This window comes from Odontesthes bonariensis, chromosome 24 (genome assembly GCF_027942865.1).
Source record: "Odontesthes bonariensis isolate fOdoBon6 chromosome 24, fOdoBon6.hap1, whole genome shotgun sequence".
Lineage (NCBI taxonomy): Eukaryota > Metazoa > Chordata > Actinopteri > Atheriniformes > Atherinopsidae > Odontesthes > Odontesthes bonariensis.
The window spans coordinates 15,239,638-15,311,726 of record NC_134529.1 but is presented as its reverse complement, the minus strand read 5'-3'; the positions used below and the strand labels follow the sequence as shown (position 1 = coordinate 15,311,726).

The window sequence follows — 72,089 nt, the reverse complement described above, 5'->3', positions numbered from 1 at the left end:
CTAAAAATTGTTTCAGCTGGCAGTATACAATTCTTTCTAAAACCTTGGAAAGAAAAGGCAGCTTTGAAATTGGCCGATAATTAGCCAGAACAGTAGGATCAAGGCCAGGTTTCTTAAGCAGTGGCTGCACTACTGCATGTTTAAAAGTAGCAGGGATCACACCTGAGGACAGACTGCTATTTAAAATTGCACAGACCGGCTGCCCTATGCTGGATAAAACATCTTTAAAAAATCGTGGCGGAACAGGATCACGAGGGGACCCTGATGGTTTAATATGACCAATCAGGTCCTCTAAGAGTGAGACAGTCACAGGCTCAAACTGGGAGAAAACAGAAGAGCAGGGGACTGAAATAGAGGGGTCAGAGTCAGGAGCTGTGATAAGAGCCCTGGTACTACCAACCTTTTCAATGAAGAAGTGCAAAAAATTTTCACACAAGTCAATAGAAGCTTCCAAGCAGACATTCTCTGGAATATTTAGCACAGAGTCAATGGTGTCAAATAAAACACGTAGGTTATGGCGGTTTGAAGAGATGATGTGTGCCAGATATTCCCTTTTGGCCTCTTTGACCGTGCTCTGGTAGCGACGCCAACAGTCTTTCCAAATTTGAAAAGTAACCTGCAATTTATCCTTCTTCCACCTCCGCTCAACTTGACGACATTCCTTCCTTACAGCACGAGTTCTGTCATTAAACCAGGGCTGGGGTTTGATCTTTGGCTTCCTCGTTTTTAATGGAGCAACCGAGTCCAGGATGGTTTTGCAGGAAGAGTTGAACCAGGAGCAGAGCTCCTCTGTCTCAGGCTACGGCTACACGGAAACGAAACAAGGTTTTTTTTGAAAACAGGTACGAAAATTCTTGCAACCACACGGAAACGCGCTGCTGTCCAGACGAAAACGGATGAAAACGACGAAACGATGCAATACACACGCCACTGTGTCACGCCACGCTGTGAGACAATAGAGAAGTGTTAAAATTGGCTCACAGCGTCAACGTGTGACTGACGCAAAAACGTTTTAGCTGTAACAATGGAAACGAAACAAGGCCGTTTTCAAACTTTCCCACTCTGGAACCCATTTTCAAAAGCTATCGTTTTGGGGTAGTGGGAACGCCGGCTCTGTGTGGCCGCGACAGCGAAACGATAAGAAAAAGTATCGTTTACAGTGAAAAACGTTTTCGTGTAGCCGCAGCCTCAGGGTGAACGAGGTCAGATGATCCACAGAGCTGGAGAAAGGCAGTAGAAAACTCAGTGGCAGTGGAAGAGTTTATAATCCGACAGCGCCGAACTGCAGCACGAGTTTTAGCTGCAGTCGGTGTCAAGTTAACACTGAATAAGACAGGCAAGTGATCCGAGAACACAGAGTCACATATTTCCAGGTTAGTCACAGGCAGACCGCAGGAAATGACCAGGTCAAAAGTGTGTCCTTGCTCATGAGTAGGGCCGGAAACGGCCTGAACCAGGTTAAAGAGTCCAGAAGGCTTAAAAAGTCTTTTACCAATGGCTTATCAGGACAACACACATGTATATTAAAATCTCCAACAATAAGAACATATTCGTAATTAATTAAAATCCAAGTTAAAAAATCAGCAAAGTCGCTTAAAGGATAACTTTCATTTTATGTGAATTATGTTGAATTAATGTTAACCGTTTGAAAGGTTTGAAAAACCCTCCGCAGCGTCCATTCACCACTGGTTGCGATCATCAGTTCTGTTTGAAAACCACTGATTTAAAGTCCCATACCCACCGGCCACATTCAACTGATTAGAAAATAATCCAGTTTCACAAACATATAAAGATCAGTAAGCTGAATGAACACACGATCAACAACTCTTACACCTTCCCAAATCAACAGGTCTAGACAGACTTAAGACAAAAAGACTTGAGTCTTTTTTTTTTTTTTTTAATCAAACAGGCTCGATGTATAATCTCAAATGCACACTGTGATTAAAGAAATATTTTAATACTGTGCCTTTCATTATACCAAACTAGGCAAACAACTTTTGCTAATTAATCAGCATACACTAACAAAAAGGCAGCACCAGATGTCAGCATGACCAGATGAAAAATGATGGGATAGAGAGTCTGTTTACCTGTGCTAAACAACTGTATACATGTCAATATATACTTTCACCAACAAAAGTTTGTGAATCTACATGGTGTAAGATCTTAAAATCGCTTTACTGTTCGTTGACTTAATAATAACTATCTAGTTCCCTGTTTCCATGCATTCCTGCTAATTTTTGCCAATGAAATCTCAGCAAATAAATAAATAAATGGAGATCGCATTTTTTAGGTTCGAGGTTAAAATGTCCGCGTCTGTTGTTTTGTCAAACCAATACAATTGTTCGTGCTTTCACTGTTCTCTGATTAATTTTTAAAGTATTTAAAGCATTGAGAGACCCTCGTTATCTTTCATGCCACATCCACTGGAAGAGAAAAAAAAGCATTATAAGTGCCAGCACCCTCAAGTCTATCCACTCATCCATTTTCTATATCTGCTGGAGCTTGTCCCAGCTGACATTTGAGGGGAGGTGGGGCACACCCTCTACACCTTGCCAGTCCATCACATGGCTAACTCAGAGAGACAGACAAAAATGCATGCTCACATTCACACTTAGGGCCAATTTTAGAATCACCAACAAACCCAAAATGCATGTCTTTGGAATGTGGGAGGAAACCAGTGCACCCAGAGAATCCCACACAGGCACAGCGAACACACAGAAAGGTTACCGCTAACCAGCAGGTTTGGAAGCAGGGTGTTTCAGAGGTGATGGTGCATAACTGTGTCACCCACCACCCAAGATTCCTCCATCATAAAAAAGCCTCTGCAGTGACTCAGGAGAAATCTTCGTGGGCTTTATTCACCTCTTTCAGCTTCTCCACATCGCCTCGATCTTATTTACCGATGCGCTGTGCACACACAAAACTAAAGATAGGATGAGTATCTCAAGATCATTGTCAACAAGGTTAAAGCCCTCTTATAAGTACACGGAGTGTGTTTGATATTCCATAAACAGACCAGGTTCATACCCTTCAAAACTAATAAGGTTTTGTTATCCTATCAGCATAATTGAAACATTTTCTGAGACTCCAACTTAGGGTCAAAGCAATGTAAAAATATTTGTGAAAACAGGAATGACTTTGGAACAAAGTATGGTAACCTTGCCAGATTTAACACTAATCAGCTGAAAATTTACAGTGTTCTTTTTGTAATGAAACATGGTTTGGCTCCGCTGGAAATACATTCACCATTTTTCATATTTATTGATAATATTTTACAACAAAATAGAAAACTAAATAGAAATAAAAGTTGAGGTAAGAGTGTTGCCCCTCACAAGCTACATAAAAACACCTCCAGCACCACCAATCTCTAAACTTTTTTAGAGAGTTGAAAAAGCTAGGAATATTTCTAAAATGACCAAACACAGCAAATCAAATCTAATATCTAATTCACCAAAGCCTTTTAGTACTCTCAGTTGCTGTAATCACTCTAATAGAGGGGTGGGTCTCGTGCACTGAGTGTCCAGCAGGAGCCATTAGTGGCTATAATCTGCCTCTGTGGGGAATGTAAACAGAAAGCTATGACAATTATCGTAACATTGCTTATGAACTCTTAGAATACCAATGAACACTCAGAAAAAAAAGATAAAGGCACTTGACAATAAGACATTGACATTTTCCAAAATGTCTGAGATGTGAGCTTAATGTTCTTATAATATCTATCTTTCTGGTATTAGAAGTCAGCAAGGAGCTCGGGAAAGCACGACATGGCACAAATTCAAAGCTATCAAGTAATGGTTGCAGATGACTGTGCAGGCTTGGCTGAGTGCCTTGTCCTGTCCACGCGTTCTCCACCAGCACTGAACCAGTATGAGCGCTAAATTTGGAATTTTGGAGCGCTTGGAATTTGATATACAGAGATGGACGGCAGTGTTTGACCCTGACTAAAGCCATGCCATCAGCTTGTTTTGTAACTAAGCTCAGCAATGTGAGAGGGACGAGACAGCAGTGTCCTGAACTGAGCCCTTGCCCCAGAGAAGCAGACAGACCAAACTGTTTGTTTAAGTGGCAACATTGAACAAAGGTACACAGAGAAGCTCTATCAGAGCAAGGATAATGGAGGGAAAAAACATTCATTTCTTTGTACGGGATGACAGCTTCAGAGAAAATTTCTCGCCAGAAAGGTGAAATTCTGCAAAGGTCAACACGGTGCACCCTGTGAACTATTTGTTCTTTTTGATTAGATATTGACTGATGTATAACAGTTTGATTTAGCACTGAAGAAATCAACCATGACGAGACTGACCTGTAAAACCTCTCATTTAGTTTTACAGATCATATCACTTTACACTGTTACGATATATCATGCGTTCAATTAAATGTATAGCTGCAGAGCTATAACTCCGCAATCAAATATACCGTAAAAATGAGTCCGATCCTTGAAGATGGTTTTACGACAGGCCAAAGAGAGGCTGTTAACCTCGGGGGAAAAAGCCTGGCAATGTCTGGAAAAGAGGGTTTCATAAAAACACTGCTTCTGTGACGGGTTGAGCCACAGCTGCACAGTACATCCCACAAAACCACGCACGAACAAGGGAATATAATAAACAGTTATTTGTATTTGTAGAGGGTTAATGATTTGCCTTTGGTTATTAAGATGTTGCATGTGACAAAACTTTGCTGTGAGTCCTCAGAAATTCTCCTGTTATTGAAGCCTCCAGTGCACAGCACCGACCAGCAAATAAACACAGCAAACCATGGCACCAGAATATGATTAAAGATCTGTGCTCGAGGACAATGAAGGATGCAATTTTCCCGATACATAAAAACATAAAAGTTCTGAATGGAGCAAATGACATCTTCACGTTGAGCTACGATGAGCATTTTTAAACTTGGGAATGTTGGTAGATCAGATTGACGAGAACTGTTTTGTACCTAATGTCTGGTTGTGTAGCCGGTGGTCAATCCACTGCGCTCCTATGTCCGAGGCGGGAGGTCGATGTAACGATGGTGCTGCTTTGTGCAGCTGAAAACAGAACACTTTTTGAGTGACATTGCAAAACAAGACAGTAGGTATAAATTAAGATCGCTGGCTTTAGTAAATGCCAGTGAATAATAAAATAAAACAGGAAATACAGTACAAATATAAATATAATCCAGATAGATCATCACACAAACATGCAAGCAAACTGCTGAAAGTGGGGATATCTTCAAATGCAACCTTAAAACCAGTTTTTGAATGTGGCTTTAGATAAAAACGTGTTATGCTCATTACTTATTTCTTTGCAAAATATTTAATTAATTTCAGATTTTTAACAAATGTATTCCCTGTTATTCATTTTATTTGTCACTTTTCTTTTTGATCTAGTTTACCCTATTTCATGCATGTGTCCTTTATACCTATATCATTGTATTTTTATTTAATTATTTAATATTTCTTCTCCTTTCTTCTCATAAATGTCCAACAGTTTTAGTTGTTACATTTCCACTTTTCACTTATCAGCTTTTTAATCATCTGTATAGCGCTATGAATATCACTAACCTGTAAATGAGGTGATACACAAATAAAGTTTATTTGATTGATGTATAAAATTTACAGACGCAGAGCGTGTATGGTTACTTCCTGCATAGAGAAATAACTATTCATGGCACTGACAGTACCTTATCATCCAAAAAAGGGCTGCACAGGGAAAAATCAGCAGTTCATAGTGCTCACACACACACACACACACACACACTGTACTGGACAGTACTGGACTGGAATCCAAAAGTAAGACATGAAAGAGACAGAAGTGGCAGTGTCCATAATCACGACAAAGTGAAGCAAAAATAAAAGTCTGCATTGAGATTTATTATTTGAATCAAGTAACATCCATTCTGATTATTTTCTCATCCAGCGACTCGGGAAAAAGAGACTCTTTCCACCTTGAAAGCTCAAGCATCTTATTAAAATACATCACATACATTTTATGCAAACCATTCGCATGGTGCTTTGTAGACAGACGCGGGTCACGCGTTACTGCAATCACTGAGTAAATTCAGCCACTGCCAGATTTCATGCAATGCGGTGTCAGTAATGACTGTGTGAAAGCATGAATAAGTGTGTGAGCGCGTGTGAGTGTTTCTGAAAAGGTGAAAGAACAGGATGCACAAAGGAAATGAGGACCAAGAAGAGAAAACAAAAGAAATTCCAGACTCAGCACGCACCTGGATATTAGCACTATAAGAGTTCAACTACAACCCATTTACAGTAAGCTGATCTGCTGAAACCAGTATTAATGTTTGAACTGTGCTAAGACGGTCCCAGTGTGTGGCAAATCCAGAGCAGCGCCGTTTAATCCTCTGCCTGGTGCTCAGTGGAGCCAAGTATTATTTCCCTGGCATTACACGTGCCACAGCCTCTTTTTTAATGTAACATTTTAAATTCAATTTTGGACCCAACTACACTTTATCCTGGAAACATTATTCTCCCACATTAGTCCCCAGCGAGCCTGTATGTAATGTGTGGAAATCCTTTTATTAAGGCCGACTTGACGAGAGCCTGAAGGACAGCCTGATTCCTTCAGAGAGCTGTCTTGACTGCATTTGGCCAGTGTGATCTGAATGCCAATTGCAAGTATAGCTGAGCAGTGTGTGACCAAGAAAGGATGAAGGGGGAGCTGAGTCCAGGGTTTTGATTTTTCTTTCTATCTGCATAGGTCTGCTCTTTCCAATGGAATTTCACTTTTGGGATTTCAAGGGTCAACCTAACTGAGCATTATACATTTGTGTCTGTGTGTGTAGTTTGGACAAAACTTTAAATCATATTGAGTTGAAATAAAATTGAGTTTCTTTTTCTTCCCCTCATTCATATCCGTCTGCACACCTGGAATCCCAGTGTTCAATTTGCCACATAATACCGACTGGAAATTTCTGACCCTGACCTCCCTATCCTTAACATGCCTTTTCTGGCTGCTTGGTATTGATTAAGAGTTCCCAGTTGGATGGGGGCACAGCTGGGGTCCTGAGTCTGATTTTCCTTGTGCTCACTTTCTTCCATTACCCATGATGCATTGGATAGAGGTGAGAATCGCTGACACTGTGGAAAATACTCAATCCTTGAAGAATATGCTTTTTTTGTTTTTTAAATCTATTTTGAAGTTTAATTAGTGACGTCTTTTCTCGTTTCAAGATTTCAACATAACATGTAAAAAGGTTGTTAGCTCTTAGAAAAACACAGTTTAATTTGACTGTACTTGCTTTTTTGGTTTTATGACTTTTAATTTGTGTTGTATTGACTTTTTTTCCCCTATTCAAATTATGCAAACATTCCCATGACTTACTGTGTTGGTACCACAGTGAGTAACTTAAGCCAATAACTGAGAAAATTCCAAAGTTCAAGGATGCTAAAAAAAATTCTAATGTAAAAGTTTCATTGAGAATATCACAAATTTACAAGCTTGTAGCAGATGAAGCAGTGCTGAAGTGAAAAATGACACCGGAGTTGTAACTATGTGTCTATTACATTTATGATCAGATAAACTGACGGTAAGTTGTAAGTCAGGAACAGTTTTCATGCCTTTTATTGTATATTATTTTTATTTCAGTTTTGATATCTATTGTGAAGCACTTTCTAAATTTTTAGAAAGGCTTTTCTGCAAGTGCTAAAAAAAAATCAGATCGATACAAGAAACTCTCTTTGTTCATAAACTTTTATGTCTAGAGGGAATCAAACAAATCATTATACTCTCCTGGCACTGTACGTGTTCTCCCATTCTATTATGTACAATTTATGTTTCTTATTACTTTACTGACAATATTCCAAATTTCATTGGTATTTGTACAAAAAAACCTGGAACCAGGTCAAAAAATTGTAACAGTGACAGACGATCACAAAGCAGTATTACACAGTGCTTATTTGTGTCCTGTTGTTTTAATATAATGCTGAAAGACAGAGGATATTCACTGTATTATCTGTGGCTACCAATCTAGCTTGATTCTCTGGAAAATTGAGTTGTAAGCTTTTAGTTTCTGATGTTTAGAGACATGGCATTTTCTTGGTTCGTTCATGCTGTAGGGAGATGCAAAATACATCTATATGGAATATGACAAACCATAAGCTTTCAAGCAATACTAGCAATGCTAAATAAACCAAAGGCGCATTTACTTTGCCAGTAAATTTTCTCAATTCAAGAATGTCCATTTTATAACACACAGCATTTTTACACGATACTGAAAAAAAAAAGAAAATTGGCTTCTAACTGTTCGAACTTTTAAAGTACATTTAAATATGTTTGTCCAACCAAAATCAGATAAAGCTCTCAAAACCAAAGTAACACATCCATGTGGGGATGGAGATCGAACGAGTCCAAAACTCTACGAGAAAACAGTGAAGTTTAAGTGCCTATTCCAAATTCCCAATAAAGCTGCTCTCATTCACACATTTTCTGTTTCTTTGGTCAGGCGGCTAAAAGTGTCAGAAATTGTGACCAAAGCATTTCCAGACTGTCCCTCTGCTCTAATAATATCCTGATTATTGAACCACTGCATCATCTGGCAAAGTCACAACTCAAGTAAACTGAAGACAACATCTATGTGGGGATTTTTGGCTATATTTACTTGTATTATGGTCTCCCAGAGAAAAAGTTTAGAGTTGGCAGAATTTCTTAAATGTTTTCTCACAGTTGACAGTACTCACAGCACAGAATGTTAGATTCCACTCCCATGCATATATACTGGGACAAACACGCTGGTCCAATTAAATGGCCAGGTCGAACCCTTAACCGTAGCTCCACTCAGCTGTGCATGTAAACATACTGACAGTTCACTGACCGTGATGCCAAAGTGATGCCGGGAATTGATCCAAAATGTAGCATTCACTCTAATCGCTATGACATTTTTGGGGTTTCGGTTGTTTTAGATGATGAGTACTAGCTCTTCTGTTTTCCTCTGCCCACACTTGTTCTATGTTCTGTGCAACTGGCCTCAGTTTTAATTGCAACATAGAAGAAAGCAATGAGGAGCATAAGGAGGAAAAGGGACGTTTGTTTCCGATTAGATGATCTTGACCACTACAGTGTTTCAAATTTATATTGACAAGCACAGAGAGGGCAGACACTCTGAATAATGACAATTAAATTAACTTTTTTTGTTGTTGCCTCAGTTTATGCAACCTCTGCTGTTAATGTGGCACTAACTGCAGATGTCCTCTTCATGTCAGAGTGAGCAACGTGGTGCTTTTCCATGACGCCAATCGCGACAGTAATCTTACGAGGTGGGACCAACAGGAGGTAAGAAGGGAAGTGACTTTTGAGAACTAGTGGTTAATCAAGGCACAGTTTGAAATGCACATCAACGCCAGGTGTAAACTAAGGCACTTAAAACTGCCCACATGGGATCGGACCACCCAAGACTGTTACTGTCAGTTACTAACAGGGCCTCAGCCTCCAATTATGTGGAACTGCCACTAAAAACAAAACCATACCATATAATGATAGCCTCAGTCACTAAGAGACCCACTTTAGATCCACCGACCTGAAAACAAGCCGCTTCGAAATCAGGTATCTGTGACATCAGACACCCCATTTACTTTACACCTCTCAGTCTAGTGGAGGTGATCAAAACTCCTTCAGTTTTTTTCCCCTTCCTGCTGGAACAACACATCTCTGCAAAGCCACAAAAAACAATGAAATAAACCACAGGAAAATTGCGAGCAAGGAGGCAGCAGTGCATTATCCCCCTTGAATTAAATGATTGTGAGCTACACTCTAGAAGATGCCTCAGCCTTTAAAGACATTTAAATAATGACCAGCACTTTTAAAATGTGTAAAGTTGTCAGGATTAAAAGTACAGCTCCACATTGCATTAGTTTAAACAAGTGTATGTGCACCATTTAAAGTAGTATAACAAAACAAAAAAATCGTTCAGAAAAACTGACTTGTTTGTCAAAACAATAGCTGTATAAGGATGGCATCATGCAATGGTTTCCATAATGTAGTCATCTACTCTGTCCTCACGATCTCCAGGAAGTATACAAACTGACTAATCACATTTGCCTGATTAAATTTGGGCTTGCCTCTGAACCATTTATCTTATATTTATCCAGGGATATTTAATTACATTAAACATCAGCTGGGATAGCTGGGATGTTAAGGAGCACTGCCTTTGATACTGCATATGCAGACACTTGTATGTCCGATGGTCCAAATCAGTGTCAGTCTGATTGATCAGCGTTCTTTGTATCCTTAGGCTGTCTCATTTCCTGCTCCTTGACTTATTAAATGAGGTTTGTACAGAGATCTGTATTTTCTTTTTTCAACGGTGGCCTCTGTTGGGAAACATATCAAAGACAACTTGTGCAGAGCAAAGAGCTCTTTCACTGCACCAGAATTCGGCATGTTGCCTTTCAGTTTCTTTTTAAGCAACATTATAGGTGTGGATTCCACTTTTGTGAAACAAAGTGTAGCCTTAAGAGCGGGACACATTTTAACCCTCGAGTTACAAAATTACATACGGTTTAGTCTGACTTTGCAGCATGATTGTTTTTAGTTTAGAAAATTATACCCAGATATACAGAGTGGCTGAGTGATGTAGAATCAGTGTAAAATTGGCAGTAAACACACAACTAGAATGCATCCGTTTTCATGACTATACCGCCATATTTTGCAGTTTAAAAGAACATTTTTGAGATTTTCACTAAGATTCAAATTTATTTCAAAACTGATAGAATTTATTGCCCACCAAGTTCCATTAAATTAATTTGATAAACAAATATGTCGGCATTGATTTTATTCACCAACCAACACAAAATATCTCACTTACACCACTTTTCTTTGGTATTATGGTTTCACTTTGTGGTTGTCCTGTGGTTTGCCTTTTTTTAAAAACTTTTCTTTAGGTTATATACACAAATAAAAGGCAATATGAGAGAATAAAACACCTGGCCAGATGCATAAAACTGTTTATTAAACTAGTTTTATGACTAAAAATGTATATTTGCATTCCGTTTGCCAGATTTATAAAGCTGTGCACATGTGTACGAATCATAATTTCCACAATTTTAGCCGTGAATGGAAGCAGACACACATCATATGCACCACTGCTGAAGAGGCGTGATATTGAAATCAAAAGGTAAACAAAAAAAGCTCAGTTTTACTGAGTGTGCAAAATGTGCATCAGCTCATACTTCACATCAGGGTTACAGTGGAGGACTAGCAACTCCTGTTTTATCTGCAGGAGATTAATGAAAAGCCTGTACAGTACACAGTCTGTGTGGATATGATCAAGAAGGAGGCACAGATGGATTATGCTGTGTTCTGTGGAAATACTATGGTCCTTTTCCCGTTTTCTTCTCATATCAGGGTTACATTGAAACATGGATGGTCTGAAAAATGTGCACGATGCACACCCTCACTGCCCATTCTTCCTGTATAAATACCAGTTTGTACGGGGGAAAAGGCGGACATGTAAATGTGTGTATGCATCGTTTATGCATCTGGCCCCTGGTTAGGGTTAGGGACCGAAAAATGGTTTGGCCTTAAATTCAGCCCTTATATAACCTGCGTGTTCCTCACAAACTGTCACTTTGTCACACGGTGGCAGAGACACTCGGCTTCCTCGACTGAGAAATGTACATATGATGGGTAATTTTCACTTCCATAAACATAACATCATGACATAATTCTCAGGAGTCTTGGCTGCTGAACATACTGTGTCTAACACATTTAATGAAAATGCACATTTTGTTTGTCTTCCCACTACATTTTTTAGATTAAGCTACTGCTTTGTCATGTGTTATTTTCCATCTCATGGATAAATCAAAACCGTAGCACGTACCAGAATGCATGTGTGTATCATGTCATTGTTCAAATACAAACGCAAATACTTCATTGATGGAGTTCAGTTGATGTTTGTTATTCCAGGTCTGCCCCGATGTGTCAGGGCACAAAATAAGACCAACTGCCACTGTAAGCAACTGCCCCTTATTTCACGCAAAACTTCCAGTGGCAGATTTATTAGTTGCTGCACACAGTTTGACATGTAAAAGATTTAAAAAGTCAACACTATCAGACTTCCCTGCCTGTTAGTCCCTGAGCTGCACAATCTGTGCAGTAAAAGGAAGCATGGAAAGAGCGGCAGAGCACAGTGGGTCTGGGCACTGAGAAAAGCCTGAGTAGCGTTTGGGACCCAGAGTACATTAAGAGAGTTTATCAGCACCAGCATGCAGTGGCACTCATTACTTGTACACAGTGATGTGGATAAGTGAGTGCAGAAAGCACCAAGGCACTGGGTTTGGTCAATAACAGCCCTTAGGTTATATAAGGTGCTGGTCAATTAGAAAAAGCTGAAACAGTTTCTTGGTCGTATATATTCATGGTCGCCGTCAGGTTTACAAAGAATTTTAAACACTCCAGTGAATTGCAAGTGAATTCATACTGTGCTTTGATTTGAAAGGAAATTCTTATGAGAAGATTCTAACATGGGAAAGAGTTGGAGTCAAGGAGAAGAAGGGTTAAAGCTGTCTTCCAAATATTGATTATTGTAAAGAGCAAGATGAAAAAACATGAATACTGCTGTGCAAAATTAACATTTTGTTATCACAATTTGCACCTCTTTAATTTCTTTTTAGCAAAATACTGATTAAAGGTTTTTGTGTGATCTGCTTACGGCTTAAAATAAAACACCGAAAGATAGAAGATATTCAGTTCAATAGTCAATTTTCTCCCCCTTAGAAAAATTGTTTTAATCTCCAGATGACTGGATTTTCTACCCAGCATAAAATTTAAACACCTCTCTCTAAAATCACTTTCCTTCAAACGTAATAGAAGCTTTTGCATTTCACTGCTACATCATGTAACATTCATCGCAGGTGCCAAGGATTTTGGAGTCAGTTGTGAGTCACGGTTTACACACTGAGGATGTACAAACAGCCTCCCTTTCCTTCAGGGAGAAACAAAGCATCTTGGACATGCTTACGTGCATGTCTAAACATGGCTGAGGACTTTTAACACTCGGATGTCTGACAAAGACCATCTGGCTCTGAGCAGTATGAGGATAACGTGTGTGACTGCCAGGTGTTGGTGTAAACATTTTCAAGGTTCTTTTTAAATGATGAAGTAAGAAACATGTAGACAGTTCAGTAGAAATAGAAACAGAAACAGAGAAATGCAGAAGTTTCCGATGGTTTCCTTATTTGTAGGTGCTGGGCTCTAAAGGCCACTCTATAAGCTCCATAATCTTCTAAGTAATCTTATGTCATTTGTATGTACAATTCACTTTCGCAAATATACTGTTTACTATGTATGATGCATACAGTATATGTCAGCATGTGATTGTGGGAATTTTAGCTGATCAATTAGAAAATAAAAAGAAGTTGAAACAGAGGTGTATTTTTGGATTTCCTCATCAAAATATGAACAGTAATCAATCATATTGTAAAGCGACTTGATACTTCCTTTTCCTTCACATCTTGCATTTACTATTCATTAATTGTGAAGCAAGGCCAAGTTAGAGCTGTATGACCTAATGCAAGTCATCATGTAATTGATGGCCAAAACCTGTCCAAATAACCAGTCTGTCAGTGTTTGTGAGCTCAGCTTTTGGCCCTTTTGTTCATTTGCAAAAGTCAGTGTAAAAATAATTGAACCAGAACTAAAAGGCAGCAATTAATCATTTGCATTTATCTTATGTTTTCTTTGTTTGGAACTTGAAATGAGTTTGAGGAATCAAACTAAATACAAGGTTTGATGGGGGAAAAAAAATGAATGCACTTCAATGCTGCATTAAATGGATATTAAAGCACCTGTAAAAGGAAAAAAAAGCCATTGTAAATGATCAACACAACAAGGTTTAATCAAACAGTCTCTGTGGTGTTACAGAACTGCATCAGACATTTGTCAGGGACTTATGTGTGTATCCTCTTTTAAAGCTTGGCAAGAGACCCGTCAACTCAGTTATGACTTTGTTGCAGATTAGATGTCAATAAAAATCTTAAATCTCTTCCATGCCCTCCTACAATTCACCCTCCAGTGAAACATCCTACTGCGGCAGGTATCATGAATCATTCAAAACATAACTGATCTGTATCGCTGGTATCCCAGAAATGCATTTATTATCTTTCTTAGCAATTCCATTGTCTACTAGACTGCATCAAGAAAACAAAAAAACATCTATTAGGGAAGGATGAGAGCACATTTGAAAAATCTCATTTATACTTGGTCAAAATGTAACCTAAGGGAGCTGTGTTGTACTTAGTAGCAGTGTGGCAGGAATAAACATGGCTTGGTTTTTAACCGCATCATTTCCATGTCTATTGAGTAATGAGTGTCCATCGCACCGAATGATGGGATGTAGCAAAGAGTGCCGGCCAGATTGCAATGAGGCCCAATGTCGGGCATTGGATCTCTGCAAAACCCCAGATAGCTTCTAAGGAAAACTTTTTTTTACATTTTCTGCTCTCTACAATATCTGTACGTGCCAACCCCAAATCTTTATAAATCAGGGAAAAATAGCAGTCACACCAAATGTCCTCAAGAGAGCACTTTAAATTTCATCCTCACTCTGTTTCAATGTCCAGTGGAAGGAACAGAGCAGCCAAATGTCTTATTGTTCTGCCAGCAGTTTGTGTTATTTTATACACGTACAGAATTCTGGCATTTCATTTAGGCTGCACTTGAATATAAATATTCTTATTCTTATATACAATTTAATTCTTAAAACTATATCTCTAATTTTGACAAATCTGATACTAAAAGAATTATTTTAAAATTGACAGCTGGTTAATGTAGCAGCTTAGAAGCATTGATGCCACAGTACTCACCAGTTCTGACATCTAACAGCAAATATCTATATGACCACTATGTTGTTGTGAACCCAAAATACAAATTTTGTGTATTTCAAATCAACTAAATAGCACCATGTGGTCATTCATATTACACGTAGTTGTCCGATGCAGTGCATTTACAAATCAGTTTTGATGACCAATGTTTTTTTTTGTTTTTTTTAATGCAATAAAACAAAGTTACAGTGGTGCATGAAAGTTTATGAAAGTTTCTATGTTTATTTATATTATGACCAAAAATATCATCAGATTTTCAGTCCTACAAGTAGTTAAAAAGATTGGAATTTACTCATTTGAAAAACAGATATACTTTTTGCATTATTTAGCGGGCAAAATGTTTAGGTAATACAGATTTGTTAGTTACAGAAGTGTGCAAACTTTTGCTTTCTTTGAGTTTACTGTAACTGTTGATCTGTTCTGCACATCAACTTGGAGGAATTTTAGACGATTCCCTATCACAGAAAAGCTTCTACTCCGGGATGTTTCTCTCACGAAATGCAACCTTTGGGCACTTACACTTTTTGAATTTGTCAGTCGCTAGGGCCTAGATGAAGCAAAACCGTCTCAAAGCATGATACTGCCACCACCAAATTTCACAAATGGGATAAGGTTCTTATGCCAGAAAGTTCTATTCTGGACTAATCTGTCCAAAATTTGTCCACTTGGTCTCTACCAAACAGGCAACAATGTTATTTTTCAAGAACAGTGGCTTTCACACTGAAACACACTAAGAAAATCTCCATTGTGTGTTCCATGATCTATTTCCACAAAGGTGTTGGGAGAATGACATTTTACGGAGGTCAGGCAGAAGGGGTGGCTAAAGGCAGCTTATTTGTTCCTTGATGACCAAATTGCCCCTTTTTAAGTTTTTTTTTCTTCTTTCCATCTAAATTAAATGATTTATTTATGTATATTTATGTATATAAACCATACTGATGCAAAACAGTAGCAAAACCATCATTTATTTAACATTATATTTAACATTTAACACAAAGGAGGAACTTTAAATGCCAGCACATGGAGACTAAAGAAGTATTTGTAGATATAACATATGAAGATTGATATAAAGATATTTCATCCTGCCTTGCAAAGTCAAGGATCAGTCACAGTGAAGTCAGAATTTTTTTCAGGACCTGCCAAAGAGAGAGTGAATTCAACCGAGTTCTGCCACCTCTCACCACACACACTGCTCTGCTCCTTCATGGCCGAAGACATGGCCTCCACCTGACATAAGGAGCAGAACATTCCAGTCCCGCACATCCCTTGGTGTGCTGACAACAACCTGGCACTCAATAACAACAAAACCAAGGAGATCATCGTGGACTTCATGCAGGCTGGGAGCCATCCACACACCCCCATCTCCACCAACGGAGCTGAAGTGGAGCGTGTGTCCAGCTTCAAGTTCCTTGGCATCCACATCGCCGATGATCTCACCTGGTCCATTAACTCCTCCATCCTGGTTAAGAAGGCACAACAGCGCCTCTACTTTCTGCGGAGCCTTAAGAAAGCTCACCTCTGTCCTAGGATCCTGGTGAACTTCTACCGCTGTACCATTGAGAGCATTCTCACTAATTGTATCACAGTATGGTACGGCAACTGCTCCGCATCAGACCGGAAAGCACTCCAGCGGGTGGTGAAAACCGCCCAGAGGATCACCGGAAAACAGCTGGACAGCATCGATCAGATCTACCGTCGACGCTGTCTAGGCAAAACCAGGAACATTATAAAAGACTCCTCCCACCCGAACAATAAACTTTTCACCCTCCTCCCATCCGGCAGGCGCTACAGAAGCCTTCGCTCCCGCACCAGCAGGCTCATGAAGAGTTTCTTCCAAGAGGCGGTGATCCTGCTGAACTCTACCCCATCCCTCCACCCTACTATCATCCCTCCATCCTACTCCACCCACCCACTGTTCTCCATCCACCCACTCTTCTCCATCCATCCACTCTTCTCCTCCCACCCAATAGCACCATCTTGCACTCCACTGCCATTTGCACAACTTTTGGTTTGCACTAGTTCTGGTTTCTATGTCTACGTCTATGCACAATTTATATTTAATAATCTAATTTATTAATTCAGTTACTTATTTACATAGTATATATAGTGTATATATTTAGTCTGTATATATTCTGTGTATATTATGTACATATTATTTATTCTGCATATATAAAAGCACAACTTTGCACTTCTGGTTGGATGCTAACTGCATTTCATTGGCTTGTACCTGTACTTTCTCTTTGACAATAAAGTTGAATCTAAAAAATTAATGGCACATTAAGTGCGGGGGAATCATATCCTCCCTGATGCAGTTTGCTTTAAGATTCATTGTCTACGTTTTGTTTCATCATTGGGTGCTCTTATTCAAATGGTTATACTGTGATTTATATTACACTATCACGTTTTAAAATGTTGTTCATTACGACCCTTTAACTTTGAGTACCTGCCGTTTGAAAAGGTCTGCATGGCCTTGGTACAGATCATTCCTGTTCTTCAAACAGAGCTCACTGCCCACACCTGATTGTAATTTCATCTTCCAAAGTAACAATCTTAACAGTCTTACGTAGTTGATACTCAGAAACATCAATGTTCCTTTTGCGCCATCAATAAATAATTTAATTCTCATTATTATTTTAGAATAAAGTCTGATAGTTTTGTCTGATTTTTAGTGGCTTCTCTTTAAGCACTTTTAGGACTTTTGATGACTGTTTAGGTCACGATTATGCAGAAATATAGGGACCATTATAGGGATCACAAACTTTAATGTATCACCGTATGAATGAGAAAGTACAACACAGACTGTGCAAGCATCTTATATTTTTTAATAGAAATAATACTCATGCAAGCCTGAAACTTCGTCACTGTTGCTCTAGCTTTAAAAGAAAAAGCCTCGCTTTTTTTCACGTTTTAAATCTACAGTGAAAACTTCAGACACACTATAATGAAAAGCTTCCAGGAAGACACGAGAAATGTATATCCAGCAGTTTTCTCCATACTGAGCACCCTTGTGCTTCCTTTGCACCCTCCAAAGTCCCCAGATGTGAAGTAGATTACACCCCTTCTTTCCCCTCCTTCTGCCAGCCCCTAACTCCACTGCAAAGAAAGAACTCATTGAGTTTCAACGCCCCCCCACCCCCTTCCCTTGAAACCCCTCCCAGCAGCAGACAGGGGCACACAGACAACGACACTCTCCAGCCAAACCCTAATTGTGTGTGCATGTGTCTGCATTTTTTTTCCTGACATGAAGAGGGAAACTGGCTGAGTATTTGTTCTCACTGCTTGTAAATGGTGCTCTTGAACTTTCAATTTTTCTGGACTAAAACAGCGGAAGTGGCAGAATCTAGCTGTAAAAAATTACTGGAGTTGGGTAAGTTTATTTTGTGGATCTGTGAACATTTTAGAAAGAGAAATAGAAGAGAGGACGAACGGACAACAGTACACAGAGGTTCTCTCATTGTACTCCCTGGTAAAAGTAAAGACATTTCATTTGAATTTCATGTCATTACTTTTTTATCATTGAAAAGTTGAATAAACTGTTGCAAACAGTTGTAAAACACTGTTGATGATGTTGATGATATTTATTTAGTTTCTAAAAGAACTTCAGGGAGTTAGATTAATTTAATCTTGTATTTCATTTTCTGCAGATTTACAGTATAGTGTCTATGTACAAAACTGTTACTGTTACTGTGTTTGGGCATCCAAAGACATCAAAGCTCTCAGATAACTTTTACCAAGGTCTCAGACCTTCATTGGTTTGTTAGAGCTATGGCTTGATCAGAGCCATAGGAGAGGATTGAGGCAACTTTCAAAGCTTTATAAGAATTAATCAAACCTTGTACCAACAATTAATATCAATGACGTCTCTTAAAAGCTGTCGACTCTTCTGATAATTTTAAATTTAATTTATAAATGATGGTCGGAAAGCAAATAGATAAAGAGATAGCGAAGAGATTTCAGGTATTTGTTTCCTCAGTCAATGGGGCACTTAAGAAATGTCAGTTAACAGGAAAAGTGTAGTCTGAAAGAGTGAGAAAAACTGATGGCAGAAATCAAAACCAGCGATTCACTGTGAAAATAATATCCAGCCGACTCTGGAGTGTTGGTGCACTGCTCTATAAGCAGCAACACGTGCTTCAATATGACCACACATTATCCCCACAAAAATCAACTTCTAATACATTAAGCAAATGGTCATCTTAGCTAGTCTGATGCAATTTGGAAACAAGACCCTTCCACTAATGAAAGTAAAAAGATCCCTTTTATACTCAGTAAAGGTAACCACGTCCCACTGTGAAGCGTGAATGGTTTGGATCAATCATGTTTTGGAACAGACAACATTTCACTGCTGAACAGCAAGAATGGCTTCAGCAGGATGCCAGTACATTCAGGATTAAATGTCACATTGTGTGTAAAAAGCTGAACACTTGTCTTTTTTATTATTTATTTGGATCTTGATTGGAAATCAATTTAATTAAATTCAGTGTTATTTATAGCACCAAATCAGAACAAATGTCATACAGTCAATTATAATCCAAATACATTGTAAACCAGGTCTTGTTTTACTTCCTAAACTATTCACAACAACAGAAGTGTTGCCCAGGGGTGCCCAAAGTTTTTGCAAGTTGCTGTAGTTGTGTGCATGTAAACTTATCTTCCACATCCTACTACTGTTAGGCATTTTTCAAACTTATTTGATTGCTTGCTTTAACTTTCAAGCAGCACTGAATCTACATCGTCTCTGCCTCTTTGCCAAAAACATTGTTGTTGTAGCGACAACGTAGTAACTGTGATGTGACAGCTGTAAAACACACCTGTTCAGGATTTGAGAGGAGGGCCCACAAGGCTGAACGGCAGCTTCAAACACTTAGATTAGCCCTTACCCTCAGTAAAGGAGGAGGATGTTGCCTAAGATGAGTATAATATTCAAACGAGTCTGCACAGTATGTGTTATGGCTTACAGCAAAGAGAATCCACTTGCAAATGCATTTCATTTTTACATGTCATGCATTTTAGAGCTGGAACAATTAGTCATTTGAAGAACAACTGATTTTTGAAGGGAAAGAAATCCTTTAAATATATCCAGTAAGATTTTAGAAAATTAAATATCTTGCTTTTTTTTTTACGCTTTTTTGTTAGAATAACCACTCAAAACAATGCAGTCTCTGTTAAAAAAAAAAAATCCTAGCGGTGGTGCAAACTAATGGCTTTCCCTTAGCAGACAAGCTTCTGCTATTTTGAGCCAAGAGAAAAAAGTCAGCCCATAAAAGCCACTCTGCAGTGACGGATCCGTCACGGTGAAGCCAAAAAAGGTCACAACAGGCCACAGAGAGTCCAACAAAAACACTGTTTTAACTAAACCATGAGATGCCAGCGTGGAAACTTTGCAGACATTTTCCAATGACAAAGACAACTGCTCCTGCCAGTCTGTGATAGGGAGAGGAGCACGTGTGCTTCTGGTTAGCGGGCCTTTCAGAGACTGAATTAATGTAGGTGAACGTCTTTTCACTGCTTCCACTTTAATTGAACACAGACACGACATTACATTTAAGTATGAAATGCATTTGCATTTGAGTGTTTCCTGTCATTATGCTGAATGTTGTCACTTTGTGCCATGAGGTTTTGATTTGTAGACATCCAAACAACTTCTGGAAAAGTAATAAAGTTTTGTTTTGCTGCATCTCCCCCAACTGAGCTCAGAGACGTTTTCAGCATTAAGTGTTCTACGCTCTTCACAGTGAATTTACCGACAAGTGTCTCAAATAATTAATAATTATTGTCTCAAAAGTGTCTCAAATAATTAATTATAAATTAACTTTTATGTTTACCAACCTAGTGAGCACGAGACATAATTTCAAGCCACGAAGTCTAAATGTAGACGAATCAAGTCTAAACTGCTTGGGTTAGGTGGGGTCTACATTTAAACTTCATGGCTTGAAATTATGTCTATATATACATATAGACAGAGAGATATAGATATATTTATCTCTCTATATATATAAAACACACAAACTGTAAATATGTAATATGCACAAACTAAGTCTGCAAGTCATGCGAAAATCCAAGAAAACACAAACCAGGATTCAAGTATTAAGTTTTGTTTGAAAACGATTTGGTTTGTGTTCTGGACCACTTTTCTGAAAATGCAATTATAGCATCAACGTGTGAAAAACACTCTGTCTATCACTTTGTTCAGTTGTGAGTTGTTTATATAGGAAAATCCTTTTACAAACTCATCACTGGTGGTTTAAATGTGATAAACACAAGGATGGGATTTCAGCACGTTTAATGTTTCATATAAAATAGAAATGGAGAACTATTCAGGCTGTGTGCAATGAGATGCTTCTGGGACATTACAAGCAGGGAAGCTGAAAACATAAATGTAAAAAAATGGTCGTTATGGACACAGTGTTCCCCCAAAATCAGCAATATGAAAGTGCAATCGTGCTCCGAATAACTAGGTGGCTGTCAAGCAAAGGAAGCTGCGCCAAGAGCTAATAATGAGGTAAAGGTCCTGAGTTTGATTCCCATGTAGGTAAACTGTACCTATACAACAAATCCAGGTGAAATCTAGCCTATTTGCTAGATTTCATCAACATCTTCAAATATTTCTAGACATCTACTAAACTTTTAATCTTTTATTCAAATTCATGGACCATTTTAATGTCTTTTAGACATCTTTTCCAAAAATGCTCAGTGGGTAAGTGATTAGTTTGAGAATAAATAAACTGCTGAGCAGTCGTTTTTAAATTGTCTGAATTGTCTGATCTAATGCATATTCTTACCATGACATGTGTCACCTCTGGGAAACTCATCAAATCAGTTTTATTACAGTTGCAATACCATCCCATCGGCTACAACGCACATGTCATTCCAAATAAAGCAATTTTATGAACCTAACATCTGGACAAAAAGGTTTGGGTTTCCATCCTAAAACTGCTGCAACATATGTGAAGTCAACAGTTAATGTGATTAAAAACAGAAGGAGAACACTATTAGTTGTTTTACGAGTTTCTGGACACCACAACAGAAATGGCCGGGCATTTCTGTTTTATTCTTAGAAAGTAATAGTTTCAAGTCAATCAATCTAAGGATCCCATTCAGCCACAAGGAGTTGAGATAGTTTCAAGGCTGATGTAGAGCTCCAGTCAAAACCAAATGTGCTCTGACAGCAGAAAAGAAACCTCTGCAATGCCTTTACCTCGCGGGTCTGGTACAGGATTTTAAATGATTTATATTTCCAAAAGAAGAGGTGAGAAACTTGGATGGTTAACACATAAAAAAGGAAGGGCGGGCACTTTAGGAAAAAACAAGCCCTTCTGCAATGTCAAAAAAGCAGCACACCCCTTTTCTCTTATGTGCTGTCAAGATTTACAAGATGTTATGAAAGAATCCCAGACAGCCCCTCGTTTCCAAAAACAACACAAACACTGTTTCAAGGAACCGCGTCTGCTTTTACAGCGTTAGCGTGACACAGCTCATGCATCCGCGAAGCCGCGGCCCAGCCACAAAATGCGAAGCGCTTTCCACCACATAACCTCAGGCGGCACATCATTTTGCTCGACAATTTAACAGCACTGATGATAGAGAACCATTGAAAAGATCTGAATAAACAACTCAGTTTCACCAGGAAAGATTTCAGTTTCTATTCAAAAGACATATGTGATGAAGTTGTCGTGTGAATCCCTCCAGAAGCAGGTATTTGTGGCAATGATAAGAATCTATTGAGGGATTTAAAGCTAATTTGTGAAATTTTAACATCCTTATGGTTTAAATTTAGTATTGATTACTAAAATCACCCATCTAATAGTCACCTCAAATGTGTTTACATGCTGTACTTGGAGACCTGGTTTCAAGTATTTGAATATAAATGATTGAAAACAAACAAACTGATTTAAGTATTCAGAATTCAAATTTCAAGTGAGACAAAATAGTTGTTGCTCAAACTAGACTGCAGTTTAGGCACCAAAATCGAGAGATAAAGTCAAAGTTGAACATGTCCAACTTCATTGGACAAAACATATCCTGTGACGTCCACTTGGATGTTGATTGCTTTACTTTCCATTTACTTTCTTTTTCCTTTTTCCAAACCTGTCACAAGGTTGGAACCAGTTCTTCACATCACAAACAAACAAACAAAAAAACTTTAATTGAATTTAGTTGCATTGAAGTAAAATCTTGCAAATAACTGAAAAAAACGAAACATTTAAATGATTCTCCAGGAACCTTAAAGGGGAAAGTCAAACTACATAAACACATACAGATGGTTTATAGAGAAAATATTTCAGTCCCATAAATTTAATGGAAGTTTGTGGGGAAATTGTTGTGGCAACATGATTGCAAAGCTATCATTATTAGGATGCATACTTTCCATCTCTGGCAAAGCGGGTCTCTAAAGTTCTCCTAATATCATCCAGAACCACTAAAATAACAGCAGCCTGCTTCTCCTACTAAAAGCTACACGCTGCATTTATAACACTGGTGTGTGTGACATTTTCTGAAAGCTCAAGAAAGAGAAAATCCTACCAGATAAACGATTAATAGTATAAAATGATCGCTGCTAAAATATGCAACGTGACATTCAGAGTGCCACATTTTTTGAGCCACCAAAGTATTAAAGATTAACTCCAATCCATTTCTATATTACAGATGGTACAGAAGGCTTGAGGGACGAAATAACAACGCAGGGAATCTTTCAGCGAATGTAAGCAGATTTCAGTCATTTCAGTCAACCACTCATGTGATGAGAGAATCATAATGCTTATTTCCATGGTTTTGCTTCTTAAGTATACTAAAAATCATGTCCTTGTTGTTAAAATAGAAATCCTATTGAAAGTTAAATTATTTAACTGTATAAAGTCTGAAACCAGCTTCTCAAGTTCACAGTCACTCACCTATATCTTTTCAAGTGACCATGTGGCATTGTTCGATGAACTTCATCTTGGCCTGGGTATCCATAGCAACCCCCATACTTGGCCAAAGTGGAGATGGTGATTGGGGTTCAGGCTTTGACATCTCCTCTGCCATAATGGCCACTAATGACACGTTGCAGGCCGTTGGAGATGAGCCTGAGAGGGTGAAAAACAACCATCACTGGACCATGACAGCTGCATCCTCACCGTTACCTTCATCCTCGCTCCACTTTGAGGCCCAACCAGACAAGTGCTCAGTTCACTTCAGCACTAACGCAGCTGCTTTGGCTCGAAGGCTTAAAGCCCAGAGAGAGGAACTGGCCTATCTGCAGGCCATACAGCATGGAAACAAGGCAGTGGTGGAGAACTTAGAGCAGTTCGTGGGTGCAGAGCTGGGTGATCAGAATTATGAAGATGTGATCAAAGAAAATATCATCGGCATCCAAGAGGACCACAAGACCTGCACTGAGGTGGTGGAGAAAGCTGAAGAAGACCTTGAAAAGCAGTTGGAGGGAAACATCTTGGACTCCCCTGCTGGAATGCAGAAGTGAGCGCAATCTACTGTTCATGTCTCAAATGTACAAAGAGTAGCTAAACATAACTGGTCTTATCTGATTGTGTGAAGAAAATAGAAACAAAATGGTGGTATAATGGTGATACTTTTATAATATAATTAAAATTGACTCCAGAGAAGATACATTTTCCTTTGAACTGTAACACGTAATTTGTTAGAAGCTGTTATTTCTTTATGTCAGCCTATAAAATCATGTGGAAAAGGTTTATAATTGGAATAGAGAAAGCTAGTAGTTTCTGCAACAGCTTTTGACCTCGTCGGTGTCCAGCCGACAGAACACGCTCATGACAGTAATCACCAGCATCTCTCCATTACGGAAGATTAAGATATCTAAAGGTGACATACATACATAGCATAACAGCTTTGTAGCACCAGCTTGTAATGTGCATTTTATCCCCAGCTTGTCCTCAACTTACTAAAGTGCCTCTCTGCCTCTTTTTCTTCCTGTCTGTGGTGCTTTCTCATTTTATCACTTCCCCTGCAACTTGGACTGTTTTCTCTTCCGGAGCAGAATCAGAGAAGAGTCCTTGGCTTTCGAGGACATGCTTCGCACAGCAGCGGACATCGCCAGCAGGTTGGAGATCTCATCGCAGACCCTGCATGCTTCATTCACCCGGCAGCTGAAAGACATTGGGAAAATGCACCGCTAGCAAAGAGTCAAAAAGTGTTTGAAAAAACATGTCGCTTTTGTTGTGAATGAAGTCTGACATCCTGTTTGAGGCCAGACTAAGGGTACTAAACCTTCCTGTAATTCTATGTTCTCATTTTCTCCCCCCTGCCCCCCCTTTTGGTATTGTGCTTCACAGCACTGAGATGCAACAATGTGTCAAGGTGAGCCTCATATTAACAGCAATAATCAACAGAAACTAATCTTTGATGAGGAGGGGTTGAGAGAAGACAGAAAGGAAACGTTAAGTCTAAAAAAACATGTTCCTTTCAAGGAGGCTACAGACCCACAATTTGTTTAATATTATTCTTCATCCAGGCGTTATTTGTGGAATTTGGCAAGGTCAAATATGCTAACAGTAAGTGGTTGAGGTCTGAGCCAAGCTGAATATTTATGAAGAAAACTAGAGGGGCCTTTCCAGAGCAGACACATGGATTGTTAGTCTTCTCCAGAGGAATCTATGGATTGGCCATCTGGTTCCAGGGTAAGGATGGAGGTCAGGACACACTTACAAAGACTGGTGTTGCAACGGAGATTCTTTTTTCTGCAACAACAAAGGAAAGGACTGCCCCTGAGACGGCTTTTTATGCGTAGCTGTCTGTTATTTGGAGAAAACTACAGGGGGGTAAGATGCCGTATATGATCAGACAACTCCTGCGATTAGGGCAGAGATAAAAACAAACAAATAAATGAATGTGTGGACATATATATTTTCTTATTTAGAATTTGCACAAGAACCTTTTGCAAGAACAGACCTATTCAAATATGAGAATGGCACTTCTCTCATATGCCTTGGTCCATGAAGCAATCCTCTTTTTTCCCCTGCTAGAACTCACGGAGAGGGTCATGCTTTGACTTTCAGTCTCATAAACTGTGTACTCCGATTAATTATTATATTGTATCTTCATCGTGTTTGAGCCAATAAAGCATCATTTTGTGTCATAGTGTGCCAGGTTACATTGGATTTTATGTATCATGCTCGTAGAGCTTGGCGAGCTGAACTATCACTCACCAAATTCATTCACTTAGTCTGCCCTCTAGCTGTTTTCCTCAGAAACATCCCAGTGCACTTCAGCCGCATGTGCCACTCATCCATTTATGATTTAAAGCCTTATCTCAGAGTTGTATCTTTTGAACGAAAGGCCAATAATTTCCAATGCATGTTACTTTCAAAAGGTGAAAATAGTAGCCTATTCTAAGAGTGTGTGAGAGAGAGGTGGGAAGAGGAGGAGGAGGGACTGTTATGGGTCGCCTACCAGATAAAGGCGCTTGTGCTCAGCTGTTCCCTCTCCTTCAGTTGGATGGTGTTGGGTTGCGGACCCAACAAGCCTACCTGTCCACATCACTCGTTTTCAATCATGTCAAATAACTACCACCAAACTTTAAAATGGGAAACAGTCACGGGTTTGACCTACACGGACGCTTGACACCCTGCGTAAAAAGGCGGTTTTGGATATTGCACAGACGCAAACACGACTCTATCCCGTGATTTCTTAAGCTGAGGTTTGCAAAGATTATGTGAGCTGGCTCTTAAGTGATCTATTACACCAGACGCGGCGTAGAGCCGCTCCCTGATTCAGCACCAACTGATGGAGAGCTCTCCGGCACAGTGCGCAGGAACTGAATGCCCAGCCTCTCTCGTGCGGTGAGCAAAGTGCCAACTACCATTGCCGTGCTTTAGGAGAAAAGGTGACAAAGTTAGTCTGTCATTCTCGCTCAACGTCCCCTTGACAAAACAGCAGTTAATGTGACAGTCGCGGTGAAGTTGTCCTGCTATGCCTCCCTGCTGCGAAGATGACAGATGTTGCTCACACGTCGCGGTTTCAACACAACGCTTCGACAGTGGACGGAACCCGCTCCGCACTCCTCTCTGATGAAGTTGGACTTATCTTTCCGGCCAGAGTACACAATGATTTACAACCACCTGCTTTGTGTGGGGACTGCTGTAGTCTGGGCGCTACTTCTGAATCGGTCAGGTAAGGGCTTATTTTAAGAGTTTCCTCGCGCAACACGAATGCAACTTGAGGTGTCACCAACACGAGCCATTGGCAAGACCAAAGTGTTAGTTTTGAGCCACGGAAATCAACCGGGGATAATAGTGTTTTTACACGGAAGAGTCAGGCTTAAACATGTGGGCTAATTATCTCTAAGCGCTCTCACCTGCGGGTCTTCACTCACAATTCCTATAATCCTCTCCTCTCATTCGATTCACTAAGATGCGTCGCGCTGGTGTCAATTAAGTTTCAAAATGAGACGACTAAGCCTGATTCTTACTCGGCGCAACCTGTTTTGACGCTTTTACCGCGTGCGAGAGTTCGTTTGTAGACAGTCTCACCTCTAGATTAATGGCAAAACGTTTCAGACTGAAATGACCTCTGGAAGAGTGCTGTTTGTGTTCTTTCCATGAAAAGTAGGGAAGACTCTATGGGGGAAATTTTGTGTCAAAAAAATTAATATAAATATGAACGAATTTATAAATGTATATATAATTAATATAAATATAAAAATGTGATCGAGATATGTGAGTAAAAATGAATATAAATATGAACGAATTTATAAATGTATATATAATTAATATAAATATAAAAATGTGACACAAATAAATGTATATATGTAAATAAATATACATATATTTGTAAATATATTTTCGAGATTTTAAAATAAATATGCTTGACTTTGTGTGTGCAGTCTGGCAGTCTGCATTTGTGGATCCATTTTTTTTTGCATTTGTGGATCCATTTTTTGCTCTCGTGTCCATGAAGTAATTTTGACACACTCCCACTGTGCTGCACGATGCACAAACAAATGCATGCCGATTTGAATGTGAACAGCGGCACAGCCCTCTATTCACAGAGCATCCACCAGATGGCAGTGTGCAAGGCACAGGGCAATGGCAGTGCCTAGCAGTCCAAGACAGAGGCTTTGGACGATCAATATGGAGTCGACAAGTGGAAAAACTGGATGGGTATGACTAGTAGTTTAATCATTTATAACTTTTCCTAAATCCCTTTGGCTAGGCAGAATGAAAGGTAAAATGTATTAAACTTATTAGTCCAGGGTATTCTTCATTAAGACTGGTCTGGAGCAAGCATTGACGTAGATAGAATCAGAGTAGATAGAACCTAGAGAATCTTTGATAGATTCCGATTCAGGTTCTCGGTCAGTGGGAGAAAGCATTCCGACAACAGAATAGCTATTGATGCTAGCGGAGCTGCTATGACTAGCGTCATTGATCATATGTTTTGAACATTTAGATAACAAATATAACACAATGAACAACAGCTGCACTATGTTATAAGCTGCAGGTTTCAAAGCATGAGGAAAAAAATCGCGGGTTATAGTATACATTACATTACATTTTACCTTTCATTCTGCCTAGCAAGGGATTTAGGAAAAGTTATAAATGATTAAACTACTAGTCATACCCATCCAGTTTTTCCACTTGTTGACTGACTCCATATTGATCGTCCAAAGCCTCTGTCTTGGACTGCTAGGCACTGCCATTGCCCTGTGCCTTGCACACTGCCATCTGGTGGATGCTCTGTGAATAGAGGGCTGTGCCGCTGTTCACATTCAAATCGGCATGCATTTGTTTGTGCATCGTGCAGCACAGTAGGAGTGTGTCAAAATTACGCCATGGACACAAGAGCAAAAAATGGATCCACAAATGCAAAAAAAATTATCCACAAATGCAGACTGCTAGACTGCACACACAAAGTCAAGCATATTTATTTTAAAATCTCGAAAAGATATTTACAAATGTATGTATATTTATGTACATTTATTTGTGTGTCACATTTTTATATTTATATTAATTATATATACATTTATAAATTCGTTCATATTTATATTCATTTTTACTCACATAAATCTCGATCACATTTTTATATTTATATTAATTATATATACATTTATAAATTCGTTCATATTTATATAAAAAATTTTGACACAAAATTTCCCCCATAAGACTCTACCCTTTAGGGGACCCTCAAAAGTGTACTGAAACGATTCGCAAAGCGTCTCGAGCTTCTGGTCAGGACACGAAATATTGATTGTGAGCATTAAAAAATACTGGCCTCTATTGGGAATGATTCTGAATGAGAAAAAAAAAATTCTATTTTCTGGTTTGGAATCATAGAATATAGACATAAAAATGTTTTTTAAAAAAACATAAAAAATATAGCCTTCGTCCTTTAAAAGGCTTTGGTGATCATGCAAATGTGGCAACTGCCACGACCAGGACAACTTCTTTTTAATAAAATTTTGGGGTGATGCTCATATTTCATAATGAAGCCTTTATCGAATGAGAGTGATGTGACAATATGATACTACAGCTGATCCCCAGCTGTTACTTATTAACTAACTAGCATTTAGCTCCTCATTCATTCCTCATTTGATCCCTGGCGACTCAAGTTCTAGAGTAGAAATTCTGTAGCAATTGAAGAAAAGTGTATTAAAAATAAGGCGTGAAATTGCAACAGCTCTCCTGGTTTTACATCCTCAGAAGATGCTACTGGCCACAGGCAGCAGAGGTGAAACAAAGATGGATGATTATAGTCTGGTTTGGATTAGGTTTCTACAGCCAGCCCTAATTGTTTCTTGAAAAAAAACAAGTGCTAATTTTTTGTGTGAACTGGATAAAGCGGAGTGATGCCCAGCCATTGTGCAAATGTAGATATTTTACAAGAGCATAATGCTCTCTGGACAGAAGGAGTTTCTTATTACAGACATTTTACTTCAAAATCCATTGAGTTTGTCAGTGGAACTGTGAGCTGCTCTATTTGGGAGTCAATTCAGGTCTTTTTCGATGTGAATAGTTTTTCACTCAAATGCACAAATTGTGTGCAGAAACATCCCCTATAGAAGACTAAGATAACGAATATCCTTGTGAGATATTGCAGATTCAAAATGCTATATTCCTGTAGTATATTCCTTCTCTCTATCTCCTCACTCTCCTCAAATGTGTGGATACTTGATCTCATGCAGGTTCACCTGCCACAATGACACTGATCTAGATCAGTTTCCTGACTGAGCCTTGCAGTTTTCTTCCCCCCAAAAAAGTGTTGCAACTTGTTTTTTTTGTGAACTTTTTACTGTAAGTACTTGACAGTCCAATTTCACCGAGAGTGCCTCTGGCCGGAGAAGCTGCTGACTCGATTATCCAAACCAGTCAGTGTTTTATACACCTCGCCAAGAGGCTTGGCCACCGTCCAACATGCTCAGTTCAATGTGCTGGATGTTGGAGGTGTCATCTCGTTTCAAAACTCTGCTGGCAGGAGGCTTTGATCTATGGCACCCGAGAGCCTTTTGTCAAGCCCCACATCTGGTCCTTCCCAGATGCACAAGCCGCTCCGACTGTCAAGCGACCAGATAGGAAGCCTCTGGTGCATGATTGTTTGCCAGATTGAAATTAGTTCATGATGGTAGGAGATGAGCCCGACTGTACCTTTGGCAAATTAACAGTGAATTCACACACTAATTACCACCTATAACGTGTTTCCTGCAAGTGACTTATAAAACACATTTTATAAACGTCACTAGACAGGGCTCTTTGCTAAGATGACCATGCTGCGCAGACAAACCTCGCTGGATCTCACAACTTTATTTTGTTCAATCTTTTTTCTGTTAAAGGACAGCTTAGCAGCTGCTTTGCATTAGACTGGACTGTCCTTCACTTATAGGTTGTAAAGACTTGGTAAAGTACAACTCACCCTGGTGAGTGTGTCGTGGTTCAGGGAATGATGTGGCCTTGGCTAAGCAACTGACCTCTGACACTTCATTAGGTTGCATTATACCCTTTACTATAAGAGAGATGAAATGGGGCTTTAGTTGCATGTATAATCTATCTTAATATAATCTTAATATAGACTTTGACTTTTGGCTTTGGTTTAGTGCTTTGGATGTATTTACATTTTTCTTGCATAACTGGCTGTTTTCCAGCATAAAACTGAGTTTTACACTAAAATAAACTATCAAACAGTGTGATGCATTTGCCAAAATTTGATATTCTTTAGAGGGTTGGTTTGACACGTGTTAAGCGGGCCAGTATCTGCATTCTTGCCAAACAGTTGCCAACATGCTGTATATACGCATAAAGCCTCTAATGCTTAAATTAGGTTATAGAATTTCTCTCGGAAAACTGGAGATGTAACATCCACAAATGCAAACAGGCACTGCTTGAACCCAGAACGTCAAGCAAAAACTGTCAGTTAATTTCATTATGCATCTGCTGTAACGCAGAGTGACAGACAGCTCAACAATAAACACCCTTCACTTGTGAGAAATTAGCTCACCTCCACTTAACACATGCAAGTAATGATGTGTGTAATTGACTCTGACTACACTGATGAAAGTGGGAGCAGTAATCCCCAAATGACGGGATTCCTGTCTATTCCCTCGCTATTCATTCTGCAGCAAAATGATACACAACGTGAACGCAACCTGAAGGCAAATCCCTCCAGACTGCATATTTGAAATGAACGTAATCAAGCCACCTCTCACTATGAAGCCACACATTCATCATGATCACACCTCAGAGGCAGAAATGGCCGTTGTTGTCGAGGGAGAAGAGATACCCCCTCAGTCTTCACCTGCTCGACTTGAGAGATTTCAGCAGGCCATCCTCATGGGGAGCGCCGATCAAGAGATCAAAAGATTCGCTAAGATGTGGAAAAGTCGATGAGACTTTATAGAGAGAAGTCTTAGAAGTTTAATGTAGGCTTCCGTGATGAAACATGACATGTTCCCAGGTCTCATCCCCCAACTCCCAAAAGCCATGATATCATGGCAGTCAGATTTACTACCATTTGTTAAGTGAGGATTAGAGGGGGGCAACAACGAGAGAACCTGAATATGATTCAGACACACACTTTTGAACTGACGAGTAAAATCAGAATGTAGGAACTTGCAAATAATTATACCTTATATTTCACTAAAAATGATGCATAAAAACATATCAAATGCCATGTTTTTATGACGCTCACAATAAGCATAAGCATGGGAGTCTGTGTGAGTTGAACTGTGAAACAGAAGCTCTACGCTAAAAGCAATCATTTGTCCACAGTTATTTGTCATGAGAAGACCCACTCACATGCTGAAGATGATCTCTTCAAGGTACTGTTTGCTGGTTACAACAAGTGGTCAAGACCAGTGCCAAACATCTCCGATGTGGTCATTGTCAAGTTTGGACTGTCCATTGCACAGCTCATCGATGTGGTGAGTTATTCCTGTATGGATTATTTAACAGAAGAGGTTTTAACAGCTGCTGAGCCAGAGCTTTTCTTATGATTCTAACAAAAATCCCTGTTTTCATACTAAATGTTCTACACAGTGAACATTTCTGCATAACTGAAGATCTTATAATAGGTTCATTTCTATCACTTTGTCTTTTGTACCATTTAAAAAAAAATGTACCAAATGCACAAAACTTAGATGTATGATTTTGCGAACACAATAGCTGAGCTATACTCAGAATTAGGATATTTTTTCTTCAGATTTGACATTTTCTACATGCATTTACAAAAATGAGCTTTGGAAAGCTTTGTCTTGTCACAGGAAAAACTTGTACACAACACGTGACGTCTATCAACTTACTGCGTAAAGTTGGATACATTTGCTAAAAGTTATATTTGGTTTTATTGGCATATGATGAATAATTAAACTTTGGGTGCTCTGGAACAGTTTCTGTTAATTGAGAAATAATTTGATAGTTTTTTGGTTGAATTCTTGGTAATGACGGCATGATATTCTCTAAAACTCTGCAAGTTTTTTTTGGTCTGAATACTCACAAAGGAGGATTTTTTTGTGCTTATTGAAGTGAATTCACGAGAAAGCAAACGTTGGTATAGTTGAGGGTTTAGTCAGAACTGAGCAACACAATCTTGTAATTATGTCTGGATCGTGTAGCGGTAAGATTGCTGCCTTTCATTTGGGTTCAAATCCCACTACTACCTCCAGCAGGGGTCCTTCGGCAAGACCCCCCTTACACTAACTGCCTACCTGGGATAAAAGCATCTGCCAAATGCATTAACATAAACTTGTAGTTTAGTTTGCTCAGCAGGAGAAAACACTCGTGTAACAATATACAAAACTTTGGAATAGATATACTTTGATTTTCCTTTTTTTTTTTTTTTTTTTAAGTTTGAGATCTTCAAAACGTTCCCTCTCATGTTAACATACCGTGAAGTTAAGCTGAAACAGTCTTTAGCCTTCAACCACCAACAGCTTTTGGTTTGACTGCCCCCTAGAAACTCACACACAGCCTGTACTCCTCTGGATTGACTCCACTTTTAACAGCTTTAACTGTTTTCCAACACCTTCTCCACCTCTCTCTGTCCCACTGTCTGTTAAGGATGAGAAGAACCAAATGATGACAACAAATGTGTGGCTTAAACAGGTTAGAAAAATGCACGTCAGTGTCAATTTATTCAGATTCTTTTCTGTTTTTTTTGGCAAGATATGGTGACACACACACATATCCGATCAGACAAAGTTCCAAAAAAAGGGAATGACCCGTTTGATGAATGAACAAAGGATCACACTGGTCTCACAAATCCTTATTTGTACCTCCAGGAGTGGAACGACTACAAACTTCGGTGGAGACCATCTGACTATGACAATGTGACGTCCATTAGGGTTCCATCAGAGCTCATATGGGTACCAGACATCGTCCTCTATAACAAGTAAGAGAAAGATAAGTAACGTCGGGGTCAAACATTTCATTTGCCTTTCATTCTCTTACTTAACTCATTGACCCTTTTGTGGTGTTCAGTTATGTTTTACCTGTTTTCAGTGTTTACTCAATTATGCAATTGATTTTTCTTTCAGTGAGCTTTATGAACCCCTCAACATTTAAGACACATGAGACGTTCTTAAACGTCTACTTGACCCAAGACTACTACATGGTTGGAATTGTAGTTGTAGTCACTTTAGCCTGTGACTAGGGCTATATGTGTATGAGTATGTGGGTTTCTCCAGTTTATTTTTATTTATTTTTCAATTAAACTCATGATCCCAAAAATCTAGTATTGGAGGTAAATGGGGGGGATTTTTGCAGTTTCACCCGTAATAGACTCATTTATTCGACTTTGCAGAACATGAGGTTTGATTATCAGGTCAGGTGTTCGCTGACTGTACAGAAAAGGTAGTACAGGGGTTTATTATCCCTAAAATATTTCTCATACATGCTAGTAGTCGTGCACAATATAAGAAGACTATTTTCGTGCTACACTCATTACATTTGGTTTAAAAGTGATTCCTGATTATTGGCTGATATTTGGTGTGAGGATGGCGCCATCTAGTGACAAAATAAATCTTATGTCCTCTACAACCTGATGCTTAAATATATCACATTTACAGTTAGTGGTCCAATGTTGAATTGTGACACATGCAAAACATTTCCTTTAACTTTACTTGTATTGTGCTTCTTTGTTATTATCAGGTGGTGGAGTTCATTCACTTCAAAATGACAACATTAATGTCTCCATTATAAAATCCGCCATTTTCAAGACTCCCGAACCTTCACCTGAAATTACCTCATGCTGATTAAACCAAGCAGGCTGACAATAGAGTTCTGCCCCACTGAGCTTGTGTGGTCACAGTCTGTTAGTAAAATTAAAAGGGCTGAGACGGATGAAATGATAAGGGCTGAGCATTCTACTGAAGCTATCATCACCATTAAAGCAACGAATGGAAGGAAATTTTAATTGCAAAGATTATTAATAGAATTTAACGCTACATGATTTCCAAAATGTAAAAGTCACTTTTCTCAGCAAAAGTTGCTTCTCTATTGTTACCTTTTATTGAACCTTCATGTATCTTTCCCTTTCACATACTCGGATACTAAGCTGTCATATTGTATGTCAGTCGAACTCATCTTCCTACTTCTCCTTCTCCAGTGCTGATGGTGAATTTGCTGTGACCCACATGACAAAAGCTCACCTGTTTCACACGGGCCAAATTCGCTGGGTTCCACCTGCCATTTACAAGAGCTCCTGCAGCATCGATGTCACCTTTTTCCCCTTTGATCAACAGAACTGTAAAATGAAATTTGGTTCCTGGACCTATGACAAAGCCAAGATTGACCTGGAGCGAATTGAAAACACTGTGGACCTTAACAACTACTGGGAGAGCGGTGAATGGGCCATCATCAACGCTGTAGGAACATACAATACGAAGAAATATGACTGCTGCCATGAGATCTACCCAGACATCACCTACTTCTTCATCATTCGAAGGCTCCCTTTGTTTTACACAATCAATCTCATCATCCCCTGTTTGTTAATCTCCTGCCTCACCGTTTTGGTTTTCTATCTGCCATCAGACTGTGGTGAGAAGATCACCCTTTGTATCTCTGTGCTGTTATCCCTCACTGTCTTCCTTCTGCTCATCACCGAGATAATACCGTCCACTTCCCTTGTCATCCCTCTGATCGGCGAGTACCTCCTCTTCACTATGATTTTCGTCACCCTGTCCATCGTCATCACTGTGTTTGTGCTAAACGTGCACCATCGCTCCCCCAGCACTCACAAGATGCCCCGTTGGGTCCACTCTGTGTTCCTGGACTTGATCCCACGATGGTTGTTTATGCGCCGGCCTGCTCCCGATGGCCGGCGTCGCAGGCTGCTGCTGCTCCAGCAGGAAGCAGCAGCAGAGTGGCGGCAGGTCCGAACAGCCGGTTACAAATCCGGCAATTGCATCAGCACCTCCTCCAATTGGCTAAGAGACGGGACGATGCTGGAAGAGTCCGAGAGAAGCTGTTATGAGGATTTGGAGCTGGGAACTCTGACATCGTATTTCTCCTTCCGTCCCCCCTCACCCAGACCTCTAGGGTCGACTCCTCCGCTACAGCAAAAAACCTTACAAAATCGCCAGTACCGTCAGGAGGGGGCGACGGGATGCAAGAGACAGTTAAGTGCAGCCAGAGTTAACTCTACTCAGCGAACAGCTAAAGTTGAGAGTTCAACGTCAGAGTCACCATTAATGCTTTCACCGAGTGTTATACGTGCATTAGAAGGGGTGCACTACATTGCGGACCACCTGAGAGCTGAGGATGCCGACTTTAGCGTGAGTATCACACTGTAAAATAATGCATCCACAACAATGCATTCCCTGTCCTCCAAAGGTTTCAGTTAAGCTCATCCGTCTCAATCGTGACACAAAATAGTGAATAACTTCTTCTTAGTATATGGCAGTTACATACAGTTACATGACTTTATACTAAATGCCACATTTAATAATTCCAATCTCTCGTGCAACACTTGTACAATAATTTGTATTTACCCCTCAAAAGACGATTTCTTTGAACCTTGCAGTTTTTGGGACTTTTAGTGATTAAACAGACTGTTCCAACAACATAAATAACTTACAGATGAATTTATGGACTCAGAGGAACCATGACTGCATTTTTTTGACAATGCATAGACTAATTGATGTGTTACAAAACAAAACTGCAAATACCTGGAAGAGTAATGCATTGGCATGAATCCTATATTGTGTCTGAGTTAGATGCACCTAGATTAGCTTTGGAATTCCAGTTAGGAGCCCAGACAAAAAGGTTTTTAAAAGCCTGTCTCTCATTAGATGATTGATTGCAAACAGTTATAAATCCCATTGCCTGAGGGGAAAAGTGGATTTGGAAGTTGGTCAGCCAGGTGACAGTTTAAGAAATGTTCATGGATAGGCCTTTATGGGAGAGAGTGTTCTTAAAGACATGTTTCTGATCAGACTTTTTAAAAAGTTTTTAGAAAACAAATAATACACCTCATGTAACAAACTGGATATCTTTAACAATCATATATTTTTATTTTTTTCCCCTTCTCTATGTTGTTCTTTCTACACAGGTGAAAGAGGACTGGAAATATGTAGCCATGGTGATCGACCGCATCTTCCTGTGGATGTTCATCATCGTGTGCCTACTTGGGACAATAGGCCTATTTCTGCCCCCATGGCTTGCTGGCATGATTTAATGGTTGTTGGAAAGTGGTAATTGGAAAGAAAACAAAAAAAAAGACATTTACTGTAGCTAAACTCACCTTCAAAACTGGGAATGTGACTCAAGTTCGTGTTACAAAGTACAACCTATGTGGCCTCAAAAATCTACAATACTATTTATACTTCATCAAGCTAAAGTTATGAAGAAATCCTTGCTCTTTTCAGATTCTGACCACTCATTGTCAAATGGGTTTATTCTATGTAGCTACGGTGGCAGCTTTATGATATCATATGCAGCTTGTAAGGCACAGCTATCCAGATTTGATATAAGTTTCACCTCTGTAAGACACACTCAGGTGGACGTTACACTGTCAGCCACACATGTAGGCTAATGCTGTTAAAATGGTGTTTGACCTGAATGCTAGCATTAGCAAGTCAGCACTCCTACATTTAGCAAGTCAAGATGGACGCTATCAAATACTGAAAGTAAGATTTGGCATGTTAGCATGCTGATGTTAGGATAATAACCTACTAATGTTAGTTATACCATCTATTTTTCAATTTTGTGGATTGGATTGGAAATGGATTGAAATATGAAACTGAAAGACGATGACAGTAGCTTACAATAAGGTCATAGAAATGTGGTGTCACACTCTAACAGTTTTGGCTAATTTATTACAGTTATCTGTCTATTTTCAGCTTAAAATCAGTAGCCTTTTCATATTCTGTTTGCTGGTAACAGTGACAGTCTGTACCAGGAAATAGATCAGGGTATTTTTAAAGTCTGTTAGTAGTCTCCCTAATACATAAATGGTCTGAGGTCATTAGGGCTGGCTGTACCACATGTGGCTTCAGTTTAGTCAAAAGCCAACAAGACATTTTCCAGGAAAACGTGCCAGCTGTGGAAGCTGTTTCAGTTGATGAGTTTATACAATCATTCAGCGCTGTCAAGAGAATGTCAGAACACATGAGCTGAAATATTCCAGAGGTGGATGATTCTTCTGTCTGTTCATGGTGCGACATGGACCGTCAGTGATCACCACATTCAGCAGGTCTAATCATCTGGAGATGATGAATACAGCAAATGTCAAGGCAACCTAACTGTGATACTTGTGTATTAGTCTTTGCAGAAAAGTTAGACTGATGCAAAACTTCCCCGATAGAAGTAAAAAAATAAATATGGAAAAATTTGAGTCATGTACTGTGTTTAAGCCACATACAATTAGGCAGGCTCACCTTCATATGATGGGATGATTTATACAGGTGTCTCAGCTCATAGTGGTTGACTGTACACCAACATGGGTCACTTGGACAGAAACTGCATTTATACAGCCTTTTTTTTGCAAGCAATGTTGCTGTGACTACAGGTGTATTTGACGGATCATACTAAGTAATAAATACTCTCATGAAAAACCTTTGAAATACCGCCCGTCTCTGGCCTAAAGGCATTTACATGTACACATACTGTTTGTATTATAACAAAAATGCACCTGACTGAAACAGTCTGACCTCTGAAAAAGCTCAAGCGCTCCTGTGCTTTATGGTCGACACAAAATAAGTAGTTTTGTGACACAACAAGCCAGAGAGTAAAGACAAAAACCTTCTGGGGTAACGTAAACTTCTTTTAGGAACTAAAATTAATTTACTACTGCTACCATGACTATCAAGATAATTTAAAGGGAAAAGGAAATACTACTGCAAGGTAGTCTAAAAAAAAGCTACACAGACAACTTGCAGTACTTAATGGAACAGCCAATACAAGCTCAGTTCCATTTTTCATGAAATATATCACTTTTAACATTTTCCTGTGTTGTCTTCGTGCCATTTCGGGTTAATTACCGGGTTAAAATGGCATTTACACAGTGTTCCAACCTTTCTGAGTTAACTGAGTTAACGTTAACTTTTCTGAGCTTGCATCCTGTTCTCTGAACCCAAAGGGAAATTCAAGCAAATTTTCATTTCTATAGGATTTCATTATAATATTGTTATTATAACTAGAAATGCACAATGCTGTTAAGGCTTTCTTTAGGGAAGCTTTATGTAGGCAGTTTTTCATCAATCCAAATAGAAAATTTCATGCTAAAACCATCAAATGTACATACTCCACAAGAGATATGGTTTAATGACAGGGCACACGTAGCTTATATGCTTTTATATCTCTTTCACTACGTCTTAGAACTTTTATATTTTTTACTTAAGATAATACAAAAGTGAAAAAAAAAATACCTTTGAGAAGAATACCTGTGACACATCTGAGAATTTATAACCCACACATTCGTATTCTTCATCTCATAACTTCACTAATTAATATGCAAATCAAACTTGATATTCTCCATGTGTAAAAAATAAATAATAATAATTTGAGTTACTGACCTTTTGATCATCTTTTCAACATTTAAAGGGTTACAAAAGTGAAGCATTTTCTTCTTCTTTATTCTCCCATAAAAATGCAATTTCTCAGTCGGGATTCACTTTAAAATTGCCAGAAGACACATGTTATGTTTACAAAGATATTTTAATTTTCTGAGCAGATGAACAAGTTTATCAGAACTCTCTGCCACCTAAATATGAAATGAAAGGACCCTCTAAGGAAAAGTCATACATGTCAGTGTTTTCTGCTTCTCTGAGTCGTCCATATCCACTGAGTTTTTCTGCAGAATCACATTCAAACTAAACATTAATTTACAAGATGATGGCTGTTAAAACAAACTTGTGCCTGCTGCAGCCTTATTTTTCCTTGTTTTTTCCCCCCATAATAAAAATGTGCAAATGTTATTTAAGTCTGACTGTAGCTTGTTGTGAAATCTGAGAAAGACAGTCCACTAGGGTTCAACCGGTTTAGCTAAATTCGCCTTGACTCTTGCTTGGTCCACAGCATCCAACAAGTTCTTGCTGTCCATAGCCAGACTGTGTGCAGCAGCCAGCATCTGTTTCTTGCACTCCTCCTTTAAAGAAGTGATGGCGTTCTGCTGGGCCAGCCGCATTTTGCTGATCAGCTCCCCCATGTCGTTGTTCAGCAGCTTCTGGGTGCCTTCAATCTATAGCGATGGTAAAAGAGAAGACAAGAAAACAATGGCTCAGTTCATCAGTTGTGTCTTTATTTTTGACAGGTGTTAATGATGAAAGCAATGTTAACTGAATTCCTTTTCACCGGCTCAGTTTCAGGGTCCTACAATGCAAGTTATGGATTCTGGGTGTCACCCACCAGAGCATTAAACATTAAATTGACTTAATTTGTGTTTGAAGAGGACTTCTGTCATTCAGCTGCGTGATATATACGTTACCTCAGTCCTGATAGACTCGTGTAAGGTGGGCAATATGTCATCCACACTGCGAATCAGATCTCTTAAGGCCATTCCAACAGACTGTGGGAACAGATCGATACAGAAAATGAATCATTCGTGTGACTCAGGAAGTTTTGTCTTTGCATTTTGGATTTGACAATAAAGCAGCAGCAACCTATGAAATTGAAGCAGAGGGCAGATCATTTGTCTCAGTGTACCTTGACAATAGAAATATATTTGTCTGGCTCCAGCTCAGTGATGTCATTCTTGAGATCGACAACAACTTTGACCAAGTCCATGACTGAGTGGTACACTTTGTCATCAGAGCGATCCAGTTCAGCCGTGGGTGCAGCCTAAGTAGGAAGGAGTAATCTATTCAAATAATCATAGTACTGATCATCTTTAAACAAAGGATCACTGGAAACTCAAATACAGACATCAACATTTTTGCAGGGATAATATCAGAAATTATTTTTTTCTATCAAGGCGTGCTTTTGGCCTTTTAAAAAGATGCTCCACATGAAACTCATTGCTTTAATTACCTGCGCTTTGAGCCGTGGGGGCTTCTCAGGTGGTGCTGAGGGAAACATACATGCATGTCATGAGAGAACGAGAGGAAGAAGAAATTAATTATGGGAGAAATTTGTCATTTCTTTCAGGTACTTACCCGTCTCACTATCAGCTACAGGAGTCTACAAAGAAAAGACAAAGAAAACGGAATTAGGAAAAGACAGCTCACGCGATCTAAAAAAATGTTGATGATGCACATTATGGCTATATGAGTGAAACATATGTTTGTGTGTATATGTACGTATTATTATGTTTAACATCAATATCGACCCACATTTTTAGCTTTTGAATGAGCACAAATTCTTTCATACGAATGTATTAACCAACATTTATTGAATCTGAATTTGCAGCATGGCTCTTACTTGTGTAAATGTGTTAAATGTGTTAGAACTACTGTAATTAAATCATCACGTGGACTAAAGACATTTTCACACGTATACTGAACTATTGAAATCTGAACCTGAAACTTGAAGAAATGTTCAGGTTTGCTTTCGGTCACCAGAGTTGGAGCTAAACATGGAACGCAAATGTCTGCAATATTCACTCCAGATATCTGGCAAATATTTTCCACCCATTCCCCCAGTGGGACTGAGAGTGAGTTCAACCGCCAAAGGCTGCCTCACTTCTTGAAATCGAACATCAACATGACAGTTTTTAAAGGGTGAACACTAACCCCTGGAGTGGCAGTCTCCTCTGGTCCCATGGGGTCCTGAAAAAAAACAAACAAACAAAAAAAAAAACAGGCAGGTTAATTTCACAGATTACAGACACGGACCAGGGCAGACGTGGATCTTTGGAACTCATATCAGGGGGATATTTATCTCAAGACTAGTGGGGCGTCCAGGATGAACAAATGGTTTGATGGTTTTTAAAGGTGCCTTGTTCTGTGCAGGGACACAGTGACACAGGAAGGGAGTTGATAAAAGTTAATGATGCTCCGTTTCCCACCAGGAGTCTCTCCTCCTGCTCCAGCCACTTCTTATCCTCCATCATCTGCTCTTTCTGATGGCGCATAGTGTCCTGCATGTACTGCCGTTCCTTCTGCCACAGGCGCTGGGCGTCCGCCCTGCTGTTTGGTTCCACTCTGGGAAACTCGCTCTCCTACGAGTGCAACACGGAGGAGACGATTAGGACGATTGAAGGTTGTGATCTCATTGCATGCACTGGTTTTGTATTCATACCGACTAAAACACAGCTTAGGACTAAATGTGTCTCACCCCCATGCTGCGACGCCGAGGTGAAAGGACAGGCGGTGCGAGAGTGTTCCTGGAGTCAATGGGGGACTGATAGTCACATGGGCTGGCCAGGTCCGGTGTGCTGGCCCACATGGTGTCGTTCAGCTGCAGAGAAACACGTGAGGAACAATAAGGTCAGAAAACTGAAGCCTGTCATCCTGTAGCAAAACCGGCATCTTTGACGAGTATGCTAGTATACCGTTAGTATACCTGAACATGCTGTAGTATAAATATTAGTTACTCATTGTCATTTAACTGTTCTGTATACTTTTCTACCTACGTGGAAGATTTTCTTTATACCTGTCTTTACCTAGTGTGTGTCAGAGTGAGTGCATTCCTGACGGGAATATCAACTGATTCTCTCTCTTTAGTCCCCTGCTTATTGCACCCTCGGAGGGACAGCACACGGGCTGCCAACATCTGCTCAACCTCGACTTCAACTCACTTTTCCTGTGGCTAGTTTCCCATGGTCCGACTATGTTTTCAGGCCGTGGACAACTGCTGATATTAAAGAAGCCATGGCTCACCTCCCCAATCCAGTAGATGGAGATGTCTTCGCCAGAGAAACTGCACGTTTTCTGCAACGAATTCCGCTCGACTACACATGAACTGAGACGCCTATTAATGACAAAGATTTCTGCTTGTAAACAGATGGAAGGAGAAAACGTCTCGGTCCTTGGCGCATCTTGCTGAGGTCCATGACATTCAGAGTGGTCTCATCAAACCACAAAACCTGGATAATGATGAAATTACTGCTTATGTGGCCCACCTCCGAAGCCGTTTCCTGAATGGACTGAAACCAGACATTTCCATCATGGTGAAATGTACATGTATCACACGTATCACCTGGGACTCAGGGAAACTGTGTCTTGTTGAGGCACACGCAGTGAATGCTGAAAAACGTCTGACAGGCACTGAGAGGATGAGAGGAGAAAAGAAGGAGAATGGACTGGACATGGCTGGGATGACCAAGTTCCAAGAGCAAAGTCAGAGGACCTGGATATGGTCGTGGAGGATGGAAGGGTGGCTGAGGATAATGACGATCATATGATCCTGGGATTTGTTTTTACTGTGGCAAAAAAGGACATTTTCAGCATCCTAAAATGGATTTAACTGAATCAACTCCAAGAGAAGGAAAAAGAAAGTGATTGGCGATTGTTGGAGAAGTTTTCAAAATGAGATTTTCAAAGTTTTTCCACAGTAAAACAAGATAGTGCTGCAGTTGCAAAGGCCCTTATCCATGAGATTATTAATGGGACGGGCCCATTTCAAGTGCTGCTCACTACTCTTACAGCTGTCAAGATATCGGAAAGAGCCACCTGGATTCACGCCAGCCACCGCGGGAGAGTGCCAGAACCAACAGAGGACAACTACCCAGACACGTGTGCTCACAGTCAGAATAGAGGGGAGAGTTAGACACTCTACTTGAACAACAGCGTGCCAAACTTTCTGAGCAGCCCTGGCATCCTGTGAGACTTTGAGCCCTAACATGTGTAATGGTGTCGATAACATTTATGGCTGTGAAAGAATGACAAAAACATGGGAAATGTAGTCGAAAATGTGTTATTCATTGTAATTCATCTGTTTCATATATTTTTCTACCTATATAGTAGATTTTCCTTATGCACGTTTACCTAGAGTGTGTTAGTGTGAGTGTGAGTGACAGAGGAGATGTCTGGATTTGCTTTAAGACACAGATTTCGTTTGGAGCTTCAAGTTAATGGAAAGGGTTAATCCTCCCCTAAGCCCCTGCATGTTGTAAAGCTATTCTTTGTTGTTCTGAAGTTCTTAAATACTCACTGACTCTGCTCTTCAGTTCAGACACATACAGATTTCATGCAGGCTTCACGGCATTCTGTAATCTGTCTGATCCCCTTTGCAAAGGTTTATGATAAATGTCTGTTAAAAGACCATTCGGGGCCCACAAGCTTTAATCGTTTTAGATTTCCACCACAGTGTAGACCGATACTCACCGTGTTGAAACACCCTGGCTTCAGTCTTGAAGGCTTTTGATAGAAATGAAAACATTAAAAAAAAAAATAAAGGTAAATTAATTCAATCGAGACTTGGTGCTGTTTTACAACCTAAAACTTTGGCTGAAACGAACAGGGATTCATACCTTGGGAGGAGGATCAGTAAAGGTAAACTTGGGTTCAAAATATTTGGTGGAGCGCGCTCTGTCTCTTTCTCTCTCGACGTGTTGCTCCTTCTCCATCTTCTGGACGTCACTGACAAAGACGTGAGACACAGTTTGCATCACATCTTCGTGGCAGTAGGTTACAACAGAGATGCTCGAAAGTTTGTTTTGGTCAAACATGAGCAGAAACAAGATGGGATTTTAAAACAAGTAAGACTATCAAAAGCACAAAGAGAGCCAAACTGAACAAATGTGACAAAGATTATATCTGATAGTTTATTCATTGAGAAAAACAATCCAATATTACAAACTGTACCAGTGGGCAGCAAAAATAAGTGATTCTTTGTTTTGCTTCTGTGTGACCCCCCTCGGGCATCAACAAAAGCAATAAAGAGTTTCCTCTAACTCTTTAGCCCTGCACATTGGCTTGGAGGAGAACATCTCCTCTTGGCCTGGCAGTGAGCACCATCATATGAACTGTTAATCCTAAAGGTTCACATAGTTCTGCCACACGCAGTTATGTGATATTGGAAAATTTTCCCAAAAATGTGTTTTATTTTTGTTCAATTGGTTACTCTTTTTTGGTTAGACTGTGAAAACGTGACATTGTTTAAGGTTGTATTGACACAGCAAACCTTAATGCATAAATGTTACATTTCAGATGATCAGTATTTGCTCCACTATCTTTTTTTTTTTTTTTATAGGAATTTTAAAAGTTAACAACAAGATGAGCTGGAGTGTCCCGACTTCCTCATCCACACTGAGCTTCTCCACAATTTAAGCCTCAATAAAAAGGGGCCTCTATCCATTTGTGTTCAGTGTGACCGGTCGTTTTATTGCATCCCATAAACAAGTACCTGATTTTGAGCGCGAGCTCGGTGAAACTGGGTCTCTCTCTGTGATCGTAGGACCAGCAGCGCGTCATGAGTGAGTACAGAGCAGGCGGGCAGTTGTCTGGTTTGGGCAGCCTGATGCCCTGCTCAAGCTGGTTGATCACGTCTCTATTCTCCAGCCAGAAAAACGGCTGCTGGCCACGACTCATGATCTCCCACACGCACACAGCTGCGGAGCGACACAGAAACAACAAAAACAAGTTTGGATATGCTCACCCAGTAATCCATTTTTCAGCGTGGAATTCTGTGATAAGAGTACCAAAAGAAAGTTAAGCGGCACGGATATAGATCAGTGCATTAGGAGGGATAAACCAACAGTATGGGGGCCTTTGTGATGAGGACCAGGACAACGCGGTGATGTCACGCAAAATGTTTTCAAAACCAAAACAAAATGTTGGCATTGGATTCTTTTGGTTATAGAAAGTTGTGACTGTATTTTTCCTGCATTGTATACAGGTAAAATGATCATGATGTTTGGGTTGTTAGCCTCATTCTCTAAAAGCATCAAAGGTCAGAATACTCCAGTGTTTCCAGAAGGACAGAGACACTGCCAAAGTCTCAAAAATCCTCAACATAGCATGGCAGCCATAGAGCTAAAACACTGGGCTGCACCGAAATAACTACGAAAGAGGATAATAAATGCACTGTAGTATGTGGGCCTTCTTTCTAAACTCAGGAGGTCATTTTGACACACCAGTTCAAACAGATCTTACTATGTCATAAAGTAATGCAGTTCTTGTTTGGGTCAATGATTAACCGGTCACCTGCCATTTTCCATGTGGGAGTTTTTTTCTTACTTTCTGCCTTGCACTCCAACATGTAACCATGCTGTGGTAAGTTAAAGCATCACAAGCTCACCAAACATCCAGACATCACTGGCTGAGGTGAAGCGTCTGAAGTTGATGGATTCTGGGGCCATCCACTTGATTGGTAATCGAGTAACAGATGCTGCAAAAAAATAAGAGGTCATGATCTTAGGTCTTATGACATATTTCCTCTTTTTTCTACATAAACCAACAAGGATGCATATGCAGACTGCCTGCCCCGCGGTTCTTTAACTTTAAAGACAATCTATTAATCGGCTTTATGGTCACATGTGCCTCCCTGTTACCTTTGTAGTATTCTTCATCCTCTATGTATCTTGACAGACCAAAGTCTCCCAGCTTCACACAGTCCGGGCTGGCGACTAACACGTTACGGACCGCAATGTCTCTGAGATCAGACCAAGACAAAGTGAAGTGAAAGATTGACGCTGGTGCAGAGGAAGATAAAGCAGCAAAGTTCCAGCTAACACACAGCCTGACACACCACACTAAACTAAAACAAGACAAGTGGAATGTTTACATTTTGTTTTTTTTCCAAGGAGGCAAAACATTTGCTTCCTTTCCAAGTGTTTTCCCTTCCCAGGAGCTCGGATCCCTTGGAGACGCGTTGATAACATCTTTTTTTTTCCTGCCATTTCGCTTTCTGTGATGTTGTATCTCAGCATCAGCATTCCAAGATTAAGTATTAAAAGTTTTCCGAGTCCTCTTTACACACCGGTTTACAACTGTCACTGCCTATGTGGGAGCATTTTATTCAGTCTCTCCTGCATTTGTCCGTGTGAGATTAACATACCACAAAAAAAATACTCTGAACAGGAGGCCATAGTTTTCTGCATAACACCGTTAAACACCTGAGAGCTCAGTGTAAAAATGAGCTGCTGATAAGAGTTGGGCTATCACTGAAAAATCAATAAAAGATGAACACTAATTTCAATTAGAAAAATAGAAGTGATCAAGTAGAAAGGGACATAACAAAACAAATAGACCCATTTAAAGGGAATTTGAATGGACAAAGCAGATGGGATTTCGGGGGACTCCTCTAATCTAGGGGTGCGCGATCTGACAATATAAAATCGTGACTGGCGAGGAAGAGTGGAGAATCGCAGGCGATCTACCAAATTAGAGAAACCGTATAGATCTCCTTTGCCAATCAGCGCAATGATTTTTTTTTTTTTTTTTTTTAATGCTGGTGTATGGTGTGTGTCCCCGTTAAAAGACACGGATACAGATGTCCAGTTTGTGGTGGATTTATTTGGCATTTACACACAATAAACCCAGGGTGTACAGGCTAATGTTAGGTGAAAACAGCAAAGGGAAAATTACAAGCTGTTCACTGCTGCCTGCATCGGGAGGAGAAACGAAACTTTACAGCGACTTCGTCTCACGCACAGGTGCGGTACATTCAGGAACATCGGAACGTCTATGGTGCGTTCACGAACGTTGGACGTATGAAAACTCACCGTAAAACACAATATAAACTAGAAATGCACTCAGAGAGTGCAGACCTCCGCCAGGTCGCGCCACCTTGTGGCAGGTCGCAAGATTGCAGCACGAACAGACGAACATCCAGACAGACAACCAACACATCGGGCGATCACATAACCTCCTTGGCGGAGGTAATTAATGTATTTAACTGAAAATAACCAAACAACATGGGCTTTCTAACAGGTGGAGTCAAGTCGTCATCAGTGGTTCGTTTTTCTAGTTCCGGTTGCTTCACTCTCACTGTGTCAGATGTCATTAATTTAATCATTATTTTTCATCTTGAATTGGCTTACAGTTGAATTACAATGTGTTGATTGCCAAATTCTTTCTTTTACTCCTTATCTCTTCTGTGGTTCAGCATGTCGACTTAACTCTACTGTAATTGGTCTTTCTTTTTTTTTTTTTTTGGATGGAAGATCGTGATAAAAAAATCGAAATCGTGATTTTATGCAAGAAAATCGTGATACAACATTTTTTCCATATCGCCCACCCCTACTCTAATCACTTTAAACTCCACACACTAGAGGGGCTGTGGCCTGTTAGGACACCACACGTTTCTTTGGGATTCCTAAATTGTCTTTATGATAGCAATGAAACCAGGATGCCCAGACAACAGTTATCAGACACCGTTACTGCGTCATTTTTTTTAAACAGGTAATGGGATGATTACAGTCTCCGGGGCGAAGGCCGCAGAAACAACGGAAGGAGTTTGTTAGCAAAGAAAACAGGATCACACAGTTACAATTAAAAACAGGAATTTGGATTTCTTTTTTCAGTCTGATTGTGAACATTTCATTTATTATCAGCATTATTTTATAATGGCTTTCCAATGTCTCTGTGCAAGTGGATGAGTTCATTTTTTGCGATAGGGAACAGCTTATGGAGCGAACTGGCCACTGACATAGCCTAAGTAAAACTAAATGCAGCTGTTAGATTTAATATGCCTCTGTGCTTTGCAGAGGAAAAATAACTCATCTTTGCAAACTTTAACAGATAAAAGCAAAAACTCATAATGCCAATGGATCTTGCTTTGCTTTTCGCCCCCTTCTCTCACCTGTGTACCATGCTGAGCCCTTCGAGGTAGACGAGGGCTTTACAGATCTGCAAGCTGAACAGCACCAGAGTCATGTTTGTCAGCTTGTTTTTGTTCTCCGTCAGGTAGTTTCCGAGCTGCAGGAATGTCAGTGATATTATCAGCCGGGCAGTAAATCACTTATTCAGCATCAGCACTGACATTCAGCAGTTGCACTGAGGTAAAAAAAAACATAAATGCTGAGACTGTCAGCTACAACAACATTTCTTTTGATACTTCTAACAACAGCGGTTGGCACAAACCTCTCCGTACTGATAAAGCTCCATGACGATCCACACGGGATCGTCCTCGATGATTCCAATCAACCTGACAATGTGAGGGTGGTCGAGTTTCTTCATAATTACTGGCAAACACGCAAAAGTTCCTGATTATTCAACGTTTCCCTCATTGTTATTCCTGCCACTATCCTTCGACAGCCCTCAGAGATGCAACTGTTCTGGTTTTGAACCCGTTTTTGTCTATGTACCTGCTTCACTCATGAATTTCTCCATTACGTCGGGCGAACAGTCCTTGCAGGTCTTCACTGCCACGTTAACCCTGTCACCATTCTGTCCAATCAAACAATCAAAGGAAAAGCAATGACGATGATACAGGTATTCTGCTTTCCCACTCTACACTGTTTTTGCCGTTATTTCTCGAGACCGTCGCCGTGGACACAGACTTACAGCTTTTTTGTACACACCATCGTAGACCTCGCCAAAAAAACCTTCGCCGAGAATCCGTCCCTGAACGACATCACTTCGATCAATCCCATACTTCACCACTAGAGAACAACAGGGACATTTGTAAAGTCGAAAAAAAAAACAAAAAAAAAAACAGTGTTGTTCTGCCGCAGCCCAGATTATTAACTCCATACAAACCTGATCTGGGCCTCTCATCGAGGATCTCACAGTATATGTCAGAACCTGAAAATGGAAAAGAGAGCTGCCTCCAGTCAACATGAATATTTTCTCGGTGGGGGACGTGGTGACTGGTGAAATGTACAGTGCAAAATGTGTGTTGGGGGGGGTTGGTATGAAAACCGTTGGCTCACCCATGCTGTGCCTACTCGAGCTGGGCTTTCTGCTGCTCCGGAGAAAAGGCAGAACGAGAGAAAGTACTGATCATAAATGCTTTAAGTTATGGCTCCGCAGAGCACCAAAAGAATGAGTCAACAACACAGCCACTCACATTGCGGGAATATCAGGCAGGGAAGTCCGGCCACCCTTGGCATCTGGAGCAGAAATTAATTATTAGTGTCAAAATACATCCTAAAACAAGGTTAATAAAGCATGAAATTCTTATCCGGATGACGTCTGTTGTCAGTCTTAACACCAGTTATGTTGGGAAAACAGCAGAAGTTGCTGAGTCGCACACACCTCTGTTTGGTCTGTAAATAACACTGTCATCTGTGTCATTTTCCAGGCGGCAGTATCCATCAATAAGATCCATCATATTCTCTGCCATAGGCACGGCGGCCACGCTGATCGATAGACGCTATGCAAGAGGACACAAAGGCGTGACATATGAGCAAACATGCTCGGTCAAATTCCCTTCAAGTCGTTTTTTTGCTCGTTTTGAAACGCTGAGTGCTATGCAAAAAGGATGTTGTTGCACTTACTTGTCTGGCGCCTTCTATGTCGAGGTTCAGGATCGCCTTGCCGTCGCTTTGCGGTAAGCATTGCACTTTCTTGATCTGTTTAAAGTCAGCTAGAAACACAGCCTGTGGCACAAAAGTATGGATGGCAACACGTTTAACTGTGATAATAACGTCTCAGGTTTCCACTGACAGCTTTGAACACAACACTTCCATCCACGACATGTTGAGACTTAAAGATACATGATGGTGGATTAATCTAGAAAGAATGAATTAATGTGTCCGACTTTCCAGAATAGAATACTGGCAGTTTCTGGAGATATATGTTGAGAACGTGTCATGGTATGGCATTGATTCCTTTACCAATTCCTTTTTCTTTCATTCAGGTGTGTCATGTTTACAAAAATATCAGAAAACAGGGTTAGTAAACAGTAGAAAGCAGCGTGCAGGCCAATGATAATGTCATGGGAGATATATTCATCCCTAAGCCTCCAGCTGAATGGCACAGCTGAAAGTGGTACTTGCACATAACTTGTTGAATGAACATGGAAGCAGTTTGCACACAATCACATGACTTTCATTCAGCATTAAGGGATGCTGTTGTTTCAGCCAATTATATTTGGGTAGAATCAACATAAATAACAGGCTTTGGAATAATAAAGTTTAATAACTAGTGTTACTAACTGGTAGGCTACATTAAATTGATCCTATTGAAGTAAAAAATGTGTGGAAATCATTTCCATATTTAGTTCATTTAGGCTAATTCTACAAGTTATTATTCATTTAACATAATTACTTTGAAGAAATCGTGCAACAAACATGAACTCAATCAAAAATTTTCCCCTTGTTGTGGGAGAGGGTTCATTTTGCAGCTGAGATGCCAAAGAGCTGCGGAACTAACTATAGGAACAAGATGTCTACATGATAGGTCACAGTATCATGTGGGAAAAGGGGCTAAAAACTGTGTGATTTGTGGTGTTAACATCTCCGCAGATAGGAGCTGAAAGTGATAAGTACATGAGACTTAACAGTTATTCGACATGCGACTTGGGATGGAAGCCAGATGTTCAAGGGCGGGCTATTTGTCCTGAATACAACGTGCTTTTTGTCTGGGTGAGAGCGCCTTCTAAATGTTCTTATTCAGTGTGCGACAGTTTTTTGGGAGATGACAATAAAAGGAGTTAGAGAGAAAACTTTAAATCGCTGCATTGCTGCTTTCCATTTTGCTTTCTACTGTTCTCTAATTGTGATGTCCACAAGTGTCCCCACGCTGAGCCCGACTGAACAGGTGAGAAAAAAAAAAACATTTCAGAGCTTACTGCTGCGTCCTTCTGGGTGCGTTGACGAATGCCCCTCCCACCAATGACCAACTCCACGGATAGACTCCAACCTTGCTGTTGACAAACAAAAAGCATTTGTGGCCTTGATATAAAATATAAATATAAAAAACTTGAATATAAAAAACAATAAATGTTTGGAGTGCCTGACGACATTTATCATCAGCTGCTACCCACCACGAGTTCACACGGGAAGGCCTCTTCATCAAAGTTGTTAAATGCCTTGAGGGTCTCGAAAAACTTAACCATGCAGTCATCCTCCTTTAGCGTGGCGTACTGCTGAAATGTTTGCTGGATCAGCTTCCGTACCTGCCTAGACTGGATCGCAACCACAAAAATTCAGAGGAGTTTGAAAGAAAACGATGAGCGCCTTGCGCCGCAGTCAGTTTCAGCTGACAAAAAGCAATTGACGGGAGCTTGTCAAGACAGGATGCACGTTAAGTCAGAACTGAGAGAGCTGCCATCGCGGGCAGATTTACCTTCATGCTGTTGATCAGCTGCTGTGGAAAGAAAAGGTCCAGGCCCACATCTTTTCTAAATCAAAAACAAATCACAGACAAACCACAGGCATTCAACAAGCTGAAGGCTCACTTTCAACCCGTGCAGCGCCTTGTCAGTTTCAAAGGAATCATAAATCAAAGTCCAAAAATCAGAGTTGAAAGGCTTTTACTCAACAACAGACACATATAAGCGTCGATACTGAGTAGAGAGCAATAACTTACTCTAGCAGCTCAAAGTTAGATTTCTTCTCAAGTCCTTTTGAATTCATGTCTTTATAGAACCTCCTGTGAAAACGGAGGGGAGAGAGTTCACGTGACTGTCGGACAAACCCTTCACACAAATGTTACCAGTTTCAATCATTGACCCACACCACACAGACGAGCAAACGACTTGAAGCACAGGCCCAACGCACTGTGAATTCAACCAATTCAATCCCCTCGCACTCACACAGAGCTGAGGAATGCAGTGACTCACCTGATCTCCAAACAACCGAGCTGCAGCGCCATCCCGTCACTGACCTTACTGGCATGATACTGCATGTAGTCACTGCGCACCTGCCGTGAAGCGTTAACAACCGTGAAACAGAGAAACACGCCAACGAGCGCCACCATCCTCACAGTCTGTCACATTTTTGCACAGCTTCTTTTCTTCCCAAGCCGTCCCAGGCCCGACTCATTCTCTTTTTTTCCCAGATTCCTTTCATTTTTATTCTTTATAACACCAATTCTGTGCCCCTGCTATTCTCCTATTAACTGTAAAACACCTCAGAAACAACATGAAGAGAATTGGGTACCTGGTGGTAAAAATACAGGAACGTAGATCTGTCGTCTTTGAATTTTTCCAGGAAATTAACAGGAATGTATCTGATCCGAAGGTCATACCTGCACCCAAGAAGAAAGCAAACATCTCTGCAAGATCTTGGACAAACGATAACGAGAACGATTTTACTCTGCAACATAAAAATCAGACAAACATCCAAGTGGTTGATCTGTACCTCCACTCAGCCTCCACATGATGGCTCTCGTAGCGCTGCTCCACCTCGCTTACGGTCAGATCAGGGTGGAGCCAGTGAAGCTCTTCTGACTTTAAGTGCTTTAGCATGAGACCGTAGCATCCCGTGAGTTCAACATTTGGCCCCAATCGACCACTGGCAAGGATCGAACGAATGATGACCTAAGGGAGAAAGAAAGAGAAAGCTCAGCTTCATCTTTGATATGTTGTCATATTTCCATTCATTGCAATCTGTGGCAGACCAGGATAACCTAACATGACGAGGTCGAGCGCTGGAAAACACATTTTCAATGTGTATTTTTGTACATTGATGAAACCTGAGACAGAGCATTGAGAAAGACTGAGATTATTTGTTCCAAGATAAGCGATTTGCCCATTTTCCAGAATGCTGAGCGGGCCAAATAAAACATCACCGTGACAGGAACTATCAAAAGCTATCTCAGAAAACCATTTCCCACCCCCCGTCGTCTTCCTTTTCTGACACTTCAACTCCATCCTCCTACTTCTTTGACTTCTCACCCTGATTTGCCAGGTGCTGTCACATTTGACCAGCTTGAAGTTCTTTCCCAGGTTGTTGTTGGTGCAGAAGCAAACTTTGAGGATTTTGACTGGCCCTCCATCCCCAGAGAACGGCACTTCAGGGCTGGGCTCTGAGCCACTCCCCCTCGGACTGGGCCCCTTCCAGGACAGGGTGTCGCCGGACATCACCTCGTACATGGTCACGGTTGGGCTGGCGTCATATCCACATCATCCTTTCAACAGACAAAAGAAAAACTCTCAAATTAAGGAAAAACGCTTTTTTCCCCCTCCCATAAACTGAGCTTGTGTTTAAGCCTGGAATCCAAGAGAAGACCCACAAAGAGAATAACGTCTCGTCCACACATGAGGACACTATGTTCTATGACTTGCTTCATCTAAATACTACAGTCATGCTTATGCTCCACATTCAGCCTGGGATCTTGTGCCATGTGGCACTGATGATTCACGACATCTGAAAATCACAAACTTGTGATTTCAATGAGCCGCGTGATTCATCGAGCACACCTGGGGTGGTGTACAGACTTGTATCATCTACTGTGAATCAACGATGCAAAACAAGTCTTCTCGTCAAAAAAAAAAAAAAAAGGTTTGTTAGCTTACTTTTCATTAAGTAACTGAAAGGCAATATAATAATAAGGCAAAATTCCTCTGGCTGTCACTTCCACACTGAAAATGCGATATGAAAAACGGGCCAAAGCCATGTTATCAGGATGCAATGAGTGAACTTTTGAGTGAACAGCGAGAGGTATTAGACCATTCAACAGACTACCAGTAAGAGTAAATAAGTAAGAGATTTTAGCAAATGCACCACAGCCATCACATCCTGTGATATCACAATCTGAAATCTTTCATTCTGAAAAGCATTCCCACAGACCCATAATTCATTACTTTGCCTTTTTGGCTGCACACATTGGTCCCCTAAAACAATCAGGTTGGAAGAATCTGGAAAGAGCCCTCTTTAGGTCTGTTCTTATGATGCAGTTCTTTGGCCTCAGAGGTCAAACCTCAGAGCTGGGAACAACATCACACCCGAGTCCACCGTGTTCCAGATGAATCCAACGCGTGCGACTGATTTGACGAGACACAAAGTGACTTAAAGGTAGGGTAGGAGATCCTGGATTTTGAGTCCAGCGAAGCTGCATTTTGAAAATACACAGGTCAAAAGTCCCAACCCTTTTCTTCACTTTCCCCCCGAAGCCACGCCTCTAGAGTACATGAACGCACAATGCTTGTTCACGAGCACGAAGGTGCACGAGCGCTGTTCTGACAGCAAGCATCGATCGTTGCCGTATTTAGTATTTAGTATATGCTAACTATACGTTTAATAATGCTAGGTGCTAGCCAAGCTGACTCTAGTTTAGCTTCCTGCCAAGCTTCTGGACGCGTAATTCGTTCATGGAGCAGGGTACGCGCACAGGGGGAAGGAGGGGGAGGGAGGAGCAGATTGCAGTTTGATAGACGCATCAGAATCCAATCATCGTTAACGGTCCGTTCAGTATGATTGGATAGTGTTTTTCCTAGATTGTACGTTCTAGAGGCCACTAAAACTTTTCATTTTTGTGTCAAAACTTTTAATTAATCAGTTGCAATGGGGGTGTGAAGAGTATTTCAAGCAATATGTAAAAAAATGCTCCAGGAAAAGAACCCCTACCCCACCTTTAAGTGCTAATAAAGTGTTTATTTCAGCAACTATCCCCACTTTTTGTGGATTGGCCCGCCACGCCGGATATTGAAGTAGGAACATGTGAATTTCCTCAAACTTTTCCGAGAGGAAAAAAAAAAAAAAAAACTAACTTTGGGCCATTCCAGTTTACTTTTCCTTCTGGGAACTTGACAATTACAACGCATCATTAAATGCTCAGTGGGGTTTGAATCTGAGATTTGGCAGGACCGCTGAAAGACAGGAGCGGGAGTAACTCCACTATGGTTGGCCTTGGGTCATTGAAGTGCTCTTCCTTCAACGCTGACCAGGGTCTCCGTCCCTCCTGCAGAGAATCAGCCCCGCAGGATGATGCTACCACCACATGCTTTTCCGTAAAGATGATGTTAGATCCATGCAAAGATAAGGTTTTAATTCAACAGACGAGTAGAATTCTTCTTCACGTGTTCCTTAAATGCTATTTGGTGCACTCCAACCAACCAAGCCACGCATTATACTTGAGAGTCTTGTTAGGACTGTTATACAGTGAGAGACCATAGTATATAATTGAGATCATTTCTGCATTGTGGTCTTAATCAACAACATTCAGCTTCATGAGCTTCAATGCTTTACACATCACAGCTGGTTTTGTGATTGGTCAGCTGACCTTGTGCCAGTGATTTTGAAGAAATGCCTTTCTCCTTTAAACCATTTATGTCTATCTCTTGTGTCTCATATGGCAACGAATGACAGCAGGCCTGAAGAACCACAGCTGATAAAATGCTATAGCAGCTATGATGTCGTATTCTATGGCTCTCTCTTTGTTAGAGCTGGAGTTCTGATAGATTATTACAAAGAGTCAAAGGAGAAAGACTTTCTGAAAATTCTGAGAAATAATCTCTCAGTGATGTAACCTCATCACAATGCTTCTTCTAGCCAACCTGCAGTCAAAAATGATCATAGGGTTGTAAATTCATTCGATTTTAAAAAGATGAAGCCAACAAACATTTTCTTTTTCCATGAAAAAGTTAAGGGTAATTGACCAAAAATCTTTAGTCGATACTTTCACAAGAGTTCACACTGCTTGTATGTGAAAACCTTCCTTTTCAGAGTAGCAACAGCAGCTGTGAAATAAACAAAGTGATGGATTGAGTATTTTACACTGAAATATACAGGGGGTGGAAGCACATAAATGTCGAAACCTTTTGCAGTTTCTTTGTAAAATTGCGAGTTGCTTTTCAACACCTCCGCCACTTGTCGAGTTGTTTTCTCAAAGTTCACCAGAAGTCATCATTTAAAGGGGCCTATTTCTCTCAATGTTCCTCCGGGGGATTATATCACGGGACTCCCTTAGCTACATAAACTCACAATATAAGTCTTTCCTCACACATCTAACTACACCCTCATATGAACTGAGAGGGGATTCTTCTCCAGCCACCTGGTTGAAACAAACATGGTGACAGTTGGTGACTGTAAACATTGGTAAAAACCTTCGTAAATCATGCAGCTGTATAATAACACACCTGGAAACCTGCACACACCTTCACCTGACATCACAGAAAAGCAGCAGCAACCAACAAGAAAAGAAACCCTTCTATGAAATCCACTCAGAGCTGTTGCAGCCTTGAGAGCCTCACTGTTCCAAAAAAACTAAAACATGTGACAGAGCAGATTGAGAGCAAGCAACGTGCTTAAAGCGGCCCTGAAAAAACACGTACTGCAGCTTCAAGACTTCTGTCCGTTAACCCACCTCACAACGCCAGACATAAGGAAAGAGCCTTTTAAATAGCATCAGTGAAACTCCATGCCGTCGGTCCGCTGTGAGGGTGCCGAGCTGTGTTAGTTTTTCTCTGGGCTTCTCTGCCGCTGCCGGCTTGTGTTTTGTTAGCCCGAGGCCACAAATTCCCCAGCAGGGCTGCGCGGGACGGGTGTGTTTGTGTGTTAAAGTGTGTGAAGTGAGGAAGAGAGAATGGTGAGAGGAGAGAGAAGATTGCGAGGAGTGTGAAGCGCGAGCGACTCGTTGCACCATCACCTGAGTGTGGGCGGCCTGACAAGAGGAGGTTCAGAAGACAGAGTGATGTTTACAAAAAGAACTCCGAGAAGGACTGGATGTACGAATACATTTCCCGGCTCATGTGGTAGAAGTGATAAGTAGACAAGGACACACACACACACAGTCACAGCACTGCCAAATTATCTATGCCTTATCTGTATCTTGTGTGTCTCTAAGAGAGAGAGATGAATGGTAAGGCTTATTACGCAGTAATAATTCTCAGTACAATGCAAAGCCAGGGAGAAAATAACCAAAAAAGTATCTAAATGAGTGGACAAATAGCCATTGCTGAAGTGAAGACCTGACCTGATCTCCACTGTGGCTCTGTTATGAATGCACGTGACTAAAAAGACAAATCTAATAATGAACTAATCAAAAACAAAAGTGAGCCTTAAACTAATCAACAATGAAGCTAACCATTGCCTGCAGTCTTAGATCTATATCTTGCTCAACTTTGTACTTTTTCTTCTCAAGTCTTCTAAGTCTTTTTTTTTCACATTCTGGGGTAAATAGAAACCGGAACTAACTCTTTCAACACTCCGCCACAAGAGAAGCCACAGTGTGACAATAAGTAGGAAGACTCTTTCAGCAGACATTTCCAGAAAAAGGCAGCTCCACCGTGGAAGTCCCTGCTCTTTTTTTAACGGTCGCGTTGTGCTGAAGACGTAGAGCAGCTGCTCGGCGAGACGTCAGACTGCGAACGATGGGGACCGATGACAAACGAGGATGAAATTCCTCAGGGGCTGGTGGAGATGCAAGAGCTTTAAACAAGCATGCGCTTGAGGAAAGAGGAAGCTCACGTGCAGAGAGGCCACAGTCAGTTTGTAGTGTAGCATGTCTGCCTACGGCATGCAGCTGGGAAATGTCGGAAAGATTGTTAACGTTTTCCTTCATTCTTTTTCAACGCTTTCCACTGTTCAATACCAACTGACGACTTTCCTTATGTCACACGGGTTCAACGAAACTACTACTAACTTGCAACAATGACCTAAAATAGCTCAAACAAGTATTCATGTACCATTTAACGGTCAAAATCTTGGCAGCCCCTGATATGTATTGGTCCAAATGCCTAGAGACCTTGGACGCACACCAAGATGTTTATGTTTTTAAAACTGCTGTGAGGAAATACATGTTTCTGAATTTTCCCTTATGAGCCAAAATGCTTATCAACACTAAAAAGAAAGAAAACTAAAGATACACAGTGTCTCTCCCGTCTTGTCTTTCTTAGCAAACTGTACAGTGGCGCAACGAAAGCCGAAATCTGTCAAGACATGCACCCCTGACAGTACAGGTATCCATTCCATCCACACATGTTATCAGATGCCGTCTCTGGCTAATGTACAGTCTTGTGATGACTGAGTTATCCTATAATCAACACACGTGTGTCTCCTTAAATGTGCATTCCTTTATGTTTGTAAAAGTGTGTGTTTATAAAAGTTTGCTTTTGAGATAAAAAAAGAAAAAGAAACTTACTCTCGAGCATTAGTTGGACATCTAAAGCAGTGCTAGCACAGAATTCAAAAAGGTGTGTAGTGACTTGCTCCCTGGATTGCACAGGAACTGCAAGTTGTTGTCTGGGGCTGCCTTTTCTCAACAGGAGTAGGCGTTCAAGAGAGAAGCCTTATATGCTCTGAGAGCAAAGTTGTGCTGCAAAGTTGTGCAACGTCATGACCCCAGGCACTGGAATGTGGCTGGCTGCTTCCTCACCTGCACAGACATGCTTTGAACAAATTTCTCAGTATGGGAGAAAAAAACAGCACCCAGTGTCTCACTGAGTGCCAGAAGAATCGACATAGCTCTAAGATAAAAAAAAAATAAAAGACGTGTGTATTTATGACCTGTTAAACCTGAACTTGTAAGCTGCGTTTTATTTTATTAACGTCCATGAACGCAGATTCGGAGTTTTGACTGAAGACACTCGCATTGTAAATCTCAGTAAACACAGTGAGAACACTGTAAATCTCCGAGGTGGAACAAACCTGTTAATCACCGGTTCATCTCGAGCCTTACCCGATTCAGAATGAACTTCCCCAAGAATAAAAGCTTAACGCAAAGCATGAATAATTCCTCCAGGAGGATCCAAGCCTAACAGTCCGTCTCCCCGTCAGTCGAGCTGAAGGTGGCAGGTGGCCACTCCCTCACCTCCGCAGTCTTGAGATAAGGTGGGTCCACTTCCTTATTTTGGGAATCTCGTGTTCTCTCGGCCAATGCACCGGATATCTGTTTATTAAGACCTCAGAAGTTGTCCAAGTGGGACATTTTTGTCTCTCTCTTACTCTCGAGGGAAATGACTCTGTGTGGCACCTGGAACGAGCCCAATTTAAATGCTATGATCAGGGCTCTCAAGTTTTCAAGTTTGCTTGGAGTGAGATTCGGGCGGGGCAGGGGCCGGGCCGTGTGCGCGGGGGGGGGGGGGGGGGGGTTCTTTCGTTCGGGCGAAAGAACCCCCCCTCTTGGCTTGAATTGGACTTACTATCTAAGTGCCTTGAGATGACATTTGTTGTGTTTGGCGCTATATAAATAAAAATGAATTGAATTGAATTGAATTGAATAGTTTTCCTACTCCTTGTAAAAGACCAATACCCGCCGATTAAAGTGTTCATAGGAGTAGTAGACCTAAATATTCAGCACACACCCTTTGACATGAGCAACTTAATGAAAAATGAAAAATATGTAGGAGTGTAATTAGGCTTCCATGGTTAATTCTTTTCAAAGGTGACTGGTATGAACAGATTACCAATAAGGCTATCTACAATTGCCAAACTGGTATTAGTTCTGCCACACTGAAATGCTGATGCAGAGAGGGTTTTTTCCATGGTGAGGCTCAATAAAACCAAGACCAGGAACACGTTGGCTCTGAATGGAACTCTGTCATCCATCATGACTGTGAAAATGGCTGACATTGAGCCACAGTGCTTTAAAAGGGAGCCCCCAATATCAGTCATCAAGCATCAAAATCTGCCACAAACACTTACAACAACACTCATAAAAATGTTTTGTTTGTTAAGACTTTGCATACCTAAACAATTTATTTTAAAATATAGCAGAATTTAGTGTAAAAGTGAAGATTTGTGATTTTGGTATAATTAAAACAATTGTTCTTTAGCTAGTTTATGGTGATGGAATACTGCAAGGGACCAGCCCCCCCCCCCCCCGCCAAAAAAAAAAAAAGAAAGAAAGAAACAACCCCCCCCCCCCCCCCTCGCGCACACGGCCCGACCCCTGCCCCGCCCGAATCTCACTCCAAGCAAACTTGGAAACTTGAGAGCACTGCTTTAAATACTGACGTTGACCGTTCACTCTTTCGTTTATGCCTTATTTTGCACAGTTTCCCTCTTGACACCGAAGTTTTATTGGCGTCGTCGGGTTGTAATTGCAATGTCTGAACAGCAGAGGGCGATGGGCGCTTAGAAATTCGACGCCCGCTGCCTTTTGCTGTCCCACCGAGTTTGAACTCTACTGGAGGCTACACTTTTAATTCGAGCCATGGTTTGAAAAAGAGCAGATAATGTTTGTGGAAAAAAGGGTAATCTGACACAGATGTTAGCACAAATCAACCAGAAACAAGGAATGAATCAGAAACGAATGAAACATCGTTAAAAAAAAGAGATTTTTCGAAAAAAGATAGTTTTTATGGTCTAAAAGAAGCACTGACTGCATCCAAGTTAAATTTAGCTTTTAATTCACTGATCTCAAGCAGGGGGTCAATAGGTTATGTAAGATACCACAGACTGTACAAGCATTACTGACTGCAAATAAAATACTTTATTTGACTTTTTTTTTTTTTTAGAACAAGTTATTGACAGAACATTAAGACAAAGTATGGTCAGAATGAAAGGATGAACATAGAAAATCAGATATAAAACCATTTCTTTTCTCATGTGTCTATGCATGAAATCTGCACGATATCTTTTATCTAGACTGTTGCTTGTTTTTAAATTCATTTAAATTATTTTTATTTGTTTCTCTTTATATTCTTTTATGTATTTTAATGCTTCTTCCACTCCCTGCTGCAATACTTTTATTTTATGTAAAGCACTTTGAATTGTTTGTACATGAAATGTGGAATATAAATAAATTTGATTTGATTTAATAACAAAGGAAAATAAAAGTTGGACAAGTTACAAACATGAAGATAAAGAACACGTCTATGGAGCAGAGGCGTGAAATGGAGACAGCTAAATAGCAATGATGATTACCTCGGTTGAGCCAGACATTCATTTAAGATGATGTTGTCAATTGAAAAACTCCCTTTTAAGTGCCTTGAGCAGGTAGATGTCCAGCTCACGAGGGGAAACCCCTGACTACAAGGAGATGAGTAGGAGAGAGATAAGGCAAACTAGTGAACAGCCAGCAGATCAACACGATGACTGAAAGAATAAATGTGCACAAACATGGCCGATAGTGGATAGAATGGAAAGGGCTATCATTAAAAGTAGCAGCAACAGAAAATATAATTAGTCAACTCATAATTAAGTTTTAATCTTAAGAAAAGATGTCATCGGGGATAGCGATGATTGTTTATATTGCAAATAATGTAATATCATGAGGAATTATCTGTGTGAGCTCACAGTAAAAAAGCATTCATCACATTAGTCGAAAGCATTTTGCAACTCTGTGAAAAACTGCCTTAATTATCACAATTACGTGTATGTGGTCGGCTAGATTTTGCTCGGTTGTCTTAAACGCGTAGGAAAAAATACAACTCAAACAGGTTTTTTGGGGGATTTTTTATTTTAGAAAAGAAACAGATCATTAGACAAAAAAAAACAATAAAAACATTAGGACAAATCATGTTCGTGCAGCTTTCCAACGCATGAATGCTTTTCATTCAACCATCGCATTATGTACCCACAATGCCAGGGGACGAGAATAACAGTGACAGTGATATTATTAGCTCCTTAACACGCTGCCATAACATATATAATATGTTCCCCACACCTCAGACTCCTCGGGGAGGGGTGCAGTAGATATTCGGCATGCCAAAACACCACCTGTGTAGCCTGAGTTTATGTTTCTAAACGCTGGCACAGCTCCATGCAGGGAGGCGGCATCCAGCAAGGAAGCAAATGAAGGAGGAGGAGGAGGAGGAGGAGGAGGAGGAGGAGGAGGATGGTTTAGGAGTTTCAGAGCTTGGAGGTGGGGTTCTTAAAAAGTCAGCGTTAATGATCACAAAGAGCCCAGCTAACAGTTAAACCATTGTAACTACTAAAGTACCCGTGCCTGCTACTGTCTGACTGCACACATTTCCCAGATAGGCAGGCACCTGTTGTAGATTCTTGCCCTTGACACCGCTCCGGTCCGCTGCGTGATGGGTGTGGTTCGGACTTGTTCTGCCCCAGACTTGAACTCTCCTACAGCTGTCACTGTTCCACACAGTTATTCCAAACCCCCTGGCCCAGAAAAGCAGCGCTGGGCGCTACAGTGAGGGAGAAGGGAGGACTGAATGAACTTGCCACTGGCACGTCCACAAATCTGTTTATCTTAAATGTACTCTATGTGTCAGTGGAGAGGATTACCAGCAGATAGTGAAGCTGGCATTGTTTTCATTATGTGGATCTGTCGGTTTCATCATGACAAAATGCAGTCCCGGTGACACTTTATGGAGCAGGAACTAGTACTTTGGCAGGTGTTTATTCCTCTATGTGCTACCCCGCAGTCATATACTGTCGATAAGATATTCTTGTAAGACACGGTCACGAGACTTCATGGCTGAGCAAATGATGGCCGAGTCAGCTAATGCTGAGTAAAAGCCATCTGAAGAAGAGGATAGAAAGAGGCCCAAGGCCCCTTCCACCTTAATGCCCTTGTCCCACATTCTGTTTCATTTGTGACATAATTCAAACTCCTTCTATAAGGTTACTACAGAAGTTTAGATTGTTAGTTTTACTTCTACTCCTCTATTTCTTCCACAACTTTTAACTTTATTGGTCAGGAACAGGAAAGAAACAGAGAAAAACAACGATTGGCTCTCTAAAGCCAGTTGCCACTGAAGCCACTTCTCAACTAACTGTAGGATCACGCACTCTGGGGTGGCCTGTTGCCTCTTAATTAACACATTATTAGCGTCTGTCATGAGCCTTTCAGTGCGAGAAATTTTGTTGGCAGTGTGAAGACATTAAAACATTTTCTGTATTATGGCCCCTATCATTTTTAAATACAACATCGTCCAGGAAGGGTTTGTAATTTAGAGTGAGTCTGACACATTAATTCAGTCAGTAGTCGGTCATCTCTTAACAGGGATAATAAGCGTACCGTGATGGATTGTCCAAGGCTTGGCCTGTCCGTGTTATTTTTCCCTCCGTGATTTAAAGTATTCATGTAAGTGGATTAAAATATCAAGATTTCTGTGTGGTGCTCCGTGTTTCATGGAAACAGAAACGCTCAAGTGCCAATTATGTAAATGTAATTACTTTCCTTGACGACTTGAATCTGTTTCTTTTAAAGAATCAGTGGATTGTTGTCATTTTGTCGTGTTTTCTCTCTGCTACCGATCACATTTGTATCATCTAATTAGTTCTTTCTTAGTACACAAGGGGATGGAATACGGTTTGTTATGTTTGGACGCTTTCATTGATGTTCATCCGACACTTTTATACAGAACCTGTGATGGTGCTGACTGGGTACGGAGCAAATATTTCCTTTTGGTTGAATCGGTTGGACTTTCCCCCGCTATTTTTAGACTCTGCTCTTTTATGAGGGATGAACTGTTATAAATAGTCTAATGACTCCCACTCCCGCCTAAGCATCCCACTCAAGTCCCCACCCTGAGCCCTTACTGTGCAAATGGGTGGCAAGGAATGCTTTGATCTTACAGGTCTGTTCCCCCACCTTCTTACTTCTTATAGAAACCCTGAACCCACCGTCTGACTCTTTAATAATGTCTGGATTATTTATCTTTCCCTTGATGGTCATTAAGCCATATTGCCCCACCGATGAGGTCAAATCGTTGTTGACATCACTTCTCTGAGTAATCGTTAGCCATGACTTGTCCCGTTCCCGTGTTTGTTCACCTTTTGACTTGTGGAACGGACACCTGCAAGACAAAGAGGTTGCAGAGCAGAACGGCAGAGGAGGAAAAAGGGAGTTGTTTGGTTAGGGCAGCAGGAGTGTAGGTCTCTGGTGTTTATGTGGGCATGAGCATGTGTGTCCTGTAAAATGTGGTCATTGAATCCCATTCAGGCTACGGCTACACGAAAACGAAACGAGTTTTTTTTTGAAAACGGGTACGAAAATTCTTGCGACCACACGGAAACGCGCTGCTGTCCAGACGAGAACGGATGAAAACGATGAAACGATGCAATACACACGCCGCTGTGTCACGCCACGCTGTGAGACAATAGAGAAGTGTTAAAATTGGCTCACAGCGTCAACGTGTGACTGACGCAAAAACGTTTTAGCTGTAACAATGGAAACGAAACGAGGCCGTTTTCAAACTTTCCCACTCTGGAACCCGTTTTCAAAAACTATCGTTTTGGGGTAGTGGGAACGCCGGCTCCGTGTGGCCGCGACAGCGAAACGATAAGAAAAAGTATCGTTTACAGTGAAAAACGTTTCCGTGTAGCCGCAGCCTCAGACTCAGCAGGGGGCCGCAGTGTTCACTGAGGTGTGAAGTGGCCCAGGCCAGGGCAGGATTATAAACCTGGCCTGCATTACAATGAAGGTGAGAAGCAGCAGGGACCCTGCACTGCAGCTTTAGCAAACAAGTTAAAATGCACAAGAATGTCCCATGTGTATCCCTAAAGAAGTTTGTTGAATAGAGGCCTGTTGTTTCAAATGATATACAATTAAGCCCCCTGGAGGAAAGAGTAAAGGTCACAGTGATGGTTAAATGGGTTCCATAGTAAAACCATCTAAAAACAGCAGGTCATTAAAAACAGGTTAGACTGGTAAACAACACAGGTTGGGTTAAAGAAGACTCTCCAGTGTTGGGGAAATTGACTTTGACAGATAAATAATGTTTAATTAAATCTTTTTTATTGATAAATAAGAAAAAAAAAGATCCAGCATAAAGATGTTCAGCTGCTTTAAGTCATAAAATAGCACAGAAGGAAAAATGAACAATAAAGCTTCAATTAAGTAGAAAAAAAAAACTCCATTTGAAACTCAGCGAGTATGAAGAACAAGTAAAGGGACTCAAATGGATTTGAGGAATAGCATTCAAGCAAATGTACAGTAAGGTCTGTTTGCACTTTATTTCTATGAAATTCTAACTTATAATGCATTTTTAATCCAGTTTTGCTGATAGTGTTGACCAGGAAGTGACTTTAAGAACACTTAGGGCGTTATCTTGGAGCATGAAAAACAGAGAAGTGCCAAAATCACTTACCATCAACATACAGGAGAAATAAGGAAGATACAAACTTGATCTTTGGTGTCTTTAGCTCGCCTGCCAATGTCTCTGATATCTTTTACATGCATTTTACTCTACTCTCCAGGAAAGTTGGGCCTTTAACACCAAGGTGAGGCATTTTCCCTTTGTCCCTGGACTCCGAAAAGACTTAAACCATTGACGCATTAGCACACAATAAAGTCCATGTGGCTGAGATACGACCCAACAGTAGCCCATTAACATCAAACAGACATGTAGCAGCAGCATTCCGCTGGCCGACATGTCACCATCCATGTGATGAACGTTAGTATTTACTCTCCTTTTGTTCTCCTCCCAACGAAACCTTGAGAAAAGTACCAGGCTCATTAACTGTTCAATGCTCTCACTATTCTGTAGCCATTAACTTTAATATGTCCTTAAAAACTCACAGAGTTAGGTGACAAACCTGTGCAAGCAACTCATTTTACATGGCAGACAGCCATTTCTTCTACTGTTAGTATCAAAATGTGGAGTAACACAAGATGTCATATATTGCACCGTTCCACAGACTGTGAATGGGGTATCGATTTAGTTGATTTTTGTGGGACGACTTGCTCCTAAATGAGGTTTAAATTCCAGGTCATACACCTGTTATAAATGCCTGAATCTGAAGTTATTTTTGCTCTGCTTACTCAAAGTCGCCGCCCTGTTCAGATCTTTATTTTGCTTTCCAGTCACACCAAAAGTTTTCTCTCAGATTTCTAGAGGAGGGACTGAAGTTAACAGACTCCAACAGAACTTGATGAGGACACAGGAGAAAGAGAAAAAAAAACTGTATGCACAGCTTTATCCAAAAGAGAGCAACTCTTTTCAAGTTAGATTTTAAATGAAGTTGAGAGGCACCTGCAAACCTCCCTGCACCACTTAGTGAAGCAGTGGCATGTATGGGATCTCACCCAGAGGGAGTGTATTCAGGGAGTGCTGGGACGCGTACAAAGGGCAGAGTTGGCATGGCTGGCATGCTTCGGTGGGCTTTACAAACGTCAGCTGCTGAGGGCATCAGATGGTGTAATAACATGACAGAGGTCAATCCTAGCAGTGGTTGACCGATGATGAAGACAGGAGCAATGGGCCTATGGGTGGGGGTTGTTTGTAAGGTTTGCTTGGATCTGTGCAACACCATGAATTAAGGTGTGGCAGTCATCACATAAACACCTATTAAGACCGTATGACAAATCACAGAGGAGCGCGAGGAATAAAATACTAAATTTTAGATGTGTTTAGTGATGGGGCATGATACTTTCATTAGGTTACGGTTACCATAATGAGGAATAGGGGGCTGGTGGCCAACATCCGATCCAGGCCTTTAGCACAACAAGCCTGTTATTCATAGCAAAGTACTATAAAGCTAGAAGTCTCCATGGCCCCTGCGTTTCAGGAGGTGAATGAAAAAGATATACTCTTCTTTGCTAACAGCCTTATTATGGCAACTTGAACTAACCAAATCTGTTACAGAGGATGGAAAAGTCTTATTTAACACTGGTGAAATCTAACACTGTTAAAGCTTGTAGGCCTATATTTATGTGTAAAGTTTGCCTCAACCAATGTGTTTTGCTCGTTTGATTGTGCTCCATCCTGGCAAAAGCATCAGTCTCCGGTACTTTTTTTTCTTTTCTGTATATTTACTGCTGTGGATAGGCAGTTTTGGACTTTTGAAAGATCTGTACATGAATCTCATTTTGTTGTTGGATGGACTAACCAGTCAAGAATGCTTGATTAGTCAAGCAGCGATGATGGAGGTTTCCAATTGGTTATCGTTCTTTCAAAATGTTTTTGTGTAACCTCTCTCGGAGTCCGCATATGAGTTGAAAGGCAGTGCTTGCATCTTGAGTATTGGTCTTTTGTTGTAGTAAAAAGAGAGTGAGGTCATTCCCCTCTTTCAAAGCTGCAGTGCAGTGTGTCTGTGATGGATGACGCTGAAGCACAGCGGCAGAGGCTAAAGTGGACCAATTTCATCCGAGAGAGAAAATCTGGAAAAGATTTGACATCCTGCTGGGTGGTGCAGAGGTTTGAAACATCCATTAAACAAACACTTAAACCTAACCTGATCTGTCAGCACGAAGGAGCATAAGATTTTGTGACATCTAGTGACACAAACTGCAGATTGCAACTAACTGAACCCCCTCTTCCTACTGTGGTAGAAAATTCAGTAGCTGTAAAAAATATGCAAATCGCCGCTCTAAACCAGTATTTGTTTAGTAATGCGGTAATTTGATATATATGACTCATTCTAAAGCAATGAATACTATTATTCAAGTTTTATTTAGATGATTCTACACCTAAAAAGATAGTTTTTAGGATTATATTGCATTTTTGCCTTTAGATTTTGCCCTAGATTTAACCCAATAAATTGCTTATTCTGTTTTTGATTCTCATTCAGTGCAAACCTGTTTTCATGCTCAGAGCAGCTAATACTGCTGTTTTGTCAAAGCATCAGAGAAACACAATGGGTGTCCTTTGGCACTGGTGCTCCGATACACCAGCCGCAACTATTTTAGATGTATGCTTTTGACAGATGGCTAAACAAGTCCGAAGCTGTGACCGAACTCGAGGTCACTTGAAGGATTTCAAGAGTGTTGCACAGCTCTTATAAAATCTTGCTTTTATAGTGAATTCAGCTAGACTTACAAGGACGATGATCTCCCACAGAGAAAAGTTAGAATGTCTTGGCCTTTTTCTTTTTTTTTTAACACAAACAGTCCGTCACAAGGCCACGCAGAGACTTACGACAATGCAGTATGTTTACATGCAAAGTTAGGTCAATGATGGAGAGTTGTCCATTTTAACTGAGCAGCATCTTGGTCCCATTATACAGGCACAGGAGGGAGATTGATTTCTTTACAGAAATATGTCCGATTCGATAGGGGGCGATAGGGGCCCTGTCAGTTTTTTAGTATTGGATTTTCCAGTTGACCTTCTTCATCAAAGACTAAAACAATTTATCTGCTGACACAGCAGGAACTCTATTCCCTTATCAGTCCAAACCTGAACTGCTCTGGATATTTTTTAACAGATTTTTTCTTCTTCTCCTCCTCCTTTGCTCAAGATGGGAACTGTGGAGCATGCACAGAGATCCACTTAAATGTATTCATGTCAGAGTATATTTGACCTTCAACCGCATTATCAGGATGTGTGAGATCATCTTTGAGAAACTTGATGTAGTTACATTTTAGTAGAAGTGTCAGGTTTTAGTCTGACCACTTTGATATTTTAGGAGCCTCGTCCAGCTGCGGTTGGGCAAGAGGCAGGGAACACCCTGGATAGGTCAATCGCAGCACCAACACAGAGACAAACGCTGACTCCAATCAGCCTAACATATTTGCTTTTTTGACCGTATGAGGAAATTACTCAGAGACAGCCCACACATTCACAGGTAGAACATGCAAACTCCACACAAAAAGGCACCAGCAGGGATGCAAACCAGGAACCTTCTTGCTGTGAGGCAACAGTGTACCTCCCGAGCAGCCCAACTTTTTTAGGCAAAACCAAGAAAAAAAACTTCCGACCAAAGAATTTGTCCTGTTGAAATCTTTCTGCAGTTTGTGGGTTATCCAGCATATCAGTCAGTGGGGTTACATGGCACTGAAAGGATCAGATAATTGGCTAAATGACAATAAGAATGAGTTGAGCAAGGGTAATTATCCTTGGATATATGGCGGTGAATGAATCGGATCAGAGGCACAAAGCGTGTCATACTCCGATGCGATAGGTGGGGCTGTACCCATTTCAGCTATTACTAATAGAGCCACTTCCTGTTGACCGCTTCAACATCAAACTCAGGCATTCGAGAAAATGGCGAATGAAGAGCAAGATGAAGGTACGTCCCTCTATATTTTGTTTGTGTTGAGCTGCTTATTGCACAAACAAAAAGAGTAACTCGATTTGATACAATTTCTTGTCAGATTAAGGTGTCTATATGCACTTAATAACTCATTCTTATTGTAATTCAGCCAATTATCTGATCCTTTCAGTGCCATGTCACCCCACTGAGTGACACACAATCTGTCACAAGATGTTTCTGTTGACATTTAGTTATCTAAATACTTTAAGCATTGTCATTTATGTTGGGTTGGGGCTGAAATCTGTGAGACTAATCTCCGAAGACCTGGTCACATAAAACCACAAGTTTTTGTTGCAAACCATTAGAATACTCAAGTTACTATTAATAGAATACTACATTTTCAAGATAGGCTGATCCTATTGATTTATCTTTTTTCTAAATATGATACATGGACCTTAACATTTTTTTTCTTCTAAATTTGATGTTGATAATGTTGCATGTGAAGTAACACATAAAGAAAACTTCACAGGGTAAGATTTCTCATAGATTTGATGAACTCCCAGAATGCACATGGACAACACATTTCAAATAACACTGTTTGTTTAAAGCAAAAGAAGGTTTGCTTAAAAGCAGGACCACATTTTCACCAGCATAAAAAACTTTCGAGACAATAGCATCAACTCTTAATGAGGCGAATCCAGAGCCACCGAAGGAGGTTTTACTTTTTGTCAGTGTGAGGGAGTGAAAGACCGATCGCAGACAAACATCCACTCCTGCTTGTATCTCTTTTGAATATGCCTTCCTGCGTGCGCACACGCCTTCATGCACACAAACAAACACACTCCCTCACCGCACAGCCTCAGAGAGAACACGGGGGGGAGGGGCAAAGAGAGGATGATGTCACCTCTCTAGACGGCTAAGCTGAAGCTTGAGATAATGGTGACATTTCAGGGAAGGTGATGTCATTCTTCCACAGCTACCTCCTCCTCCCCCATTTCTTTCCTCTCCTGTCCTCTTCCCCTTCCTCCCCTCCCTGTTTTTTCTCCTCATCCTCAGTGCAGGTGGCTGTCCAGACTCTTTGAATCCCTGCGCAGGAGAATTAGCTTTTGAATAGGCATACAGGCAACGTGAACCCAGCCCCCCATGCTGTGCTCATAGAAACTCTTAATGTGCGTGGGTGTCGTGTGTTTGAATGTGGGTGTTTTATTATGTGGGAGTCTGTGTGTATGGCTTTGGATATAGATGTGCTTTTCTGCTGTTTCATTTCTCAGCTTTAACATGAATTGGGGTTTATGCTTTTTGCGCTTTTGTATACATCATTAAATATGCCAGCATGTGTATGGCCGGCTGTGCGCATGCAAGTGTATGTAGATGGGATTTCTGCCCTTCATCCCAGTTTCCCACTGAGACCAATCAAGCAGAGAGCTGCCAGGCTGTAAGGCTGGTTGGCAGTGAGTCCCTCGCTGAGCTCCTCACCCTCAGGATCTGCTCATTTAATGTTTCCTGGCTTCACACTTCACACACAATCCCTATTTCTCTCCTGAAATGCATGATACTATGTATTATAGTCAGTGGTTAAGGCTTAAGTGGTTCAATCCGCTCCAAAGGCTTATGCTGGCTGTAAATTTTTTTTTTTTTTAAAGTGCATACTGAGCGAGAGTTTTATTCAAAGTAGATTCTCAAATAAGGCAACATTAAAAAAAACAAAAACAAAGAAGTATCACCAGTATTAACGCAGGAATCTTGTTTTCAGTGGTATTAAAGGGCAACTTTACTCTCCAGTAAATTTAATCCAAAGACTTGTGGGTCATTTACATTTTATGGAGATTTGGTTAACCTACTTCTGCACACTGGGCTGATTGCCACAGATGAGTGATGCTTCAAAGCCTGAAGGGTGATGTACCTCTAGTCTCACCGCTGAGCTGGAGGCTGCTCACCTGCAGTATTTTTATCCTTGAAAACTCACTGCTAGTGCACTGCACTTCACTCTGCCAAGTTCTGGTGCGCTGTCTTTCTTCCCCTGTCGAGAGGACTCAAAGCAGCGTGTGTGAGCTGTAAACAAGTTCCCACCCCCCACCCACACCGCCACACAGACACACACAGACCGAGGCTGTATCTGGGCAAAAAGAGCTTTCCGAAACCATAAGCGTCCATCTTATCATATGATTGCTTTTTGTATGTCACACACTTGAGTCACGGGGCACAGAAGGTTTCCCTTCACACCTAGAGGAAGTCGACCAGAAGCCAGAGCACGTGTTACAACAACAGAGGGAACAACTGTCTGCGAATGTCTGCAAAGTATGAGCATGAGCAATAACAAGGTAGCGTGGCAGCTAAATATCTCTTAACTATACCACATAGCGCATCATTTCTCTCATCCTTTGAACACGCACAAAAAAAGTTCATTTATTTTAAATTGTGTTGCAAATATTTACCGTATGTGTTACTTTCTTTTGAGGTGTTTGAATTCAAAATTGCATCTGTCAAATCCCGCATTAGTGGATTACAGACAAATTAAACACTTGGACTAGCTTCCTTTATCATAAAGTGTTTTTCCAATTTTTCCACTGGATTCGTAGTTATTATGTGTTCTTTCAAAGAGCTAAAGTGTGCTCATTAAAAACACGTTTGCCAAATCAAACGCCGCCGCCGCCCTCGCGCACACTTTGCTTCATCCGATTTGACTCCGTTTCATGATTTTTCACCTCGATAGAGAGAAGTGCATCTTTACACGGCGCATGATGAGAGAAGGTTGCTGAATGACGACATGTAATGGGATCTTCACACGTTGTGTCAGCTGATGAAACGCTTTCGACAGTCCTCAGACTGAGAATATGAAGCAAAGAACACACGTTGAAAATATTTA

At 40.6% G+C, this 72,089-nt stretch overlaps 3 protein-coding genes across 6 annotated transcripts; 2 read left to right on the top strand and 1 right to left on the bottom strand.

Annotated features, from left to right (window-relative positions):
* Positions 1-23,723: 23,723 nt before the first annotated feature.
* On the top strand, positions 23,724-25,876 carry LOC142375360 (uncharacterized). Its single transcript, XM_075459359.1, has 2 exons — positions 23,724-24,268; positions 24,807-25,876. Exons 1-2 carry the CDS (start codon positions 23,724-23,726, stop codon positions 24,943-24,945), a joined length of 684 nt encoding a protein of 227 aa, XP_075315474.1. The 3' UTR covers positions 24,946-25,876.
* An 889-nt stretch (positions 25,877-26,765) lies between these two features.
* On the top strand, positions 26,766-38,255 carry chrna2b (cholinergic receptor, nicotinic, alpha 2b (neuronal)). Its single transcript, XM_075459337.1, has 6 exons — positions 26,766-26,938; positions 32,026-32,177; positions 33,313-33,357; positions 33,534-33,643; positions 34,859-36,026; positions 36,803-38,255. Exons 1-6 carry the CDS (start codon positions 26,836-26,838, stop codon positions 36,926-36,928), a joined length of 1,704 nt encoding a protein of 567 aa, XP_075315452.1. The 5' UTR covers positions 26,766-26,835; the 3' UTR covers positions 36,929-38,255.
* A 1,134-nt stretch (positions 38,256-39,389) lies between these two features.
* ptk2bb (protein tyrosine kinase 2 beta, b) lies at positions 39,390-59,444 on the bottom strand. 4 transcript variants are annotated; one of them, XM_075459336.1, is made up of 31 exons: positions 59,051-59,444; positions 53,359-53,591; positions 52,823-53,001; positions 52,622-52,709; positions 52,303-52,382; positions 52,050-52,112; positions 51,807-51,861; positions 51,505-51,645; positions 51,310-51,384; positions 50,015-50,116; positions 49,773-49,890; positions 49,585-49,627; positions 49,448-49,479; positions 49,275-49,319; positions 49,080-49,177; positions 48,881-48,962; positions 48,657-48,757; positions 48,376-48,491; positions 46,124-46,224; positions 45,871-45,960; positions 44,977-45,181; positions 44,102-44,210; positions 43,956-43,988; positions 41,965-42,087; positions 41,696-41,848; positions 41,421-41,456; positions 40,845-40,869; positions 40,720-40,754; positions 40,396-40,530; positions 40,178-40,258; positions 39,390-39,931 (listed from the first exon to the last, which is right to left on the bottom strand). In XM_075459336.1, the coding sequence occupies exons 2-31, from the start codon at positions 53,554-53,556 to the stop codon at positions 39,716-39,718; spliced, it is 2,958 nt and encodes a 985-aa protein (XP_075315451.1). In that variant the 5' UTR covers positions 53,557-53,591; positions 59,051-59,444; the 3' UTR covers positions 39,390-39,715. The 4 variants fall into 4 exon arrangements, with proteins under 4 accessions (XP_075315451.1, XP_075315448.1, XP_075315450.1 ...); XM_075459333.1 differs by having other exon boundaries at positions 59,082-59,444; XM_075459335.1 differs by lacking the exon at positions 59,051-59,444 and adding an exon at positions 58,545-58,668.
* Between the last annotated feature and the right edge of the window lie 12,645 nt (positions 59,445-72,089).

Excerpts from the sequence above, each read along its gene's own strand:
- LOC142375360 (XM_075459359.1), top strand. The coding sequence starts at position 23,724 with ATGTGGCATTGTTCGATGAACTTCATCTTGGCCTGGGTATCCATAGCA. Across the intron at positions 24,269-24,806 it reads TCCCCTGCTGGAATGCAGAA|AATCAGAGAAGAGTCCTTGG; the intron begins GTGAGCGCAATC and ends CTTCCGGAGCAG.
- chrna2b (XM_075459337.1), top strand. The coding sequence starts at position 26,836 with ATGAAGTTGGACTTATCTTTCCGGCCAGAGTACACAATGATTTACAAC. Across the intron at positions 26,939-32,025 it reads GCTACTTCTGAATCGGTCAG|TTATTTGTCATGAGAAGACC; the intron begins GTAAGGGCTTAT and ends ATTTGTCCACAG. Across the intron at positions 32,178-33,312 it reads TTGCACAGCTCATCGATGTG|GATGAGAAGAACCAAATGAT; the intron begins GTGAGTTATTCC and ends CTGTCTGTTAAG.
- ptk2bb (XM_075459336.1), bottom strand. The coding sequence starts at position 53,556 with ATGTACGAGGTGATGTCCGGCGACACCCTGTCCTGGAAGGGGCCCAGT. Across the intron at positions 48,758-48,880 it reads GAAATTCATGAGTGAAGCAG|TAATTATGAAGAAACTCGAC; the intron begins GTACATAGACAA and ends CGTGTTTGCCAG. Across the intron at positions 41,849-41,964 it reads CTCGGCGTCGCAGCATGGGG|GAGAGCGAGTTTCCCAGAGT; the intron begins GTGAGACACATT and ends TTGCACTCGTAG.